Here is a 72,089-nt window from a genome sequence, read left to right as displayed (position 1 = left end):
AAGGCCTGGAAAACATCTAGGGATGTTAGTGCTCAAATTGTCAAGGTTCAAGGAATTGAATCACTCTGTGAGAATGCCTGGAAGAAAAAAAAGGAAATAGAATTAATTGATGGACTGTCAACGGATATGGAATCAACGGATGATGAAAGTCATCCGTTGAAGGAAGAAAAGGAGCATCCGTTGAAGGCTCATCAATTGAAACAGGAAAATGATTCTAAAAGGAATAATTTAAAAAATCTCAGTAAGAAGTTTGGTTCAACTTCCAAGAACTTTGTCAAAGAAGAAGCTAGCACATCCAAAGATGCCAGTAAGGTGAATATAAGACACATGACTTTAGATCAGTTGAAAAATAGGTTTAAGTTGGTTGAGGATAAAAAGGAAACTAAAAGAAAATCTAATAGAAATGGGAAGGTAGGGATTAACAAACATAACAATTACACACCTGATAAGTATTCTCCTAGAAAAAGTTGTGTGCATTGTAGTAGTGTTAATGATCTATCTGCTAACTGCAAATCTGTTAAGAATGCTCCCATGCCTTTAACTCCTTCCATGCCTAACATGTCTATGTCACCACTGCATGCTATGCCTGTTATGTCTCAACAGAATCCACATGCACATTTTGCAAACATGCCATATGTTAATAATCCTTATTTTGCTGCATTTAGTATGCCTCAAATGCCATACAACATGCCTATGTGGAATAATATATTTGCACAATCTATGCCTTATCAAATTCAATCAAATATGCTAAATGATTCTGTGACTAACCCTACACTTCAACCAACTACATCTGAGATCAAGGTTGACTCAAAGTTACCTAAGTCAAAAAATGCAGGAAGTGTGAAGTCTAGGAAAAAGACTAACAAGGCTGGACCCAAGGAAACTTGGGTACCAAAATCAACCTGATTTGATTTTGTTGTGTGCAGGGAAAAAGAAGGAATCTATGGTACTTGGACAGTGATTGTTCAAGTCACATGACAGGAGATTTCACCCTGCTCACAGAGTTCAAGGAGAGAGCTGGCCCTAGCATAACCTTTGGAGATGACAGCAAAGGGTTCACTATGGGATATGGCTTGATTTCAAAGGAAAATGTCATCATCGATGAAGTTGCATTAGTTGATGGTCTCAAACACAATCTATTGAGCATCAGTCAACTATGTGACAGAGATATACTGTTTCATTCAATTCTGAGGCCTGTGTTGTCACCAGTAAAAAGGACAACAAAGTGGTTCTAACTGGAGTTAGAAAAGGGAATGTGTACTTGGCTGACTTCAACTCTACAGATGTAGAATCAATTACTTATCTTTTCAGCAAAGCAAGTCAAGACGAAAGTTGGCTATGGCACAATAAGCTGTCCCATTTGAATTTCAAGACAATGAATGATCTAGTCAAAATGGACTTGGTTAGAGGAATACCTCTAGTGGAATACTCAAAGGATGGACTGTGTGATGCTTGTCAGAAAGGAAAGCAAAAGAGAGCATCATTCAGTAAGAAGCTTGAATCAATAATTGATGAACCATTACAACTGCTACACATAGATCTTTTTGGACCAGTCAATGTATTGTCAATTTCAAGGAAAAGATATTGCCTAGTGATTGTAGATGATTTCTCAAAGTTTTCGTGGACCTATTTTCTTGGATCAAAGGATGAAGCTAGTGAAATCATTATCAATCATATCAAGCAAGTTAACAACCATCCAGATTTCAAAGTAAGGAATATCAGGAGTGACAATGGAACTGAGTTCAGGAATTCTACCATGAGGTTGTTCTGTGAAGAAAATGGGATCATGCATGAGTTCTCAGCTCCAAGGACTCCACAACAAAATGGTGCGGTGGAAAGGAAGAACAGATCATTAATTGAAGCTGCAAGAACAATGCTTGAAGAGTCAAAACTCCCAACATATTTTTGGGCTGAGGCTGTTAACTGTGCATGTTACACTCAGAATATTTCTCTAATCAATCAGGCAAAAGACATGACTCCCTATCAATTGTTCAAGAGAAGAAAACCAACCTTAAACTTCCTTCATGTCTTTGGTTGCAAATGCTACATTCTAAGGAACCAACCTGATCACAAAGGCAAGTTTGATGCATAGGCTGATGATGGGATATTTGTTGGTTATTCTGCTGGAAAATCATACAGGGTCTACAATCTAAGAACCAACATTGTTATGGAATCTGTGCATGTTGTGTTTGATGGTAAAAAGATTGATGGACTAAAATATGAGGGACATCATGAAGGACTCAAATTTGACAACATTGAGATATATTGTGATGATAGTGAAGATGAGAATGATGGAGAAGACACTTTAAAAAGGATTCAAAGTCTGCCTTTGGATAATGCACACAATGCTGCATCAGTTGAAAATAATGCAGCATCCGTTGAAAGACAAAGTGCATCATCCGTTGAAGTACATAATGTAGCATCCGTTGATCATAGTTCATCAACGGATAATCAATTTACATCATCAGTTGATAGAACTCCCAGTTCCTTACAAAGGACCAATAATACAGGGGGAGTTTCAACCAATCAACATTCTATCTCACATCATGACAATATTGAGGCAACCTCATCTAGAGCTAATCTACCATCTCAAAGGAAATGGACCAAGAATCATCCTTTTGAACTAATCATTGGTGATGCAACATCTAAGGTGCAAACTAGAAGGGCTACTCAAGATGAATGTCTATACAGTAGTTTTCTATCATAGGAGGAACCTAAGAGAGTGGAAGAATCTCTATTGGATCCAGATTGGATTTTAGCAATGCAAGATGAGCTAAACCAATTTGAGAGGAACAGAGTATGGAAGCTGGTACCCAAGCCAAAGAACAAGAGTTCTATTGACACAAAATGGGTATTCAGAAACAAGATGGATGAAAATGGCATTGTCATAAGGAATAAAGCTATATTGGTTTCCAAGGGCTACTCTCAATAAGAGGGAATAGATTTTGATGAGACATTTGCTCCTGTTGCAAGACTTGAAGCCATCAGAATTTTTCTAGCCTATGCAGCCCATGCCAATTTTAAAGTCTATCAAATGGATGTCAAGAGTGCATTTCTAAATGGAGAATTGGAGGAAGAAGTTTATGTGAGCCAACCTCCAGGGTTTGAAGATCCAAATTTTCCAGACCATGTGTATTATCTGTTGAAAGCACTTTATGGACTAAAGCAAGTACCTAGAGCCTGGTATGAGACTTTGTCAAAATTTCTCCTAGATAATTACTTCACAAGAGTTACTGTTGACAAAACTCTTTTCTTTAGAAATGTTAATGGCTCTACAATACTTGTTCAAATTTATGTAGATGATATTATATTTGGCTCTACAGATGATAAACTTTGTAAAAAGTTTGCTAAGTTAATGCAAAGTAAATATGAAATGAGCATGATGGGAGAGCTAACTTATTTTCTTGGTTTACAAGTTAAACAAGTTAGTGTTGGAATTTTCATTAGTCAAACTAAATATATTTATGATCTTTTAAAGAAGTTTGACTTAATGGAATATTCATCTGCAAAAACTCCCATGACCACTCCCACCAAGCTTGAATTAAACAAGGCTGAAAAGTCTGTGGACATTACAAGCTATAGAGGCATGGTTGGTTCACATCTATATTTAACTGCTAGTAGACCTGATATAATATTTTCTACATGTCTTTGTGCTAGATTTCAAGCTGATCCTAGAGAATCTCACTTAGTTGCTATTAAAAGAATTTTCAGATATCTCAAAGGGACTCAAAATCTAGGAATTTGGTACCCTAGAGAGTCTGGTTTTGATCTAATTGGCTACTCTGATGCAGATTATGCAGGTTGCAAAATAGACAGGAAAAGTACAACTGACACCTGTCAATTTCTAGGGAATAAGCTTGTGTCATGGTTCAGTAAGAAGCAAAATTCTGTTTCTACATCATCAGCTGAGGCTGAGTACATTGCTACTGGTAGTTGTTGTGCACAGATATTATGGATGAGAAATCAACTATTTGACTATGGGCTAAATGTTGACAAAATACCAATATTCTGTGACAACACAAGTGCCATTGCCATTACTGAGAATCCGGTGCAGCATTCAAGAACCAATCACACTGACATCAAGTATCACTTCATAAGTGAACATGTGATGAATGGTACAGTGGAACTTCATTTTGTTCCAAGTGAAAAACAAATTGCAAACATATTTACCAAGCCACTTGATGAATCAACATTCACAAGATTAGTAAGTGAGCTAGGTATGCTTAATTATTCCTAAATTCATGTTCTAATTGTAATTTATTTTGTAGCCTGAAATGAATTTGTTGCAAGAACAAAGTTGGCTTTAAGTAAAGTTTATTCTATCAATGGATATTCCCTATCCGTTGAAAGCCAAAATTGTTCTATCAACGGATGTCCATTATCCGTTGAAAGCCAAATACATTTCTGGTAATTTTATCCTTCAACGGATAAAACTGTGTTAATCTTCAACGGATAACTATTTACCTCATCCGTTGAAGTGTCACATCAGTCGTTTTAAGTGAGTCACAGCCGTTGATTCTATTTACTTAACTGTTGATACATACATATATACACAGTTGTATGTATTTGTATTAAAGGCAATTTTTAGAATACTTACAGTTTTTTTTATTCTCAAACGGCTGTAATTTACTTAAAAATACTGTTTAATCATTTTATTTATGTTTTAATTTGAGAAAGTATAAAAGCCCCCTTGAATTCTTATTCTCACTTTATGTTTTCTTGCAATATTCAAAAGATTTTACTCTCCTTCTCTCCCAAACCTCTCAATCTTTATCTGCAACTTCTACCCACAACAATGGCACCAGTAGTTAAGATAATGTCCCAATCTGGATTTGTCTATGAGAAAAACAATTTCATAGCTTTGGTGGAAAAGAATGAAGCCCATTCAGATTATCACAAGATGATGGACTTCATCAAAAACTGCAAACTAAGCTATGCAATGCTGGAAGCCCCAATGATTTACTGTGAGGTAGTTGAGGAAATGTGGACAACTTCTGAGTTCAACCCCACTGATATGACCATTTCTTTCTCTCTCAAAGGTAAGGATTACTGTATTAACTGTGATGATATAAAGTCCTATTTTAAATTACCTGAAAATAATGCCATGACACCACACACTGATAATGATGTATCTAGCATGTTAGATTCCATAGGCTATTCCTTTGGTTCTGCTAGTTTAGGCAGTATTAGGAGAAAAGGCCTTAGGAAAGAATGGAGTTTTCTTGGTGATGCCTTTATCAAGGTTTTCTCTGGGAAAATTAGTAACTTTGATGCAATAACTTCATCTCTTGTTAATATGCTCTATATGCTGGTTTCTGATAGGTACTTTAATTTTAGCAATTATGTTATGCTAGAATTGGGTACTAGGTTAGGTAACAAGGCAAATAGACATCATAACATCTACTATGCTAGATTCTTTATGTCATTGGCTAACCATGTTGATAAAGGTTTGGTCATAACTAATGAGAGTAATAAACTCAAATGATGGGCACAAGAGAAGAGGGTCCTTGCAGACCTTTTGAGAATTAACCTCAACAGTCAGGTGCCATTGGTATACTTACCAATCATGGATGCACCTCAGGTAAGTGAGGTAAATACTTCTTCAACTCCTACTACTTCCAACCCCATCATTTCTTTGCCTTCAAGTGTGACCATGGAATCTGTGTCAATGCCCCAATAGATTTCTACCAAGGCCACCAAACCTAAAGTTTCAAAACCCAAGTCAAAGAAATCCACCTCCGTTGTCTCTCAAAAGACAACAGTTGTAACACCTACCATGAACCTTGAGGGGAGTGTACAGGGTGTTAGTGGTGAGGGGAGGGGTGAACATCAAGAAACCCCCCCAGAATAAGGTAGGAGAGGTGAGTGGTACCCAAGCTAGCCAAGCCACAGTTTCTCAATAGACTGTGGTGGTTGAAAAGGATTCAAACTCATCCCTAGTTGTATCCTCCCAAAAGGGTACTGAAGCCACACACTCACCTGTAAAAGCCTTCACAAGAAGAAAGAGGGTCAAAACCCTAGTTTCCACACAGGGTGCACACACTGCACAGATACAACCACCTGTATCTATGCCTTCTCAAATTCAGCTTGATGTGACTCCAACAAATGTGGAGTCACAACCCCATTCTCTCAAAATTGACACACATCAATCACCAAATTCTCCATCACCATCTCTGGATGTGGACATGATATTCACATCAATTCCTGATTCTCCCTCTTTACAACTCAGGGAGGAGTCCCACTCAAATACTGGTGATCATCATCTTTTAGATGATTTGTTGGATCATCAGCCAGTTCTTTCAGACTTAGTTGAAGAATCTGTGTCACCTAAATTAAAATCAATCCACACAGATTCAACAATTATGTCACTTTCAATTTCTACTTCTTTTCCTTCTTCAACGGATATTCCTCATCCGTTGACAAGTGGTTGTTCTTCAACGGATAAGCTTCACAGCAATTATCCGTTGATACCATCAGTTTCAACTTCAACGGATACTCCTTATCCGTTGATGGTCTCTACACAGACAACTGAATTAATTCCAAGTGTAGAAGACATGGTTACTGTACAATTACTTCTAGGATTGAGGGAAGGGAGTGAAAATTTGAGTGAGAGGCTGGGTTGCTCCCAGGCAAAAGGAGAGCTTGAGAGTCCAAATATGCATGTTATTTCTTCCAGTATGGCAAAAAAAAGTGAGAGGAGTACCACCTTAGTAGGTGAAGGTGAGGGTGTGAGGAGTGTGAGCCAGGGGGAGCCCCTGATGCAAGAAAAGAGAAAAACTGAGAGAAAAACAGGTACAGGAGGTATAATGGTGGATCCATCCATTGCTAGTGAGTCAATGATTATGGATGATGCTGAAAAGGAAAGACAATTTCAGCAACATTACAAAGCTGTAATTGATAACATTTCCTTGGATGCTGACACTTTTACTCATCCTGTGTCAGCCTATCAACTGTTGGCTATTCAGGGCAATGAGGAGGCAGAAAAGGCCTTAAATCTAGTACATACTTCAGAATCTCTACAAAGGGATAAAGCTGCTGTCGATAGGATGCCTTCTACAGCTGGTGAGCCATCTGAAGAATTTGGGTTAAATTCTAATGATGATGACTCTGATTCTTTTGATGGAAGCATGAACTTAGGAGGAATAAGGTTGGAGAAACTTCTTCCGGGAACCTGAAGCCTATGGTACTCAAGCCAACCACTAGATTCAACAAGGACTCTACAAAGAACCCTCTAAGCTTTGCTCAACTAAAAGAAGTGGATTTTCCTCTTCCAAAGCCTGATGAAGACAAAGTTTTGGGTGGTAACATCATAAAGCACAAAGAGACCAAGGATGTAGTGGAAAGAATGAATATGGCTATCATCTATAGAGAGGGAAAGAGCATCTGTGTGATGCAAGGACATCCCAAATTCTCAATAGGCAAGAGGGAAGAGACCAAAAGGCTAAAGGAAGAAGCTAAAAAGCTGAAGGCTGACAAAAGAGCACAAGCAAAGCTTGAAAAATAACTAGAGTTAAGTCAAATTGAAGAAAAGAAGAAAATTGAAGACAAGAGTGAAGGAGACAATACTGAAAGCATAAATGTGGATATGGGGAATATGGTTGGTGAGAGTGTGGAGGAAATGAGTGAGAAAAGAAAGGAATGGCATAAAGGGAACAGAAAGAAGGTCAAGGCAAAAAGGAAGAGTGAAGATGACACTGAGGAAACCCAATCAAAATCTAAACCACTACCCTCTATTCCTGAATCTGTTGTGGCTGATCCCAGTATAAACATTCATGGTGAAACAATCATTTCTAAAGAGGAACCTATTGATTGGAACACCATCAAATTGCCTACCTTCCTAACTACCTCTCCACCACCAAAGAAACTGAAAAGAAAATCCAAATCAACACCTCCTCTAACCTCAAGTAAATTCACTCAGAAATATAAACCTAAGCCTAAGGCACAAACCTCAAAGGATGATTATGTTCACATTTGTGACATAAAAGAACATACATATATTGAACTCTTCCTGGATGAGCTGGAGGAAGTAAGGGGAATAAGTGCCTATAAACAGCTACCAGAAAGGCTAGTGTTCAAATATAAAGGAAATGTGGAAAGGACTTGGCCTCTTCTAAGAATTCTAAGTGAGGGCTATTCTACCTTGGTTAGAGTCTACTCAGCTATCAAAAGGGATATTGGCTTTACCAGGACTGCCAAAACTGAGATTCTCAACAAGATTGCCAGCATAAGGAAAAATTGGTGGGAGTCAAATTCCTTGCCTAGAACATTACTCATCCCTGAGCATGGAATCACAATTCATAAATCACCTCATTGGTTGATGGAGTTCAGAGATAATAAAGGAGTCAGAAGATTTTTCAGACTTGAAGACCATCTTAAAATTTCCAGTAATGAAACTCTCAAGAACATGCAATCTAAGTTGGATATCAGTGAAGAAGATGAAGCTGAATTCTACAGACAACTCCAACTTCAAGTAGAGGAAAATGACAGGAGGCTAGGGAAGAAAACAAGGGAACAAAGGAAAAGAAAATGATTCGCTCAGACTAAAGGAGCACCCTTGAAAACACTGTAAATCTTCAATTCTATCTCGGTACATACACTTTTGCAGCACTTTTGAATTTCTACTTAATTTCAACTCATATATCTGTTAAGTGTTTTGTTATCATCAAGTTAACCCTGAATTTATGCCTACAATTCTAGTAGACATAAATAGGGGGATATTGTTAGGAATATGTGTATTAGTTTGATGATAAGTTAAACAAAATACTTAAGTAGAAATCTAGTATTTGTAGCCTCAACGGATAAGACCATCTTTGGCTATCCGTTGATGGAGTAGCTTTACTTAGAAATAAGTTTAGTATTGTAGCACATCTCAGTCTCTGCATTTAAGTTATAATTCTTAGAAGTTGTGGGAAATTATAAGTCATGTTGACTACTAGTGGATATGCAAATAGGAGGGCTAATTGTAAATATTTCATGCCTTGTAATTTTGTATAAATGAAGTAGTATCAACTGATAGATTAAAAGACTTCAACGGATGAGAAACAAAGCTTCAACGGATGTCTCTAAAGTTTCAACGGATAACATCCATCAACGGATGAGTGCATCAACGGATAAAGTTTCAACTGTTAGAGCATCAACGGATGTAACTAAAACATCAACGGATAAAGCCATCAACGGATGAAAGCTTCAACGGATGCTTAGTTCCATAGCAGTTGATAGTGACAATTCATAAGCTGACAGAGGCACATGGGTTGACAGAGACAATTGGAATGTGGTAGCCTCTTGGCGGAATCAAGAAAAAGCAGCATTGTTAGGAATATATGTGCATTAGTTCGATGATATATTTAAAAAAACACTTAAGTAGAAATCTAGTGTTTGTAGCCTCAACGGATAAGACCACTTTGGCTATCCGTTGATGGTGTAGCTTTACTTAGAAATAAGTCTAGTGTTGTAGCACATTTCAGTCTCTGAATTTGAGATATAATTCTTAAATGTTGAGGGAAATTATAAGTCATGTTGACTACTAAAGGATATGCAGATAGGAAGGCCAATTGTAAATATTTCATGCATTGTAATTTTGTATAAATGAAATGGTGTCAACGGATAACTTAAAGACCTTCAACGGATGAGAAACAAAGCTTCAACGGATGTCTCTAAAGCTTCAACGGATAACATCCTTCAACGGATGAGTGCATCAACGGATAGAGCTTCAACTGCTAACACATCAACGGATAAAGCCATCAACGGATGAAGGCTTCAACGGATGTTCTGTTAAATAGCAGTTGACAAGTGGTAGTTGTACCTATAAACAGAGGCACATGGGTTGACAGAGACAACTGAGATGTGGTAGCCTATTTCAGGAACATCAGAAAAAGCAGCCGTTCTACTCTAGTATAAAGAGGCAATAGTCAATAATGCACTGGAGTAAAATGGAGAAGAAACAAGTGGAGAACTTATTTTATTATTGTACTTTTTATCTTTGTCTTCACTTGTAAACTTGGTGTTATATAAACCAAGTAGCAGCTAGTAATTAGAACAGAATTTTTCCAGAGCTGTTTAGAAAAATCTTGAGAAAAATTATCTAGTTTGTACTAGGATGCAGCTGTGATCAACTTCTTGAATCACAGATTTTCTGAAATACCATCTCTGGTGGAACAACAAATCCACCAGAAAAGTTTTTAAGGTCTGTTGTGTTCTGTACTTTTGTGCTTGAATATATATCTGTCTGTATTAGCTTAAAGCAATTCACACACTTGTTTATCTTAAACACACAGCCTTTGAAACTGCTCAAAACTTGAAAAAGTTTTGAGATTTACATTCAACCCCCCTTCTGTAAATCTCATTGTTGGTTCACTAGGAATAATAATTGGTATCAGAGCAGGCTCTTGACATACAAAGAGTTTAAAGTTCTTGGAAACTAACAAAGATGAGTAAGAAGGATATTGGAGTAAAAATCCCAGTTCTTGACAAAGACAGTTATCACCATTGGAAGGTGAAAATGCACCTTCATCTACTCTCCCAAGATGAAGGTTATGTAAACTGCATTGAGAATGGTCCTCACATTCCCCACAAAGTAGCCACAGTTGCTACAGCCATAATTGTTGTTGGTCAATCCATTCCAAAACCTAGAGCAGAATGGACAATGGAAGACACAGAAGAAGTCCACAAGGATAAGAAGGCTATGAACATTTTGTTTAATGGTCTTGACAAGGATATGTTTGATAATGTGATAAATTGCACAACTGCCAAAGAGGTTTGGGACACAGTTCAGCTACTGTGTGAAGGTACAGAACAAGTAAAAGAAAACAAAATGCAGCTTCTCATTCAACAGTATGAGTATTTTCATTTTGAAGAAAATGAATCTTTAAATGACACATTCAATAGATTCCAAAAGCTGTTGAATGGACTGAAGCTGTATGGTAGAGTGTACCAGGTGAAGGATTCAAATCTTAAATTTTTAAGATCCTTGCCAAAGGAATGGAAACCCATGACTGTCTCCTTGAGAAACTCTCAAGATTATAAGGACTTCACTCTTGAAAGATTATATGGAATCTTGAAGACTTATGAACTAGAGCTGGAACAGGATGAGGTATTGGAGAAGGGAAGAAAGAAAGGAGGTTCAGTTTCCTTGGTAGCTGAAAATGAGAAAGAATGCAGACAAGAAACTGTGAGATCAACATTAAACTCCAAAGATGGCACAAGCAAATCAGAATCAAGCAAGGGTAAGGAGCAAGTTACTGAGAATGAAGACAACTCCAGCCAACATGACTCTGATGGTATTGATGAGCATCTTGCATTTCTGTCCAGAAGATTTGCAAAGATGAAATTTAAGAAAAACACTAGAGCCACTAAACCTCATAAGAACATGGTGGACAAATCCAAGTTCAAGTGTTTCAATTGTGGTATAAGTGGACACTTTGCAAGTGAGTGCAGAAAGCCAACTTCTGAAAAGAAGAAATTTGACCAAGTAGATTACAAAAAGAAATATTTTGATCTGCTCAAGCAAAAGGAGAAGGCTTTCATTACTCAAGAAAAAGACTGGGCAGCTGATGGAGAAGAAGAGGATGAAGATATGGAATATGTCAACTTGGCTCTCATGGCTGATTCTGAGGAAAATGAAGTTAGTTCATCAAGCAACCAGGGAAACAGAAGAAATCTATGGTACTTGGACAGTGGCTGTTCAAGACACATGACAGGAGATTTCTCCCTGCTCACAGAGTTTAAGGAGAGAGCTGGCCCTAGCATAACCTTTGGAGATGACAGCAAAGGGTTTACTATGGGATATGGCTTGATTTCAACAAGGAATGTCATCATTGATGAAGTTGCATTAGTTGATGGTCTCAAGCACAACTTACTGAGCATCGGTCAACTATGTGATAGAGGGAATACAATTTCCTTCAATTCTGAAGCCTGTGTTGTCACCAGTAAGAAAGACAACAAAGTGGTTCTAACTGGAGTTAGAAAAGGAAATGTGTACATAGCTGACTTCAACTCTACTGATGCAGAATCTATTACTTGTCTCTTCAGCAAAGCAAGTCCAGTTGAAAGTTGGCTATGACACAAGAAGCTATCCCATTTGAATTTCAAGACAATGAATGATCTAGTCAAAAAGGACTTAGTTAGAGGAATTCCTCTTGTTGAATTCTCAAGGGATGGTTTGTGTGATGCTTGTCAGAAAGGCAAACAAAGGAAAGCATCATTCAAAAAGAAGCTTGAAACAACAATTGATGAACCATTACAGCTGCTACATATGGATTTGTTTGGACCAGTCAATGTATTGTCAATTGCAAGAAAAAGATATTGCTTAGTGATTGTAGATGATTTCTCAAAGTTTTCATGGGTCTATTTTCTTGGATCAAAGGATGAAGCAAGTGAAATCATTATCAATCACATCAGGCAAGTCAATAATCATCCTGACTTGAAGGTTAGGAATATCAGGAGTGACAATGGAACTGAGTTCAAGAATTTGACAATGAGGCTGTTCTGTGAAGAAAATGGAATCATGCATGAGTTCTCAGCTCCAAGAACACCTCAGCAAAATGGGGTAGTTGAAAGAAAGAACAGATCTTTAATTGAGGCTGCTAGAACAATGCTTGAAGAATCAAAGTTACCAACATATTTCTGGGCTGAAGCTGTTAATTGTGCCTGCTACACTCAGAATATTTCTTTGATCAATCAAGCTAAAGGCATGACTCCTTATCAGTTGTTCAAGAGAAGAAAACCAACTCTAAACTTTCTTCATGTCTTTGGATGTAAATGCTTTATATTGAGAAATCAATCTGACCATAAAGGGAAGTTTGATGCAAAGGCTGATGAAGGGATATTTGTTGGTTACTCAGCTGGAAAATCTTATAGGGTCTACAATCTAAGAACCAACATTGTTATGGAATCTGTGCATGTTGTGTTTGATGATAAAAAGATTGATGGACTAACAGATGAGGGACACCATGAGAGACTCAAATTTGACAACATTGAGATATATTGTGATGATAGTGAAGAGGAGACTGATGGAGATGACACTTCAAAAGGGATTCAAAACATGCCCTTGAATAATGCACAAAATTCTGCATCCGTTGATAGAGGCAATGCAGTATCCGTTGAAAGACATAGTGCATCATCCGTTGAAGTACAAAATGAAGCATCCGTTGATCATAGTTCATCAACGGATAATCGATTTACATCATCAGTTGATAAAACTCCAAGTTTCCTGCAAAGGACCAACAACTCAGGGGCAGTTTCAACTAATCAACACTCTGTCTCACATCATGACAATACTGAGGCCACCTCATCTAGAGTATATCTTCCACCTCAAAGGAAATGGACCAAGAATCATCCCTTTGAACTGATCATTGGTGATGCATCATCTAAAGTACAAACAAGAAAAGCTACTCAAGATGAATGTCTGTATAGTAGTTTTCTATCTCAGGAGGAACCTAAGAAAGTGGAAGAAGCTTTATTGGATCCAGATTGGATATTAGCTATGCAGGAAGAGCTGAACCAATTTGAGAGAAACAAAGTTTGGAAGCTGGTACCCAAACCAAAGAACAAGAGTCCTATTGACACAAAATGGGTATTCAGAAACAAGATGGATGAAAATGGCATTGTCATAAGGAATAAAGCCAGATTGGTTGCTAAAGGCTATTCTCAACAAGAGGGAATAGATTTTGATGAGACATATGCTCCTGTTGCAAGACTTGAAGCCATCAGAATTTTTCTAGCCTATGCAGCCCATGCCAATTTCAAAGTCTATCAAATGGATGTCAAGAGTGCATTTCTAAATGGGAAATTGGAGGAAGAAGTTTATGTAAGTCAACCTCCAGGGTTTGAAGATCCAAATTTTCCAGACTATGTGTATTATCTGTTGAAAGCACTCTATGGACTGAAGCAAGCACCTAGAGCCTGGTATGAAACCTTATCAAAATTCCTTTTGGAGAATCACTTCACTAGAGGTACTGTTGATAAAACTCTCTTCTTTAGGAATGTTAATGGCTCTAGTATACTTGTTCAAATTTATGTAGATGACATAATATTTGGATCTACGGATGATAAGCTTTGTAAAAAGTTTGCTAAGCTAATGCAAAGTAATTATGAAATGAGCCTGATGGGAGAACTAACCTATTTTCTTGGTTTACAAGTTGAACAAGTTAGTGATGGAATTTTCATTAGTCAAACTAAATATATTTATGATCTTTTAAAGAAGTTTGACTTAATAGAATGTTCATCTACAAAAACTCCCATGGCCACTGCCACCAAACTTGAATTAAATAAGACTGAAAGGTCTGTGGACATTACAAGTTATAGAGGCATGGTTGGTTCACTTTTATATTTAACTGCCAGTAGACCAGATATAATGTTTTCTACATGTCTCTGTGCTAGATTTCAATCTGACCCTAAAGAATCTCACTTAGTAGCTATTAAAAGAATTTTCAGATATCTCAAGGGGACTCCAAATCTAGGAATTTGGTACCCTAGAGAGTCTGGTTTTGATCTAATTGGCTACTCAGATGCAGACTATGCAGGTTGCAAAATAGACAGGAAAAGTACAACAGGCTCCTGCCAATTCCTGGGAAACAAGCTTGTATCGTGGTTTAGCAAAAAGCAAAATTCAGTCTCTACTTCTACAGGTGAGGCTGAATACATTGCTGCTGGAAGTTGCTGCTCTCAAGTGTTATGGATGAGGAATCAACTCCTTGATTATGGACTACATGTTGATAGAATTCCTATTTTTTGTGACAACACAAGTGCCATAGCCATAACAGAGAATCCTGTGTAGCACTCAAGGACCAAGCACATTGATATCAAGTACCACTTAATTAGGGAACATGTGATGAAAGGTACAGTGGAACTTCATTTTGTTCCAAGTGAACAACAAATTGCAGACATATTTACCAAGCCACTTGATGAATCAACATTCACAAGATTGGTAAGTGAGCTAGGTATGCTTAATTACTCTTAAAATTCATGTCCTTATTGCAATTTGAATTGAAGCCTGAAATGTATTAGCTGCAAGAACAAGTTTGATTTTTAACATAGATTATTCCATCAACGGATATTCCCTATCCGTTGAAAGTCAAAATTTTTCTATCAACGGATGTTCATTATCCGTTGAAAGTCATATACATTTCTGGAATTTTTATCCGTCAACGGATAAAACTGAAGTGCTCTTCAACGGATGACAGTTTACCTTATACGTTGAAATATCACATCAGTCGATTCAAGTGTTTCACAGCCGTTGATTCTATTGTCTTAACCGTTGATACTCATACATACAGCTGTATGTATTTGTTTTAAAGGTAGTTTTTAGAATACTTACAGTTTATTCTTAAACGGCTGAAATTCACTTACACATATTTATTGTTTAATCTCTTATTTATTTTTTTAATTTGAGAAAGTATATAAGCCCTTCTGATTTTTCATTTTTACTTTACGCTTTCTTGAAATTTCAAAGCTTTTACCATTTTCTCTCTGCAAAACCTTCAAGTTATTATCTGCAATTTCTACTCACAACAATGGCACCAGTAGTAAAGATTATGTCTCAATCTGGGTTCATCTATGAGAAGAACAATTTCATAGCTTTGGTAGAAAAGAATGAAGCCCATTCAGATTATCACAAAATGATGGACTTCATCAAAAACTGTAAACTTAGCTATGCAATGCTGGAAGCCCCAACGATTTACTGTGAAGTAGTTGAGGAGATTTGGACAACTGCTGAGTTCAACTCCATAGATATGACTATCTCCTTCACTCTCAAAGGTAAAAATCACCGTGTTAACTGTGATGACTTACTAGCATGTTTTAAATTACCTGAGAACAATGCCATGACACCACACACTAATAATGATGTATCCAGCATGTTAGATTCCATAGGTTATTCTCTTAACTCTGCTAGTTTAGGGAGTATTAAAAGAAAAGGCCTTAGGAAAAAATGGAGTTTTCTTGGGGATGCCTTTATCAAGGTTTTCTCTGGGAAAATTAGCAATTTTGATGCCATAACTTCATCTCTTGTTAATATGCTCTATATACTTGTTTCTGATAGGTATTTTAATTTTAGCAACTATGTTATGCTAGAATTGGGTACTAGATTAGGTAACAAAGCTAATAGACCTAATAACATCTATTATGCTAGATTCTTTATGTTATTGGCTAACCATGTTGCTGAAGGTTTGGTCATTACGAATGAGAATAATAAACTCAAGTGCTGGGCACAAGAGAAAAGAGTTCTTGCAGATTTATTGAGAATGGATCTCAACAGCAGTGTGCCATTGGTATATTTACCAATCATGAATGCACCACAGGTAGGTGAGGTAATTGCTTCTACAACTCCCACTTCTTCCAACCCCTCTATTTCTTTATCTTCTAGTGTGGCCATGGAATCTGTGACAATGCCCCAACAGATTCCTACCAAGGTCACCAAAACTAAACTTTCAAAATCAAAGACAAAGAAAACCACCTCTGTTGTTTCTCAAAAGACAACAGTTGTAACACCTACCATTAACCCTGAGGGGAGTGAACAGGGTGTGAGTGGTGAGGGGAGGGTGAACATCAAAGAAACCCCCAGGATAAGGAAGGAGAGAAAAGTGCTTCCCAAGCTAGCCAAGCCACAGTTTCTCAAAAAGCTGTGGTGGTTGAAAAGGTTACTAGCATATCCCTAGCTGCATCCTCCCAAAAGGATGTAACTATTGAAAATAGTTCCCAACCAGGAACACACAAACGAGGGAGGGACACTAAAGCCAAACACTCACCAACAAAAGCCTTTATTAGAAGAAAGAGAGCTAGAACCCAATCTTCTACACAGGGTGCACACACTACACAGATACATCCATCTGTATCTATGCCTTCTCAAATTCAGTTTGATGTGGCTCCAACAAATGTGGAGTCACAGCCCCATTCTCTCACAATTAACACACATCAATCACCACACACTTCTTCACCATCTCTAGATGTGGATATGTTATTCCCATCAATTCCTGATTCTCCCTCTTTACAACTCAGGGAGGAGCCCCACTCAAATACAGGTGATCATCATCTTTTAGATGATTTGTTGGATCACCCGCAAATTCTTTCAGATGTAATTGAAGGATCTGTGTCACCAAAACTCATATCAATCTACACAGATTCAACAGTTATATCACTTTCAATTTCTACTTCTTTTCCTTCTTCAACGGATATCACTCATCCGTTGACAAGTGGTTGTTCTTCAACGGATAAGCTTAACAGCAGTTATCCGTTGATACCATCAGTTTCACCTTCAACGGCTATTCCTCATCCGTTGATAGTCTCTACACACACAACTGAAACAATTCCAAGTGTAGAAGACTTGATTACTGTACAATCACTTCTAGGACTGAGGGAAGGGAGTGACAATTTGAGTGAGAGGCTGGGTTGCTCCCAGGCAAAAGGAGAGATTGAGAGCTCAAATATGCATGCTATTTCTTCCAGCATGGCAAAAGTAAGTGAGAGGAGTACCACCTTAGTAGGTGAAGGTGAGGGAGTGAGTTGTGTGAGCTAGGGGGAGCCCCTGATGCAAGAACATAGAGAAAATGAGAGAAAGGAAGGTACAGCAGATATAAGGATGGATCCAGCCATTGCTAGTGAGTCAATGATTGTGAATGATGCTGAAAAGGAAAGACAATTTCAGCAACATTACAAAGCTGTAATTGATAACATTTCCTTGGATGCTGACACTTTTACTCATCCTGTTTCAGCCTATCAAGTATTGGCTGCACAGGGCAATGTGGAGGCAGAAAAGACACTACATCTAGTACATACAACAGCATCTCTTCAAAGGGACAAAACTGCTATTAACAAGATGCCTTCAACAGCTGGTGAGTCATTTGAAGAATTTGGAGTAAATTCTGATGATGATGACTTTGTTTCTTCTGATGGAAGCATGAACTTAGGGGGAGATGAAGGCCCTAGTTCTATTCCAAATCTACCTGAATGGGCCTTCACAAAGGAGTCTACAACAGGGCAATTCAATGTCTCCTTAGTCAAACAAATCAGTACTATCAAACAGGCCATTCAGAAAACTTCTCATGCTGGTACAAAGGCTATCCTTACAGCTCACTTGGACTCACTGCATCTCATGAAGTTGCAGCAAGTAAGACAGAATCTGAGTGTGGATGAACTCAGAAAGGATATTGCTGACTTGAAATCCTACAATTCTGAAAAATTGGATTCAGTCATGCCCTTTGGTACAATGCAGGACATTTTGTTGAGATTGAAAAAGGAATCACATACTGAAAAGAGGCTGGCCAAATTGGAAGACAGAGTTCAAGTTATTGAAGATTCTGTGGCCATCATTCTTCACAACCAACAATCTCAAACAAATCTACTTATGCAGCTGGCAAAAGCACAGGGCTTGACCCCTCTCCTTGATGATAACAAAAAGGGGGAGAGTAAAAGGGAAGGGGAAGGAGAGTCATCTACAAAAATCCAAATATCTAAAGTGCTAGTTCATGCCATCACTACTTCTCCAATCATTCAAATCAAAGGAAAGCCTGATGGAATTGATTTAATCCAGCTAGCAGCAGCTGAAATTTAAGTGAAAGTGCAAAGGAGGAGAATTGATGAAAGGATGCAACAACTGTTTGGCTCAACACAAGATAAATCAATATCTGTGAAACATAGCACAAAGGTTGAACCAATCAATATGGAGCACAAGCCAGAAAGGAGAAATAAGGTTGGAAAGACTTCTTTCAAGAATCTAAAACCTATGGTTCTCAAGCGCAATACCAGATCCAGCAAGGACTCCACAAAGAACCCTCTAGACTTTGCTCAGATGAAAGAAGTGGACTTTCCTCTTCCAAAGCCTGATGAAGACAAAGTTTTGGGTACTAGCATCATAAAACACAAGGAGACCATGGATGAGGCAATAAGGAGAAACATGGCTATTATCTTTAGAGAGGGAAAGAGCATATGTGTGATGCAAGGACATCCCAAATTCTCAATAGCCAAGAGGGAAGAAACCAAAAGGTTAAAGAAAGAAGCTGAAAAACTCAAGGCTGACAAAAGAGCACAAGCAAAGCTTGAACAAAAGCTAAAGTCAAGTCTAGTTGAAAATGAGAAAGGAATTGAAGTCAGAGGTGAAGACAAGATTGCAAACTTAGATGAGGTTTTTGGGAGTATATTTGGTGAAAGCAGGGAGGAAAAAGAGGAATGGCAGAAGGGAAACAGAAGAAAGGCCAAGGCACATAGAAGGAGTGAAGGCAACACTGAAGAAACTAAATCTCTACCTTCCATACCTGAACCCTTTGTTGCTGATCCCACTATAAACATCCATGGTGAACCAATCATCCCAAAATAGGAACCTATTGATTGGGACACCATCAATTTGCCTACCTTTTTAACCACTCTTCCACTACCAAAGAAACAGAAAAGAAAATCCAAATCTACACCTCCCCTAAACTCTAAGAAATTCACTCAAAAACATAAATCTAACCATAAGCCACCCATTTCTAAAGATGATTATGTTCACATCTGTGACATAAAAGAAATTTCAGACATTGAACTCTATCTGGATGAGCTGGAGGATGTAAGGGGAATTGCTGCTTACAGACAGCTACCAGAGAGATTGGTGTTCAGATACAAAGGAGCTGGGGAAAGAACATGGCCTCTCTACAGAATTCTGAATGAAGGCTACTCTACCTTGATCAGAGTCTTTTCAGCCATACAAAAGGATTCTGGCTTTACCAGGACTGCCAAGACTGAAATTCTCAACAAGATTGCCAACATAAGGAAAACTTGGAGGGAGCCCAATGCTTTGCCCAGAACCTTACTCATTCAAGAAAGGGGAAATACAATTCATAAATCACCTCATTGGTTGATGGAATTCAGAGATGATAAAGGAGTCAGAAGATTTTTCAGACTTGAAGACCAACTCAAGATTGCCAGCAATGAAACTCTCAAAGAAATGCAATCTAAGTTGGATATCAGTGATGAAGATGAAGCTGAATTCTTCAGACAACTCCAACTCCAAATTGAGGAAAATGACAAAGGGCTAGGAAAGAAAACCAGGGATCAAAGAAGAAAAAGATGATTTGCTCAGGCTAGAGGAGCACCCTTGGAAACACTGTAAATCTTCAATTACCTTCTAGTACATACACTTTTGCAGCACTTTTAAATTTCTACTTAGTTTCAGTTCATATATTTGTTAAGTGTTTTGTTATCATCAAGTTAACCTTGAATTTATGTCTACAATTCTTATAGACATAAATAGGGGGAGATTGTTAGGAATATATGTGCATTAGTTTGATGATATGTTTAACAAAACACTTAAGTAGAAATCTAGTGTTTGTAGCCTCAACGGATAAGACCACTTTGGCTATCCGTTGATGGTGTAGCTTTACTTAGAAATAAGTCTAGTGTTGTAGCACATTTCAGTCTCTGAATTTGAGATATAATTCTTAAATGTTGAGGGAAATTATAAGTCATGTTAACTACTAAAGGATATGCAGATAGGAAGGCCAATTGTAAATATTTCATGCATTGTAATTTTGTATAAATGAAATGGTGTCAACGGATAACTTAAAGACCTTCAACGGATGAGAAACAAAGCTTCAACGGATGTCTCTAAAGCTTCAACGAATAACATCCTTCAACGGATGAGTGCATCAACGGATAGAGCTTCAACTGCTAACACATCAACGGATAAAGCCATCAACGGATGAAGGCTTCAACGGATGTTCTGTTAAATAGCAGTTGACAAGTGGTAGTTGTACCTACAAACAGAGGCACATGGGTTGACAGAGACAACTGAGATGTGGTAGCCTATTTCAGGAACATCAGAAAAAGCAGTCGTTCTACTCTAGTATAAAGAGGCAATAGTCAACAATACACTGGAGTAAAATGGAGAAGAAACAAGTGGAGAACTTATTTTATTATTATACTTTTTATCTTTGTCTTCACTTGTAAACTTGGTGTTATATAAACCAAGTAGCAGCTAGTAATTAGAACAGAATTTTTCCAGAGCTGTTTAGAAAAATCTTGAGAAAAATTATCTAGTTTGTACTAGGATGCAGCTGTGATCAACTTCTTGAATCACAGATTTTCTGAAATACCATCTCTGGTGGAACAACAAATCCACCAGAAAAGTTTTTAAGGTCTGTTGTGTTCTGTACTTTTGTGCTTGGATATATATCTGTCTGTATTAGCTTAAAGCAATTCACACACTTGTTTATCTTAAACACACAGCCTTTGAAACTGCTCAAAACTTGAAAAAGTTTTGAGATTTACATTCAACCCCCCTTCTGTAAATCTCATTGTTGGTTCACTAGGAATAACAAGCATTTCCATTCTAGTGCAAACAAGGAAGTATTCAAAGATTCACAGATTATCTTATATTGCATTGGATAGAGAAATGAAGAAGAAACATGTGAAGAACTATTTTATAATTATATTTTATCTTTGTCTTCACTTGTAAACTTGGTGATATATAAACCAAGTAGCAGCTAGTAATTAGATGTGAATTTTCCAGAGCTGTTTAGAAAAATATAGAGAGAAAATCATCTAGTTTGTACTAGGAAGCAGCTGTGATCAATTCTTTGTATCACAGATTTTCTGAAATACACATCTCTGGTGGAACAACAAATCCACCAGAAAAGTTTTTGAAGCATTTGTGTTCTTTACATTTGTGTCTTGAATATATATCTGTATGCACCTGCTCAAAGCAATTCACACACATCTGTTCATCATAACACTTTGTTTTAGAATCTACTCAAAACTTGAAAAAGTTTTGAGATTTCCATTCAACCCCCCTTCTGTAAATCTCATTGTTATTTCCTTGGGAATAACATGTGTCAAATTATAAAATTTATTATGTTCCCAAATAAAAAAATTTGAATCTATATTATTTAATTAAAATAAGTACTCAGTTTTTAGTGTCGTCAAAATACTAAACTTTTGTCTCGGGATACTTATTTGTCATTATGTTTAACTTTTCATTGGAAAATATTTTTGGTGGGTTTGTTTGACTTTCTTAGCGCTGAAAAGAATAAAATATTTTTCAAGAAAGCAAAATTGTTAATAAAAAAATTGATGAGTTTTAAAATGACTTCCAAATATTAAAAAGAAAAACATTTTGCAAAACTAACGTATTCTCACCGTTTATCACCATTTTTCTAATTAATATCAAATTATAACATATATTTTAAAACAATTTTGGTCTAATAAAATATAACAAATAATTTTTTTCATATATAGAAAAAAATCAGATAAACGATTTTTGTGGAAAAAAATTACAGAGAAAATAATTTTCAAAAATATTATCTTTCGGCGAACAAATGAAGCCTAAATATTTTTGACTTTTAGAAATGTATTATTCGCATTTGGTTTCGAATAATTTTACAAATCAAGCTACGAATTCTAAAATTAGATTAATAATGATGCTAAGAAATTGAAAACAAATTAAAAGTTGTGCACTTTGTGGGTAGTGCTGGGTTATGGGCCGTGAATGGGGTGATGGCTAAAAATACCTTTTTTTAGAAAATGTAACAGGAATACCCGTTTTTGAAAGATATGGCCAAAAATACATTTCTAATACGCATTTCAAAAATGGGTAAGGCTATTACGCATTTGACAAATGAGTATTATTTAAAAAATAAAAAATAAAAAAAAAGTAAAATCATGATACACATTCCTGACATGCGTATCATGCTTTGTAAAGGCATGATACGCATCTCACGAATGCGTATCCATAATTATTATTATTTTTTTAATTTTTTTAATTTTTTTATACAAGTTACTCATTTCTAAAATGCGTATTAGTAATACCCAATTTTAAAATGCGTATTAGTAATACTCAATTTTAAAATGCGTATTAGGTAGGTATTTTTGGCCAAACATTCCAAAAAATGGTATTTTTGTCACAAAGTTTAAAAAAAGAGGTATTTTTGTCATTTTTTCGCCGTGAATGATATGGATTGGGTAGGATTGTGTTGCAATTTAATTAGACATGAAATCAATATAAAAAATTGAGATACAGTAATTTTAGAAGTTGCACGTCAGCATACACGTAAGACGAAACTCCCTCATGTTCGAGGAAAAAACTAAGCGCTAAAGAAAAATAAGTTTCCCGCTCGTGATTTTGATGATACATCATAATTTTTAAAGGTATCAAATTTATCTACCAATATTCTCCTACCATTATACTATTGGTAAATAAAAGTTATTATTAGCTACCAATATATATTGCTAATTTATTGGTAGGTAAATATCAATTTTCTTCGGATGTGAATTTGATGGAAGGAGGGGATAGTAAATGATGGATGATAGTTATGAATGACAGCCGACTCTCATCGACTTTTATACATCTTTAATTATACATCATCCATATATCTGGTTGTGTAAGAATTAAATTTTTAAGATGAATACTACCAGAAAGGGTGTTTTTACAAGCACATGTAGGACAACAATATAGCCGTTAGACCCGGCCGTTAGATATCCGGGTCACAGAAACTCAATTCAAACAAAGTTTACCCTATTTAAAAATAATTCGACCGTTGCTCTACTCTCTCAGACATAAATCCTCTCTTATTCTCATTTACAATCTTCCATCTCCTTTTTTTTAACAACCCAAAACACACACACACACACACATGGCTGCAGTTGGTGAATCAACCAACCTTATTATCGATGAAATTTACGAGTTCTCGGCCCCGCGATTCTTCGATTTTAATCAAGGAGAGACGGAAGAAGAGAGGAAGAGAGCCGAACTCTGGTTCCAAACTAGTTTTAGTTACGCTCCGTCTCGTAAGTCCGTTTCATTACTTTTTCTAATTCTACATCATTTTGTTGTTCAGATTTATGGTATCTGCTTAACTTTAAGTCAATGAATTGCTTTAATTTCATGTGTGTTAGATTTATTGCTCAATCTAGGGTTTCGTTACAAACAGAGCAGATTAATTGGTAGTGATTTGTGTGCTTTTGCTGTTTGTATCTTCTCCTGTGTACTTTATGTTATAAGTATAATTCTATCACGCTGGGAACCTTAGTCAGGGACTCGAATTCGAATAATCAGGGATATTGAGAACATTTTTATCTAGATAAATTATGCGGCTTACTGGCTTGGTTCTCCATTTCCCCCAAATTGACTCCGGTGCAGATATATTTGCCAAATATTATTACACGTTTCATGGTAGGAAATCGCACATTGAAAGTTCAATAACAAAATTGCTTTATGGTAGAAAACCTCACATTGAAACGTGTTATATTTTTTAAGTAGATAAAGCAAAAGGAAAAACTGTGCTATCAACAAAATTCTTGAGGACCTTATTAGTGCAGGAGATAACAAAATAAGTTTCACATGAGCAATTTTTGATGGTGATGTTTGCCCGTATGTTGTGAGATGCTCGTTGTATAATATCAATGATCACTGTTTGATACTTTTAGTTAATTTTGTGTAGCTTTTATGCCAAAAATTAAGACCAGCAGAAATGTTCAGCTTGAAAGCCTTTGCGACTTTAGCGCGGCTGACCAACCGCACAAGGTAAAAGTCCTGAATCTTGAAGTTCATACAGGTTTCTCAGTATACTTGTGAATTTGAACTTGCATTTATAATCTTGGTCTAACCTGTGCAGGTACCAGAACCATTAGAACCCACACCGGTTTCTGAATCAGAGACTGTGGCTGTTCCTGCTCTGAATATAGAGCAAACAATGTAAGTGGTCATATTTGTAAATATTTTTGCTTTACGTTTTCTTTTTCTGTATTCCTTGTCCTCTTCCGTGGTGTAATTTTCTGAATTGTTCACTTCATAAACTAGACCCCAACCTGATGTAAATCCTTTGGAGGTCATAGAAAAAGTTGATTCAAATGGGAGTGAAGAAACAGAAAGTAGAACTCTTTTTAAGCCGGTATACAATTTTTTTGTTACTTTTTTGAATGAATATAAATCAGAAAGGTCCTCTTAATTTCTTAATGGTGAGGCTAACATTTCCTTAAAACTTTCAGGATAGTGCCAAAGAGATGACTTCTAAAGCCAAGGAAACTCTATGCATTCGAGAAAATGAGACAGAAAGTAGAACTCAGCTTGAGCTGGTATATAATATTTTTATTACTTTTTGGTATATGTAAATCAAATCATCCTCTCGATTTCTTAAGGGTCTTTTGTAATATTATTTTTTAAACTTTCAGGCTGGTGCTGAACAGATGACTTCTAAAGCTAAGGAACCTCTATGCATTCGAGAAAATGAAAGGTTTGTTCCCGCCTGAGTTGGGTTAATTAATTGGTATATGATATTGTTATTCATACATACCCTCAATCCCTTAATTTGTTTGCTATTTTTTCTCTTTCTATTTCCAGTGTCATAGCAAAAGCCGGACCTGTAAAAAATTTAGATGAAGCTCATACATCAAGTTCCCAAGGTACTAAAGTGTGTGCACTTCAGTCTTGTGTAGTTGTGTTCTATCTGTGTTGCCATTCTTTTAGGATCTTGTATTTTACTAGTATTTAATCATCATAATAACTGAATGGCTATACTATAGTAGGACCTGAAGCTTGTACACCTAAACCACAAATTTCTCAAAAGAGTAACCCACTACAGACTGATTCCAAGAAGCAAACGTCAGCGAGAAAGATTGCCAGTATGGTGAGGAATCCATCATTACTGAAGTCAAAAACTCAGCCCAAGTTATCACAAGCTAAAAGCATCAAACCTGAAAGTGTGAAAAGGTTAGAAATCTAACTTTTATTCTGTTACGAGATTTGCCCTTTTCCTGAAAGTTTAATTGGTCCAGAGTTTTTATTTGTTCAAATTCTTAATATAGGAACAATATTATGAACAAACTTTGGACTCCGAATTTTGCTCAAGAAAACCAAGCCATAAAGAGGCAAAAACTGGATGCAGGAAAAACTAGACAGGTGAGTTCATTGTGTTTTACATGTCAGTTGGCATTTTACATGTATGATGCTTGCTAAATGCATTACCTTTCCACCAAATTCTAGATTCTCAATGTTAAACCTCAAATCTTACCACACAAGACAAGATCTGGTTTAGTCAGGAGCAGTTCCAGCTTATGCACATCAACTAATAATATAACTCGTAAAGAGAACAGAAAGGTTGGTTTTCCTTCAAATATAACTGATGCACATCCCCTCATATTATGGGATTGTGGATGTTGATTTTCAAAACGCTCTGTTTTTTTGAATAGATGTATGCCCGGGAGCCAGCAGCACCTTTTGTTCCAATGGCAGAAATGATGAACAAGTTCCAGTCAAACACAAGGGACACGTCACTATCTCGTCCCAGCAGTTCCCTTGCCCGTGTAAGTGAAATCAATGTAAATTAACATCTGTTTTATACTCGCTTTTTCATTGGAACATTGTTCCTCATAAGTTGTTAAAATTCCAGGATGCTGCTGGTGGTTCTAGGAAACCTAAACTCACATTGACAAGGCCAAAGGAACCTGAATTTGAAACATCCCAAAGAGTTCGCATAGTCAAGATTAAGAGTTCTGCCGAGCTTGAGGAAGAAATGATGGCAAAAATACCGAAGTTCAAGGCTCGTCCCATCAATAAAAAGGTACTCTCTTCTTATAATATTCTAATGTATAAGGCCTCTTTCTTAGGGTGGACATGACATGTGCTAAGTAGTTGGTCCCAATTATTTCAGATTCTTGAAACTCCTAGCTTGCCAGCATTACCTAGAAGTACTCCACAGCTTCCAAAATTTCAAGAATTTCACTTGGAAACCATGAACAGGGCTAATAATAAGGTTGAAACATCTACTGTAGCTTCAACAGAATCTGCACCTCAGGTACGCAAATTTGCAAATACCTCTGTCATCTGAAAGTTTGCCAATATGGTTGCTCGATAGAATATTAATAGATAACTCGTGTTTGCTATCATGATAGAATGAACAATGGAAACCTCATCATCTAACAGAAGCCAAACCACCCACCCTCCAAACATCATTGAGAGCACGTCCACCTAGAATGAAAAGTTCTGAAGAACTAGAGAAAGAAGAGCTTGAGAAAATTCCTAAGTTTAAAGCCAGACCTCTGAATAAGAAGGTTAGCGAAACCTTGCTAATATGTTATTTTTGTTGTCCCTTTAAGATTATTCTGTTGTCCCTTTAAGATTATTCTGTTACAGCATATATGCAGGAGTACCTTTTAATTATTCCCGTGTTATAATAACAGATATTTGAAAGTAAAGGGGAGCTGGGGGTGTTCTGTAACACAAAAAAACAAGTCACCATTCCTCAAGAATTTCACTTTGCAATAGATGAAAGGATTCCGCCGCCACCAAATGTTGCTGAATTGTTTGACAAGGTATTAAGATCAGAGAAGTCAATTAATTTTTTTTTTATCAATTTACAGTGCAGAGTTTCAAACTTTGTCTTTACAATTTGTTCTCTATTTCAGCTTTCGCTGAATTCAGAAACTCACCGTGACAAAAAACTTCCAAGAAACACTGCACCAAACCCATTCCATTTGCACACAGAGGTATTACCCGGCCGCCTAATCGTTGACAGATTGTTTAAATTTGTTTCTTATATGTTACTTAACGTAATCATATCTATGGGATATCAGGAAAGAGGGGCGAAAAAAGAAAGCAAACTTTTGATGGAGCTAACACAGAAGCAGTTGGAAGAGGAGAGGGCTAGAGTTCCAAAGGCTAATCCATATCCTTATACTACTGACTATCCTGTGGTATGTGTCATTTCAATCTGTTCTTTTAACTGTAACTGCACTTGTTTTACTGTGATTAAAATCAACTTTCTTGTGCAGCTTCCACCAAAACCGGAGCCAAAACCAAGCACAAAACCGGAACCTTTCCAGTTAGAGAGTCTGGTGAGGCATGAGGAGGAATTGCAGCGTGAAATGGAAGAAAGGCAGAGGATGGAGAGGGAAGAAGCAAGAATGAGAATGTTTAAAGCACAGCCAGTCCTAAAAGAGTAAGACCTCAATTTCTTTTCAAATTACAGCATGAAATGGTTCCTTCTTAAAAATTATTGTTCACTTCTGCTGTCATAATTGTGCAGGGACCCCATTCCAGTTCCTGAGAAAGTTCGTAAGCCGCTCACAGAAGTTCAGGAATTTGATCTACATGTAGAACACCGAGCTGTTGAAAGAGCAGAATTTGACAAAAAGGTATCTTCCTTCTGTTACTTTTTCACTTCAATAACATGGAGACTTATTGTTGCCAAGGTTTCAATTTCAAGTAATATAATATATATATCTGTTTTGATCGCAGGTTAAGGAGAAAGAAGTAATATATAAGAGATACAGAGAAGAAGCTGAATCTGAAAAGATGGTACAAGATGTTTAATATGTAGCAATTGTTCTTTCTTGCACAGTTTATAGTAGAATATAACTGAAATTCACAAAACTGTGCAGATGGAGGAGGAGAAGGCCTTGAAACAGCTGAGGAGAACACTGGTACCCCATGCAAGACCAGTACCAAATTTCAACCATCCGTTCTTACCACAGAAGTATGAGATGAACACTTCAATTTTTATATATATATATATATAAATGCTTCAATTTCTTAACCTCTATCTAAAAAATATGTATATTTTCGTAATCTTGGGGGACAGGTCATGTAAAGTGACAAAGGCAAAGTCACCAAAATTGAAAATTCGGGAGAGAAAGGAAAGGCAGCATAAGAAGATTATAGCTACCGCAACTTCAAGTGCAGCCTCCAACATGAGGTGATGATAGTGGCGTAACCCTGGATGAGCTGATTTCTTTGAAATATGTACAGTACAGTCTCTGTACTCATCTTGGCACGCAAACTAAATCTAGTAATAAGGCTCCTTGTTGACAGAATTTCAAAGGTCAATACCTTTATTTGTAAACTAAATTGTATGTCCATAACAATTGAATATTTTACTTAAGTTGTGTGGTTTACTTAGTCAATAAGTGTGGTTAAATAGAATATAGATTAATCTCATTGAAGATATAAAGAATATGATTGTGATTACAAAATTCAACTGGCAAAATGTATACTGTACTAATTGGGGGGGGGGGGGGGACTTCATTTTTTGTTTTGGCTCAAATAATTTCAGAATAGTAAATATGCAAATTAGACAATCCAATATAAAGAATCTGCAGAGCTCGCAACTTATTCATGTTTCATCAAACAGGCATAAAACTAAAATGCAAATACTAACAAATACGCAATAATTTTATATGTTAAATCTGATTCAAAGTAGTTATACATCAGATTTTAGATTACATGCACTTGTTGTTCCACAGAGTAATTCCCTTATTACCTAATTGCTTGACAAGGATGACAGAAGAGAGAGAGCTAGCACAGGATATATATACATGCATGCATGAATATATTACAGCTGAAGATGATGAAACCATTGGCCAAACTTGCAAGCACTGATTTATCTGATCTGGAAGTGTTTGAAAGTTGTAGCATTTTCTTGCATAGAGGTTATCTGAACCTTTCCACAGAGTTCTTTACCCCCAGCTGCTGTGCTTCCTTTTCGAGAAGATGATGGACCACTGACTTCTCCTTGAGAATCCGATGAGCTCTTCCTTCTGCGCTCATTGTGCCCAGCTAGTCGCCTACGACAGCTTCTTTTCGCTTCATCAAATTCTGACAGCTCATGAAACCTAAACACCATTTGTATATTAGTATAGATGGATCCATCATCCATGTTGTGTGAGTGAATAATTGAAGGTTTTTCTTCTATTAGTTGTACATTTAGCGTAATATGCAAAAGTTTTGATTGCAAAGCCCAACGCAACCAAAAGCTTTCGTATAATTGATGGCATGATCTCACTTAGTACTGAGGATTTAACACTTCTGAGAAACATTATGCAGATGATGAGTACATAACTATTAAGAGAAGAACCAAAATTTGCAAGCGATGAACAAATTAATTAGTATTATACTCCTAACTAAGATAGTACATATGCATATCTTTAGATCAAATAGACACTAGAAGTTCTCTGCAAGCAAACCAACTTGGCAGCCTGGAATACACATTACCATATATAACAAACTTCCAGCTTTATACGTACAATTTCCTTCTTAAACAAAGCACATAGTTCAAATTTAAACAGTATATAGCACATGTAGAGAAAGTTCTAGTAACAATGACAAAATCAAAGGCTATGCGGGAGAAAATCCCAACATATATAACTCATCAACACATATAAATTATGTGCAAACCTGCTACATTGCTGACAAAAACGCTGGCCAACTCCGGCAACAACCACAACCTGAGCCTTTGCATGGTACTCACAAACTTTGTGCCTCTTATGGTACTGCTTGGCATCATTCAAATCAGCACTACACCTCTCTGCTTGGCAACACCTCACAGGACTCCCCGATCCACCACCAGTTACACCACCACTGTTGCTTCCTAATTTCTTCACACCATTGTTGCTATTTCTGATCTTCTTCTTGTCATTCCCAGAAAAATCATGCCCATCCTCCATATCTTGTTCTTTCTTGATTATCTGGTGATGCTTGTCCATTTGGGTTACAAATGAGTGAAGTTATATATAATAATGTAGGTAGGTTCTTGAAGATATGAAACTTGAAGATATTTGGATGGTGGGAATTTTTGTTGTGAGTGAAAATATAAAGTGAGAAAAGGCAGATAGAGATGTTTGAGGACCACATGACTAGTAGTACTAGTACCCCCTCTATTCTTTTGTGTAAATTGTTTGTACATGCATAAATTATGTATGATGGTACCAGATAGTATCATTTTAGATGTCCATGCAGGTGGGTTCAAGTTCATTTTAGACTTCATCAACTTAGACCTAATCAATTAAGTGCCTCCTTAAGAGAATATCTATATATAATCCCTTTCTGATAAAATTTTTGTCGTACTCTAGTATTTCCTCCAGCAGTAACATCATTCTTGACTCCTCGCTAAAGACCAGGCTTTTTAGTATGCCAGTTATGATATATCATAAATATTAAGTAACTAATTCATTAAAATCAGTCGGGTTAGGATCAGGGACGGATCATAACATGATTAAGGAGCATATATAATTAGTAATATACTTATTCATGAACTATATTAACGATCATGCTTATGTTTAATATTCACAAACGTGTTTACTAGTAGCGAACTTATCAACGAATATTGTTTGTTCGCGAACTTTCGAACCGAACTATAATATATTTAAGTTTAGTTCATTTACAAATCAAATCCTAAAATTATTTTCATGTTCGACTCGTTTATAAATTAAATCGAATTTGAGTTTTTTAAACCAAATACCGAATTGTTGGTGAGTATATCAGCTCGTTTACTAAGTCTATCTGCCCTGCACTTGGTATAACTCGAAGACATTTCGATTATGGTTGCTAAAGAAGTAATGATACAGATTAGCAAAAGTACATAAAATAAAAACAGCTCTGAAAGAAATTAATGGCAAAGAGTTGAACAGTTTGAAGTACCAGGGACCAGAAAGAATGATGCAAGTATATTAATTGGACTACTCTCGTGAGTGGTGGCCCCCATTTATCTTCTCTTCTTCGTTAAATAAAGAGGATTTCGTGGTGTTACGTGGGAGATGTACTGTGATATACTAATATACATACATTTTACATAAGAAAAGATAAAAAATAAAAAACAAAAAAGAAGTTTAGTCGATTATGTGATTCTGTGTGGGCTGGAGGGATAGTGGCCGATAACGTGGCAAAACATGATTGGATAAAGCATTGTAGTCAAGAAATTGCTGTCAATAGAGTATCGAAACGTGGTCGAGTTTGTGTAGAGTTAGTTGGGTGCTTTCACTGATCAAGTAAAGAGAAAGGGTGTACGATTCCCTATTTAAAGTGGTGGGCCCCATAGTCCTCATCTCTCTGGACTCTGGCCCAAAACAAGCACAACTAATTGCTTGCATTACATTTGCTACTATTTCATGCTACTGACATGGGGGCCCAATTCCCTCTCCAATTTATAACCCTGTCACTTGTAAATGTATTGTCCTTGTTCTGTCCTACTTAATTTTATTTTTTTCATATTTTTTAGTAAACCTATCAATATTCTTATTAATTTCGGTTTTTTAGGAGAAGGCTTCTCCAAAGTTACAGTCTACCGATATACTCTCTCTGTTTTATTTTATTTATTTTTTCACTTTTCTACACAAGATGGATTGATGTATAGTACAAATCAATATTTTTTTAAAAAAAATAAGTAAAAGTTTAAATTATATATTTTTATTCGAAAAAAAATAAAAATTATTATTTAAATATACAATTAAAACACTTAGAAATGAGTGTAAAAAAGTCAAACTACTATAAAAAAACACGGGGAATATATACAAAAAAACATGGTTGTTTTTAAGGTGTTTGTTGAACAGTGCAATGATTAATGTGATCAGTTTTTAAGATAGAATTTTATCAAATTATAACTACCCGAGCCAATTCACTATAACGAACCAACATTTACCAAGAGTGAAATCATAATGATTAATGAACACAAAATCGCACGAGCCACCATTGACACGTGGAATCACCGATTGCTGCCCTAGTTAAATCCTGCAAAACTAGATTGGACACTGGGCTCGAAAACGGGGGATTGACGTGAGCCATGCTTCCCGCCAACTCTTAAAATTTATAGAGAATTTAATATATATATTTTTAAAATATTTAAAATTAATTTGTTAGATATCCCAAACATTTTTCTGTCCCTTTAAACTAAATTCCTAGTTTTTCTCCTAAGGACACCATAATCATCCTAAAACAAGTTTACTATTTTTTTTTGAAAAAAAAAACAGAATTAATTCAATAATGAAAAGTCATACGGCATCTATAAGAACAATCGAGTCGAACAAACATAAAACAGATCATATCGCTGATTAATTAGTCTTTATGAAGACACAGTCAAGCGATTTGTTGAAATTGATATATACACATGTATCGCCTTCACCAAAACCAGTTTGAGCTATCGATCGTAATTGCAATCCCATATAAATCTTTATCACTGAATCAAACCTCTGAAAATCCGGCAGATCTAACGTCCTGGACATCGAATCACACCAAAACACACCAAAAAACACATCAAACTCTCACAAGGAGAGAATAAACAAAATCCAAATAAATTGGGAACAAATCTTACCCAACAAAGATTTTATCAAACAAAAATATAATCTTGAACGATAAAAATCCTTATCCGGGGAGGAGTATTATTGAAAAACATGACCAAAGCAAGGAAAATAGATGATTTGGGGTTTTCCACCGGTGAAAACCGATGGAAGCCCCGAACGACGACTAGAAGAAAAAAAGAGGCTGAGAGAGCTTTTTTTAGGGTTTGAGGAGGCTAGCTATGTGAATCTTAAAAAGTTTACTGTCATATATAAAATGACCGAAATCATTAATATAATCTGATACCAAAAACTTTTATTGGTACTAAAATAGTTTTTGCATATTTTTATTTTAAATAATTTTCATATTTAACTAAAATTTTATCAAATTTCTTAACTTTCATCACTTGATGAACAAACTTACGCTCTATTCTAGGAGTATTCGAGATGCGGTTTGAAACAAAATTACAAACCAAAAGGCATGTGGTGTTCGGAAAAATTCTCAAATAGCTCCACATAAAGTGTTCGGGTGTTTTAAGAAAATACTAAATAAATATGCACTAAAAGTTAAATTTGTATAATAATTTCGATTCAACGTTTTTATACTTAAAATAATTTTTGTTAAATTATTATACTAATTATTGTTAATGTTCGTAACCTAAATATAACATAATTATATTTTAGATTAAGATATTTAAATTTTGATTATTAATATTTATATTATATCGATTATTCATTTATAATTTATGATGTTTTTATTTAATGCGATACAAATATTAGATTACCAAATGTTCTTGACTATATCTCATTAGAAATGAGATTATAAGAAATATTATCAATATTCATAAAATTCCCTAGTCGAGTATCATTATTACGAGACAATAAGAGACAATAATGAAACATTAAGAATCAAGTGTTTTTTATTAATTATCACATCTCATTGATCATATGTGTGGTGATATTAAAGTAAAAACACAAACACATGTAAATGTACATAGTGCTGGATAAATCCAATATGAGACTTTACATGCTTAAACTTGAAATCATTATATTTCTATATTATATTTCAGTATGAGAATTAATGTACTTTAATATTATTAAAAATTACACTTGAATAGGTAATGATAAAAGTGTAGTTCAAGTATATTGTTGACGGAGGAATCTGGTAACAATAAAGTTTGAGGTTTCTCGCCGGAATTAAGATCTATGACGGTGGTTTTTCGCCGTAAAATCAAGCGGTATGTGGTGATTGTGTGTTAATTGGTGGCTGAGATTGAATAGGGCAAGTGGTGGCTCCTTTTCAGCTCTCAACTTCTTACCCCCTCTCAATGTGACTACGTACCCTTTATATAGGGATCAAGTATGGCGTAATTCTTGGGGAACAAGAATTCTAATGAACTTAGACTTCTCATTCTTAAGCCCGGTAGAAGCCGTTCTAGAATCCATCTTCCGCTAGTTTTAGGAATGCCTAACTATGAGGCCCAACCGCGAATGCCCAAGACTCGTCCATAATAGTAGGACTTCACGGATAATACATTTCCCTGCGCAAGGATAACACTCCACTACAACTATCTCCCTTGATTTACGGACGCAGGTATACCCACGGTTCACCCCAAATACTGGACGCGTCCCTGTCCCCCGAATGAGGATAACCCACCTGATAACCTGATAGGTGATCCCAGGCTCTTGGGTGCAAAGTGAAGGATGAATCAAAGTTCTCCAACGAGGACACTCGTTGAATATAAGAACAGAGTTCCCAGAGCACACACCAGAGTTAACCCCACATCCCCAACGAGGAAACCCGCTGAATACAGGAAGAAGCCTTCAATTATCAGACATACCCCTGGAGGCCTTCAAACTTTTCACGGACATCCCCTTCCTTGACCGTCTCAAGAAGGGAATTCTTCAAAGAGTAGCTACAACAAATACGTTAGTGAAAATAATCCCTCCATTGCTCCTTTCCACGCATGCCTTGTCCTGAGCTCACATTTGAAAATGCATTTCCCAAACATAGGACGCGTCCTAGGACACTCAGCGCGTCCTCACCTTCATGAAGCCTGTATTTTTCTCTAGCAACTACCTCTCATGACTTTCCACAGAGATAGGACGCGTCCTATCCCATAGGCGCGTACTTCAAACTTCCTTGCCATAGGACCACCCTTAGTAAACACTCCCACCGTGGTGGACGCGTCCTACACACCTAGGCGCGTCCCGATCCCAACCTATGTCACGCAACGCCGAGTTTGACTTCAATTAACCCGCGCTTGACCCGCATTGATCCAGTGCCAAATTTTGGGTATAACATATATTATAAATCATATGAGAAATATGAATGATCTAGAAATGATTTAACCTTTTTGATTTTAGTTTGAGCTAGACTATTAAATACGTAGTCAAGCTTAAATATTGATCTAATATGATAGTCTCCACATTTTTCAAGGAAAACTTTATTTTTGTCATATTTATCAAGGGAAACTTGATTAAACTATGATGAGTATGACACATTACATGCCTCTAATTAAATGTATAATATGTGATTAAATGGATTATATTATACTGTACATTATTCATAAAAAAGGTTTAATCGAATCACTAATTTAATTATTATTTCTTGGATATTAATGATGTATTACTAGCTGCAGCTTGATATAGATGAAAAATAATATTTAAATATAATTAATGCTGAATTAATCATGTCCAAAATGATCATACTCAAAACCCGTGAACACCATGACCAAAGTAGATCGTGATGATCAAACCTAAAATTAGGTCGTGACAACCCCGACCCAAAGTGGGTTGTGCCGACCAGTGCCCAATATTGATCATAACGACCATGACTCAAAGTGGGTCGTGACATCCACGGGACTAAACATTACGTCTATTGTTTCAATATGGTCCCAAATTATTATCATAAGCCCTTATGATCACGAGACTATAAATTGCACCTATTTTTTCAAAATATGTTGCCATAAATCATATTATAATATATTTAAGGTATATATTTTTTTAGAGTTGTTATAGGCAATTCATGATGTAGTGAATTAAGAAGTTATAGTAAATGTAGTCCACATTCAAAGACTAGACTTCTGTTAAAAAATGGTTTATAGGATTCATTATTTCCATCAGATTTTCTTGTTAAGGATGATCATGAACAATTGTTCCGGGTACTGTCATTTTTGTTTTATTATTATACTTATTTACATTTTAGATACGTTAATATTCTTTTCCTCAATTGCTTCATTTTGTAACCAAGATCTTTAATGATAATTCATGGGTAAGTCTAATATGACCTCAGGTATTCGCGCGCGCCCACACACACACACACACACACACACACATATATATATATATATATATATATATATATATATATATATATATATATATATATATATATATCATCCATAAAATATTACGCTGATCTAAAATATTACATCATCCATAAATAGTTCAAGTAATCCCAAATATTACATCATCCATAAAAAATAAGTCCTGAAGCATAGCATAAAATATGAAAATAGCAAGTGGACAACAAGTTTTTTGCTCCGAATAAATGGAACACTGAACAACACTGAACAGTGAATCAGTTGTCACTAAGATTAATAATTTTAGCCCTGCTGCACTTCTCATTTGATCCAGCCTTGTCTTTCTTTTTTCCCATAGCATCTACAAAATATTCAATTATTAAAATATAAAAAAAATCTGTTATAAAATCTACTTTAAGAAACGTGTTAGAAATAGTTTTTCACCTTCTTCAACTTCAAGGAACTCGTAGCATTGAGTTTCATCCAAATAAGTATTAGATTTAATTCTTCCGTGACTACCCTTCAACCAACTTTTAGTACAAATGAGCGCCTCCACCATTTTTGGACTTAAAGAACTCCGGAAAGCATTCAAAATTCGTCCACTTGTATTGAATGCAGATTTCGAAGCAACAATAGAAACTGGAATTGTCTCTTAATCCCTCTGATCTTACTAATCATACATGTTATAAGTACAGATAAAAGAGTGTAGCAGCAAGATCTTCCCGATTCAACTAAAATCATGATTATGTACATTGTTTCTTAATTATAAATTTAGTTGTCAATCATATATGCAAAAGTACAAACAATACAATTTGTTTTCACTTAAATAAAATAAAAGTACAAACAAATTATAAAAATAAACACACACATCAGACAGATACAATCAAATCGAATGAAAAGATTAAGATTAAGATTAGCTTACAAATTGATCGAAGATTCGGAAAATATTGAGAGTTTGAGACTGTGATGAGCTGCTGTCTGCTGTTATCTAATCCCTGAGAGCCGAGAGTGAGGTGAGCGGTGAGGACTGAGAGAAGAGTGAGGTGAGCGGTGAGGACTGAGAGAGAAAGAGTAAGAAGCGGCTGTTATTTGTGTTTGGTATAATATTCCCAAGGGTTTAGTAAATGGGTCGGGGTCAAGGACTTAGTCTCAAGGTCACTGGGTCAGGGACATGGAGTGTAAAATATTTAATATGAGCTGGGCCTAATAATATAACCGGGTTGGGTTGATTTAGGTTTTTAAAAGAATAAAATCTGACCCAACCCATTATAAACGACCCAATTAGAAAACAACACAATTAACCCACGGTTTTAAACGGCTCAGTTTAAACGGTTTATTTCAGGATTGGGTTGGTTCGGGTTATGCGGATTACGTAACCCATGAGTAACCCTAGTACACACTATACAAATAAAAACAATAAAAGCATAAAAATATTATATAGTCCCTTTGTCCGGGTTGATTTGACTTTCAATATTTAATTATTTAAAAAATTGAATGAAAATTTTATATAATATATAATTAAAAAAATAAAATATTTATTATTAAAAGTTAAATTTAAATTATTTAAATAAGTATTTTCAGATTTTCAAACTTACAAATATATAAACTTTTGATTATCGGTCAAAATTGGTAAAATTTGAAAAGACATTGGACCCTGAGGTAGTACAATTTAGGTTTCTTTTTTCTGGTTTTCGGATTTTTTTTTAGAATAATAAAATACTGCTTTTTTTGTAATCTTCAAGATGTTGATAATCTGAAGGTGTTTCTACTTTCTGCGTTCTTTCGAAAAAAATTCTAAGAAAACTGTTAAAGGTAGATTCTCGATTCTCGTGAAATCCATTTGACAGGATTCTCATGTTGTCCCAAAAATTATTTTAAAAACTGGAAAAATGAAAATTGCATGACATATTGACATGTGTGTCACGGCAAGATGATAATACCAAAAAAGGAAAGGAAAAAAAAAGAAAAGAAAAGACAAATGTAAAAATCTAGAAAACTCCAGTAGAGTATATCATATCATCAACAGGGATGATACTGCAGAAGCGAGAAAGTCGAGTCTTTTCCGATCAAACTAATTAACACCAAGCTTAACCAACGGTAAGTTCTTTCTCTTAGTTGGTATATTTTTTTAATAATTAATAATCTTAATTATATCTTGTTCTATTATTTGTTCAAATTGAAGTGAATAAACCAAGTTGATCATCATCATTCATCACCTAGCTACTACTAACTATGTCTATATGCACAATTAGATTCATACGAGCATGTTCTTGAATGTTGCATGTTTTTTGTCACCTTTCTTTTATGTAGTTCAAGAAAAAAAAATTGTGTGAGAGTTTTGGTACCGTTATTATGATCGTTTTTTTTGTGATCTTTGATCCCTGTTCATGTTTTTTTTCTAAGTTTGTTCGAGAAATTGTAATAGGCTATATTACTCTCAAACTTTTCATTTACCTTTGAGTACCAAGACATTGAGCTTATATAAAGCCCAAGTCAATTTTTTTTTATAAGTTTTAGGCCAAAAACGTTCTCAAACTTGGATAATTTTAGGTAAAAAACATGCAAGTTTTGTAAAATGCTACCGAGTTCGATACTTGGACATGTATTCATGTTGTACATTTCTAGTTACGTCGTAATACTTAATAAGTGCACATATGTAATACGTACATATTAATTTTTAGTTTTAACTGTCATTTCCCAACTGAATTTTAAAACTTGTAGAATAAACCTGTTGGAGATTATAGCAACAATACGGCAATTAAAACCAAATACCAAACAAACACGATGGCAAGTTAAAAAAAATAATTAGTAACAACAATATATGAAACAAGAAAAAAAGAAGGGTTATCTATACCGTCACTTCAACAAAAAAACAGCCGTCGAGCTTGCACAAGACACAGACTATTCTTGAAGAAACTATTGCTCCACTATCTGTGTTGGTGTATCACGATGTACAACAAAACACATCTGTCACAGTCCTACTAATTCATTCTCAAACATTGTTTAAATTGTAGGAAAATAGTATATTAACTGTAATCAATGTTTCCTGTCTCTTACAGTATATGACGGGCTGAAGTTCAAATCAATTCTTATAGCTTTATAGAAGTGACTAGTGAAAAACTGGATTTATTTACTGCAATGGCCTCACTTGGTTGTAAAACATAGATCTTGTTGTTTGAAAAATAGTTGTCATTTTTTAATTTGTTGTAACTTAATGTGGATCTCCAATGTTAATGTACATTTACAGGTCACTGCCACGAATTCAAACATGACGGACGGAACAAAACATCCATCTGTATTTCGGAAGATTCATGGACAATCTTACATGTTCTCACAAATTGCCCCCAACTTGCAGTCCAGAAATGCTAATTTGTACTGTTCCGCTGATGCATACGTGAATGGAGTTCTGAAAGCTCCATTTCCCGCAGAAAACAATAGCAGTGTCCTAGAGCTTGCAACACCACTGTCTCCAGTTTTTGTGCACGCTCCCTCGGAGAAAACTTTGAGTGGATTTATGGTGGATTTTCTCATGGGGGGAGTCTCTGCTGCCGTATCTAAGACAGCTGCTGCTCCAATTGAGCGTGTTAAACTTCTGATTCAGAATCAGGGTGAGATGATCAAAGCTGGTCGGCTATCTGAACCTTATAAAGGAATTTCTGATTGCTTTACCAGGACTATAAAGGATGAAGGTGTTATTTCTCTCTGGAGAGGCAACACTGCTAATGTTATCAGATATTTTCCCACCCAGGTCAATCTTTTTATGTTCACCAGGACGTTGTCATTAAATTTTAGAGTCGAAAATGTTGTACTGCACTTGAATCTTTGTATATGTAAGTCATACAGTAAAGACACATAGACATCACATGAATGTGCTTACCTGTATAGTTCATCTACTAGTTTCTCAGAAGTTTTATATGCTCCAGGCCCTGAACTTTGCCTTTAGGGATTACTTTAAGAGCCTGTTTAATTTTAAGAAGGACGAGAGTTACTGGAAGTGGTTTGCTGGAAACTTGGCATCAGGTGGTGCTGCCGGTGCTTCATCTCTTTTATTTGTTTATCCTCTGGATTATGCTCGTACACGATTGGCTAATGACGCGAAGGCTTCGAAAAAGGGTGGTGAAAGGCAATTTAATGGTTTGGTCGACGTTTACAAGAAGACTTTGAAGTCTGATGGTGTAGCAGGGCTCTATCGTGGATTCACCATTTCCTGCTTGGGAATCATAGTGTATCGTGGGCTCTACTTTGGGCTGTATGATTCGATAAAACCCGTGGTATTGGTTGGTGAATTGCAGGTAATTGTAATTGATGTGTAGTATACATTCTTGATCATTACTTGTTACAGTTTCATTATTTTTTATTTCTTTTTCTCCTTTGCTTGTCATTATTTTCTTTAGAGTTCTACGTTCTTCTTTGCATGTATATGTTTAAGATATACGGGGCTTTTCCCGGTGAATCAAAATCACGTATCATCTAAAATGGAGTTATAATTATCTGTGTGGAATGTGGACATTATTGTGATTTTTATTTAAGCTCTTGTAATTGATTAAATATAGTTTGTAATTTCTGCATTCTGATGCTCAATTTTTATATTATCGAACTTTTCCAATATTAAAAACCCATCATCGCATTATATGTAACTATTGTTTGATTTGCTTCCTCCTGCCTGCACTCTGCAGTATACTGAATGTTTATATATTACGGACTCTTTGCCCGGATCTCTGCTTAGCAAGAACGATCCTTGTGTGTCACCTAGTTGCGTCTCAAATTCCCTTTCAATACATATTATATATTAACCTTGGCCATATGCCCATGATTAGTTGTTCGTTTTTATTCCAGTTACTAACATTGATTTACTGGGTGGTTCTATTATATTCGCAGGATAGTTTCGTAGCAAGTTTCTTATTGGGATGGGGAATTACCATTGGTGCTGGATTAGCTTCTTACCCTTTTGATACTGTGCGAAGAAGGATGATGATGACCTCAGGAGAAGCAGTCAAATACAAGAGCTCAATGGATGCACTAAAACAGATTCTTCAGAATGAAGGATCCAAGTCTCTCTTTAAGGGTGCTGGAGCAAACATCCTGCGTGCCGTTGCAGGTGCTGGTGTTCTTGCAGGGTATGACAAATTGCAGCTTATACTGTTGGGCAAGAACTATGGATCTGGTGGTGGTGGTTAACAGGGACTAATATACCTAAAAAGGTCCTTTGAGTACATAGGCTTCATGACTGTTCAAAATAAAAGTATTTGAATGACTATGTCCAAAGTGTGCTTTTAATCCTTAGATGTTCCCCTGATTCTAGGGATATCTGCTTTCTAGGAGTTGAAATAATAAAGGCTCTATTACCTAAAATAATTATGTTTTCTGGTGGTGGTACTTGTTCTGTTGTTAGCTTGGGCTGTGAGAGCAATTAGAATTTGTAAAACAGATTCTATAACAGAACCATGTTTGTAAGCTTTTGGGTTTGCTTTCTCCTATAATGTTAAAACCATGCTTTTTTCATTTTATGCTTATAAAGGTATGGCATTGGTTGTGCAACTGTTGCACTCACTTGTCATGACTACTTAGCTGATATGCTGGTGGTGGTACTTGGAGGCAGAAGAGCAGTCATTAATGAGAATTGAGCAAACTTACATCCTGATTACTTCCTATAGCAAATGCTAACACGAATAGCAGATGTTATTTAATTCAATGGGGGTGGATTATTTTCTTTAGTGTTTTCCTTAATCATGTTTCTTTTGATCATCATCCAAGTTTCTGTAACTAGTGGCTTATCCCTTCAAATTGAAGAAACCAGACAATTTTTTTTGTGTTAGGTGTCTTTTTCCAGCTCCACTAGAACGGCACCATTCTACATGAAAGGAGCAATGTCCACATCATGCGGATTGAATTTCAAAACATGTTGATCATCCACAACAAACAGCCCGAACCTTTTTTCCATCAGTATAATTTGTCCAAGGGACATGACTAATCTCAAATCATATATGTCAGGAAACAGTCTACAGTCACCTTAAATCTGGGGAAACATTATAACCTTTAGCATCCATTGTTGGTAAAATGTCGCTAGCTATAGCTGATCGTGTAGCAGCTTCAAAAGATCACATTTGTTATTTTGTTCAGTAATTGCATAATGATGTCAAAGACAATGAACATGTTCTGAAAATGAAATCTCTTCTTACAAAAGGTGAGGAAGCCAAACTTTTTATTCACTACCTAAACCTCACCTGAACATATGGCTAACTCTTTTGTTCCTTCAATAACGACCCCTGCCTTTATTCTCTTGCTCCTCCACTTCTCTTCACTCATCAACTTATCTGCAAAACATGGCTATTCTCATGGTCATTCATTTGTAACAAATCAAAGGCTCCAACAAGCGTATATTGCCCTTCAAGCATGGAAACGAGTAATATACTCTGATCCCAATAACTTCACTTCCAACTGGATTGGCCCCAATGTGTGTAATTACCATGGAATCTACTGCTCCTCACTTCCCAACACCACTAATATCCAAGTTGTGGCTGGCATTGATCTCAACCACGGTGACATAGCCGGATTCCTCCCTGATGAGCTCGGATTCCTCTCTGACCTTGCTCTTATTCACTTAAACAGTAATCGTTTCTGTGGTATTCTCCCATTATCTTTATCAAACCTAACACTCTTGCATGAGCTTGACCTTAGTAACAACAGATTTGTCGGGGTTTTCCCTTCTGTTGTCCTTTCTCTGCCTAGCCTAAAATATCTTGATCTTCGTTTCAACGAGTTTGAAGGGCCATTGCCATCTCAAATCTTTGGCAGAAACCTTGATGCCATTTTTGTTAATAACAATCGGTTAACTTCTGTGATCCCATCAAATGTGAGCGCGAGCACAGCTTCTGTAGTTGTGTTTGCTAATAACAACTTTGGAGGCTGCATCCCACCAAGCATAGCCAGCTTAGCTAATACTTTAGAGGAGCTGGTACTCATAAACACTAATATATCAGGGTGCTTAACACCTGAAGTTGGCTTTCTTTATAAACTCAAAGTATTAGACTTGAGCTACAACAAGTTGATTGGTCCAATTCCTTACACTATCTCGGGATTAGAGCACTTGGAGCAGCTAAACTTGGCACATAATATGATGAGTGAAAATGTGCCAGAAGGTATATGTATTCTGCCTAATCTTGCAAATTTTACACTTTCATACAACTTTTTGTCTGAAGAGGAAGGAGTCTGCAGAAACTTGACTTCGAAAGGGGTGGTATTTGATGATCGCAGAAACTGTTTGAAAGACAAACCGCTTCAGAGGAGTAAGAAGGAGTGTGATCCCGTGGTTGAGCATCCTGTTGATTGCTTTGAGCTTCATTGTGGTAAATATTAGTGGTGCATCCTGTTGAGTCTCTTAGGATCTACTCCTGTATATATTACCACAGTAAGAATTCTGTACAATAAAAAGTAATAAGATGGCTACATGGGAAGTTACTTTCTTGCTCGCTTTATATATGCTTTATAACATGAAATTTACATCAGTTAATGAAGTGATATCCGTGTTCAGCAAGCATTAGCTCATCACTCTATAATTTATCATTAAGAAGTCCTTAAATGACTGATTTGGCTTCAATACATTAAACTAGCTAACGAAGTCTCATAATCCACCACAGAAACGGCTGCTTAAAATCTCCTCCTCAGCTCCTCCAGCCCTTTGAAAGTTAATATTAAAATCTTAAAATTTGGCTATAATTTTGAATAATTGTCATACAAAATATATATAATGTAATTTAATACAAGAAAAGTGGCATGTATGACAAGTAATGCAAGGGGTGTACAAAATGCCTATATTGATACATGACAACATTATTTGGTCTGGTTGACATGTCAGTAGGTTCCAAATGGCCAATTAGTGGATGCCTTTTTAGAACAGAGGACACACAGTGTTCTATTTGTTCTATTTGCTCGTATCTCCTGTTTGATACCAGATAAAACAATCTTGGTTTTCATTTTTCTTGTGATGGGCTGGAAGAGGAGGGACGTGTCAAGTCTCGGCTTGGAATCATGTCATCTTAGGGCTATTCCGGATGTATAATGCAATTTCGGTGGTTATGTTCCATTTCAGTTGAAAATTGCAGTCAGATGTTTGGGGCAGTATAATTGATTATGGGGTAGTAACTAGTAACTCATATCACGGGAGGAAACTTTACGCAGCGTTCCATTACTATTAATGGGTGGCTCCGCGATTTCTTATGGGCACATGCATCATAATACACGTTCTTTGGAGTCCTAGCACAGACTAGTGTGTTCATGGATGATCTATAGGAATAAGATTATGCAAATGATGCAGGAGACTTGAAGGATCTTACTGCATCAAAAGTGCAGTATTTGTGAAGTCATGTACATGTACATACAAAAAAATACTCACTGTACAGTTCTGAAGCGAGTGATGAGTTTTACCAAGAATTTACGTATGACCACAGGAAACAGGACCAACAACTAAAATAAGAATCTAAAAAATCTATTAAAAACTGAAAATGAGAAAAGCCATGCTTACCAGGCCTGACCAATTGGGTACTGTGAGATGAGTTGCAATTATACAAAACATCCGGCTACAATGGTGGAAAAGAAGGCCTGCAGGCTGGGCACTCCATCTCTAATTCCATCCACTTTTGCAAGCACTAGTTATGGAAGATATTATAGTATGTTTATGAGTCCCTCCCAAAATCGAGCTCTGATACCATATCAAAGAACCGGTTACTCTAAAATTTCAATGTGGTAGTGGAAGACCCAAACATGATATTATACTCTTTAACACAGTGAGCTTTGATGTCTGGTTGTAGTTAGGTAAAAGCCAAAAAGGCTAGTGGTCCAATAAAGGGGCTAATATAATTCTCTAGAGTCTGTAATAGTCAAGCTTTTGATAAAAATGAATGAATGAGAAAAGAATCTAGTTTAAATCTCTAAATATTCTTACAAATATTTCACTATGGTCGCTTTATTTTCTTGAAATATTCTTGAAGAATATTGGTGTATACTTTTCGTTGAATATTACGTTTTAATCAAAGTATATTAATTATTACTCGAAGTAGATAAAGTGAAGTGCTTGAGTAATAATTATTAAGTATGGTAACTTAAGACTTTATAAATGTATACTTTCTTTCAACTAATATAAATGTCAAAGTATATTTGGTATTACTTCGTTTTGGATAATATATCTTATTTCCGAAGTAATAAATATATCAAGTCCTTAGTGAAGCATTTTAGCTTTCGGATCTTTGATAAAACAATTTCTCGTTTAATATAGTCATGTGTAGACTTTTATAAATCGAGAGCATTACACTTATTCTTTAACTATTTGCACTTATAGTATATTTGGCCGAGAAAATAAAAGGTGAGTAATTTAAATACAATATATCACAAAATATAAGAGCAGAGTTTAAATTATATTAGCACAATTTATATGTGTATATATAATACAATAAAAGTTTTAAGTTTTTTTCCACGAAACACTGAAGATGCTAGTAAGGGAAATCGCTTAATTCTTATACAATTATATATATACTTATATTTACTTAAAAGCTTTAAGATTTTCCCACAAAACACTAGAGGTCACTACAAGAAAAAAGTCAATAGACATCGTTTTTTGACTGATGTCTATGTTATTTGTCAACCGATGTCTTTGTCGGTGATGTCTATTCTAGACATCGGTTAAACACCGATGTCTGTCAGAACTTACACATCGGTTTTAAGCTTAATTACTGATATATATAACCCTCATAGACATCGGTTTTTTTTTATTTTAGACATCAGTTCTTAGCCAATAAAAGTGATGTTTAATAGTTTTCAGACATCAGTTTTTATCTAATAAAAGTGATATAAACCTAGTATTAATACATCAATTTTTTTTAAAATTATGATGAATTTAAACCCAACAAGGACCAAACCAAAAAAAAAGGGAAAAATGAACTAACAATACACTTATATTAACCAACATTATCAAGTATAAATTGTTCTTACAAAACCAACCAAAACAAAAGTAATAATTATTGACCAACTCAAATATTAAGTACATTAGAAAACTAATAAGCTCAAAATCAAAATCAATGTTGAATTCCAGTATCCCCAAAGGTAGATATGGAACTGAAATGATTAACATAACAAAGCTCTCCTTACAAATGGTTCACCCATGTCCTAAAAATTCATTTGGTGTGAGATGTATATCGATATTTTCAGCATATTCATGTCATCAATGTCCCGCAGAACAATCATCAGAGCTGGGTGCCAGTGATCGCACTTGTTCTTAACATACCTGTAATTTTAAATGACATACCAATACAAGATTTTGGAGGTAGATAAGTGTGATATATGACCAATTAGAAAGACAAATATGTACCTCCTGTGCTCTTTTATTTCATCATTGCAGTCTTTTTTATTGTTCCTTGAATACATTAACCTGTAGGAACACAAAGATGAAGCATAAAAATCTCAGTCAGTCTAATTTTACAAGCTACTCAACTTAATTAGCAAGTTTAAAGCTTATTTAACTTCTATACAATAATTCAATTACAAAAATAAAATAAAATTATGTAAGCACTATCACCGTGACTTTGGCCAATTTATTTGATTTCAAGTTTGGAGAGTACAATATAAACACATCTGAGATGGTCACCTAAAAAAGAAATAAATTCCTACTTGCAAGATAAGGAATTCTAATTCTTATATACATATTCCAGAGAAACAATAATTGATAAAGTACTTGAGATGACTCAGAATCGTCCGGGATGCTTTAGCGCAGTTTCTTCGTGCATCCAGTACAACATGCACATTTACATGACTAACCATCGGTTACTGTTTTTATTTATATAAATAAACAATATCTTAACTCTGAAAAAATGGAGATGATGGTAAAAAGGATGGCATGGTGTTGTTTATATATATTAAGGACAAAGAATTAAAGAAATGCATCAACTTCTCATGCTGGAATTCACCAACTCCTAGTCCAACTCGCACCATGCACTTCAGAATTGGTGATATTATATTAAAAATCGAGTGGGTATTTCTCTAGATATATGATCATAGTAAATAAAGGATTTACTTTGGTCATAAACTATACGTTTCTCTCTAGTTCAGGAAATCTCTAATGCTTTTTATCCATTCTTGTTCAAGTTCTATGTCAGACAGTCAATTATCATGCCAAACAACTCGGGCATAAATAAGGATAACCTGTAAATATCTTTCATGTTGATACTTTTTACAAGGTACTACATATAATGACTTTACTTTTCATAAAACAACATCTTGCACATCATATTCAATAATTTAAACATGATTGCAATCATGAACTGAGCACTTTAAGTTCCATGTGATCAATAAAATTCTTAAAGCAGAACATAACTTGATGTTCTATAATGATTTTTCACATTCATAAAAGCGGCCAAGTTGTACAATCAAGATAACCGAAATTATTTCAAATGATTAATACAATTTTCATGCAACATTCATTTATGCAATAATGAAGGCAACATGCTTGTATTCTGTTACCCAAACTTAATATATTATAGAGCACATCGCACCCGAAATTATCTTAAACACTTCTATAATATTCAATGAATTGGTTAAAAATAGGATGAGTCATTAAGCTGAAATTTACTATATTTTTCTCAGAAAACATACATGCAGTAGCTCCAAGCAACAACCTCTGCGGAATTCATATCTTTTCCCGATTCAGAAGAAAAACATGTGACCGCACAAGGTTAAGACTTAGGCCCAAGAAACAAAAAAAACTATAATTAACTACATACATACCTTTCAGTTTGTTGCCGCCATTACACCTAATTCACAACTCAAAAAACAATTATAAGAACAAAGTGTTCTTAGGATGGTCACCTCAAAAAATCAAACATGAATAATTAACTAAAAAATTAAACAACTTAAAATTAACCTCAACAATCTTAGAGAAATCTTACTTGTCAGTTCCATGATTCTGGATTTGCTCGAGTAATATATCATCTTTCTGAGACACAAACATTATACACCAAATCAAAATCAAGTCCAAGTACAAAGGTCCTGTAAAAAAATAAATTTAAAATAATTAGGGTATAACAAGTAAATGAAACCCCCAATTTAAGAAATTAGGGTTTTGATTTTAAAACCCCCAATTTAAGAAATTAGGACTTTAATTTAAAAAAACTTACCAATTAAAAGCAGGAGCACAAAGATGGTGAGTAAAGAAGACCCTATTAGTGCAAAGCAGAAACCCATTGATGGTGAGTAGAACACAACAGCGCAATGGTGATGGTGATAGTGATAGTGAGTAGCAGCAAAGTAGAGCAGAGCACGAGTAAAAGAGAAGCATATGTGAGTAGAGCATCGATGGCGGTGGTGAAGGTGATTTGTATGGAGGTAATGGTGGAGAGAGTATGGTGAGACGCGAGAGAGAGATGTGCGAGATAGAGGGGGCTTTTGCGAGAGAGAGATGTGTGTGAGAGAGAGGGTATGGTCAATTTTTTAGTTTTTAATTTTTTTTTGTTTTTCTACTTTTTATTCGATGAGGGAGAAAAGAATAGGTATAAAGGGGGGGGGGGAATTTTGAGAATATTTCATTAAGGGGGGAAACAAAAGAAAGGAAAGCGCGCTAAACTTTTTTTGGGAACTTTAGACATCAGTTGTTAAATAATCGATGTCTTCAAACAACAAAGACATCAGAAAAATACGGGATGATGTTATTACATCTTTTAACATCAGTGGCATCAACAACCGATGTGTAATGTGTGATGTCTATTTAACTTTTTCTTGTAGTGGGTGTTGGTAAGAGAATTCACTAAAATCTTTTAACTAAATATTATATATTTATAATATAAGCCTTAAGTTTTTCCCACAAAACGCTAAAGGTGCTGGTAAAGGAATTCGCTTAAGTCTTGTTAAACAATTATTGCAATTTGTTAGCTAGGTCCGTAATCAACTGTAGAGGGGGGGGGGGTGAATACAGTTTATGCAAATAATTCGACAAAGTTTCAACATAATCAACAGTTTTTATATTAACAGATAAAAACTGGTTACAAATGTACTCTCTCAAAAGGATGAACAAATATTCTTGAGAGCTGCTAGGTTATGCGAATGATATAATAATGTTCGCAATGCTTATAACATGAACCTAATATGTGCTTTATATAGAGCACAACTACACAATCAATAGGGAATCCTATTCTATTACAATAAGGAAACCTATCCATGTATGATTGTTTCTCAGATAATTCCTTCACCGCCTTGAATTCCTATTTTCTTTTCCTTATCGAAGATCAACTGATGTGGCAAATACTGATTACATCATCCGTTGACATCATCCTCATTCGTTGATATCATCATCCGTTGATATAAGTTCTGATGTGAACTTCTGATAGTTTCTGCTGATATCATCAATTGCTTCTAACAATCTCTCCCAACTTGTTTATTATGAAAATATGGACAAGTTCCAATTGATGATATCAAAACTATCTAAATACATGAATCAAGTATGCATATTCAACCTTACTTCCGTGAATATCAGATTTTACTCTTTATTCTAAACTCTAACACAGCCTGGAAAATTTTCAAGAAACTTCCTCGATAGATTTTCTTCTTTTACATCCAAATACAGTTTATGCAAATAATTTGACAAAGTTTCAACATAATCAACAATTTTTATATTAACAGAAAAAACTGGTTACAAATGTACTCTCTCAAAAGGATGAACAAATATTCTTGAGAGCTGCTAGGTTATGCGAATGATATAATAATATTCGCAATGCTTATAGCATGAACCTAATATGTGCTTTATATAGAGCACAACTACACAATCAATAAGGAATCCTATTCTAATACAATAAGAAAACCTATCCATGTATGATTGCTTCTCAGATAAATTCCTTCACCGCCTTGAATTCCTATTTTATTTTCCTTATCGAAGATCAACTGATGTGACAAATACTGATTACATCATCCGTTGACATCATCATCATTCGTTGATATGATCATCCGTTGATATAAGTTCTGATGTGAACTTCTGATAGTTTCTGCTGATATCATCAATTGCTTCTAACAATCTCTCCCTACTTGTTTATTATGAAAATATGGACAAGTTCCAATTGATGATGTCAAAACTATCTAAATACATGAATCAAGTATGCATATTCAACCTTACTTCAGTGAATATCAGATTTTACTCTTCATTCTAAACTCTAACACAGCCTGGAAAATTTTCAAGAAACTTCCTCGACAGATTTTCTTCTTTTACATCCAAATACCATTGCATGCTTTGGTTATATTCCTTCATTTCATCTGTTGATTCATCATTCTGATAGATGGCAGCCCTGAGATTATGTAACTTTGAATTTCCAAGAGATAGATCATCCAACTCCAGAATCCAATTTTCTTTCCATCAGGAATAAAGGTTAAAACTTTAGTCCCTAGACTCATTTCTATCTTGGCTCCTCCAATAGGCATATTAAACAGCATATTCAGTTTGATCAATGTACTTTGGAATGTAGTTAGATTTATAAGGCATTCCTTTCTACTTTAACTGTATCAGGTTCTTTATGAATGTAGACCATCTTGCAGTTACATAATTAGTTATTTTGAGAATTGTAGCAATAAGTTCCAAATCCTGCCATGGTTTGTCTCTTAATTGTTCTTGATTCAACCTTAAACTTCTCCCAGACTCCAGAAAATAAATTATTTTCTCTTCAACATGATCAATAACAATTTGCACTGATATGATCTTCTGTAAGTCTTCAAACATTAAATTGACTCCAATTTCTGTCAAGTTAGAATGCTTTCTTAAAATCAAAGCATCTCCTACAGATGGATCAACATTTAATCTTTCAAGACCACTTGTGATTCCAGGTCTTCTAGAGTGAGAAATTCCACCGTAAATCTTATTTAATATTTCAGAAAATCTCTTCTAGGTGCTGGTTTCTTACTTTTCCATAGTAGCTTCTTCTTTTCTTCAAAGTTCTGGCTTATCAAAGACTATGTCTTCAGAATCAGGATTTGATAAATCAGCTTGAATTGGGTTTGAGAAATCAACAACATGAGTAGAATCAGAGGTTGTGATTGGTTGAATAACAACTTCTTTTTTAACTTGAGCAATGTTAGAGGTAAATTTCAATTTATAAGCCCATAAATCTTCATTCTTTGGTGAGCTTGGCTGATTTCTTCTTCAGTAATTTCATCAGTATCAAAAGATTGAGCAACTCTATAGATTGGATCTATCAATATTTATGATTTAGTTGTTGTAGATACTGATTTCTTCTTTGCAACAACTTTGGATTTAGGCTTTGAAAGCTCTGACTTCTCTATTATCTTCTCTTTCCCTTTATGTTTCCTGTCATCAGTTAAAATAACTTGAGATCTAAAAAACCTTTCAGCATCTGTCTGACTTTCCTCCCTTATGACTATACCCTTGGTTGGTCTGTTAGAAGGATCATCTTCATAAAGTTCTTGAGAAATAACAGCAATATCAGCATTTGTTGTCTTCATGGAATTCTTGAAGTCTTCCTCCAATTGCCTTAACTGTTCTAGATCAACTTCAGAATTTTCTCTTTCAAAGATTCTTCTACTCACCTCAGAGTCAAATATTTAAATATTTGGATCCTTGTAAAATAGAGTTGTCTTTCTACCTTTTACTTTCAGAGTTTGAAGATATTGACTTGCTTATGTACCGGCTTCTATCTCCAGAATACACCGGTCTTCATCAACAATTATGACTTGTAAAGTTTGTTGAGATGTAGTAGTCACAGACAATTCTTTAACTCTTCTTTTACTTCTCTTACTTTTTCCACCTTGTCTAGATTGAGATCTAGTTATTGCTTTTGTTGAACCACTAATTCCAACTAGCTCTTCACCTCTTATCCTTTCACTATCCTTCTGTTCCCCCTTATTACCTCCATCAGGATTTTCATCATCAGTATTTATCAATGTTAGCTGCCTGCATTTAGATTTAACAATTTTCTCTCCTTTTTTCCCATCATCACCAAGCATTAGAGAAAGAATCGGCTCCATTGAATTCTGTACCTCTGTAAGTTGATCAAACATTTGAACTTGTTTAGCTTCCAATCTAGCTTGATTAACTTCAATTGTAGTTTGTCTGGCAACTATTGGTGCAATTTGTTTCTAAATTTCCTGATGTGTAGTCAGCCTTGAAGCAATCAATGATTCTTTGATCTGATTGATTTGAGAAATAGTTGCTTCTTGAGCTGTATGTAAGAATATGACAACCAAAGTTAACGCTTTTAGATGAGTCAGCATGTCAGGATTCTAAATTTTCTGTTATGCTGTTTCCAGATGCTCAACAGCATTTGTTATGGAAATAAGATATGTATCATCTTTTCCATTTAACATTCCAGATATCATCAAGATAATCCTGTTTCTTCTTGGCATTGATAAGTGGAATTTTATACCACTTAGAACGTCTTATAATGGCTTGAATTGATGTCTTGAAATCAGGTATTTTGTGTATCAGATGCATTTTTCTAGTGTTTTTGTATTTCAGGGTATAACTTGCGTATGTAGGAAGAATTCATCAGAAATAAGCTAGGGAAGTGTGTGGCATTGGTTGTGGAAAGTTGGGGGCAGAACACAATAAAATCAGGAGCATAATTCAGAATTTTCCAGAAGGTGCTTGGGCGCCCGCTCTGGATGCTGGGCGGCCACTTGGGAGCTTGGGCGCCCGCTCAGAAATCTGGGGCGGCCGCTCAGGGATGAGAATTTTAATACTGAATTTTATAATCCTTATTCTGATGGACTTCTGAGACGGCTCGTTCTTGTGGGCTTCTATATAAGTAGTTCTCAGAGACATTTCACAAAAAGCGTGGTATCAAGCAAGGAGCAAGGAGAGAAGGAAGAAGACCGTTTTAGCACATCACAATGAAGAAGAGGAAGCATACATTTTTTTGTGATTCTTTTATTCATTATATCAGTGGATGCTAGTTTTCTTTACTTTGAACCTTATTACTCTTGTGACGTACTCTGGTTTTAATAAGTATTTTTATTAGTTTATATTTTGTGTTATTATCATGTTTTCATATGAACCCATTGTGACAATGAGTTTTATCATGGGCTAATCGTGATCATGGGGTCATAACGGATTTACTATGGATTTCTTTGGTTAGTTGTTTAATACCTTAGTGTGTGATGATTGTATGATATCTAGCATAGGTTGCACTTATTCATCTTATGTGCGTCGCGAACATATAAGATAGTCTGTTAATCTCCTTTGAAGCGACGGTGGATCTCGAGGTTTAGAACTTGCCATGCTAGCATAGGTTCATGTATGTGTATGCATGATTAGTGGGTAACTCTAACCGTTTTACTTGCCCTGTGTAATCATAAAGAATAACTTGTGCTTCAATCGTTATGTTGTCAAATTCTGTAAACATATAGGGTCTCAACATAATTGATGCCTATTCAACTTCTATCTTAAGTGTGGATGTTTGGTAGAATGGTATTAGTACAACGAAAGTTGGCTTTTATCAGTTCCGTGTTGTTCGATTAATATCATCACCGTTACATGCTAAGGGTAATAACGATAACTATTGAAGGAAGTAGTAATGAAGTTATGATCTCATATGTGTTTAATATTGTTAATTCAAGTGTCAATTAAGTATTTAATTCTCATAGTTAATTGTAGTTAATAATTAGTAATCAAATCTAAGTGTTATTGTCTTGACATTGAGAAGTAATCATACATTGGTGAGTAAGTGTTAATTGAACATAATTAGTCTGAGTCTATGTGGGAACAAACTAGAATTTATTCTATATTACTTGCGAACGCGTATACTTGCGTGAATTATTAGTGCGTGTTTTGTGCTAACAAGTTTTTGACGCCGCTGCCGGGGACTCGGCGTATTTGTTTAGTTTATGTACTTGCCATCGGTGGTCATTAGGACTCATTGATTAAGACGTGTTACTTATTGTTTCCGGTTGTGTTTCAGGTAATCTAGCAAGCGTTTATGCTAACACGTTCTCGCACTCGCAAGAGAACTCTAAATACGGTTGAGAAGACAGACTCAGGTCTTGATATTCTGGAGAAGATAGATTTTGCGGATTCGGATAAAGAGAGTGAGCAGAAAGAACCAGTAATCATGGGTGATTGTATAGTTCCAGCAGCAGATCCAGCTCTTATGGACTTTTCTTGGCCTAAAATTGATGACATTCAGTCAAGCATCCTTCATCCAGCTATTCAGGCTGACACTTTTGATATCAAGCCGGGCACTATTCAGATGGTGCAGAATTCTGTTTCTTTCGGAGGTGCTGCGACTGAAGACCCCAACATGCATATTAGGAATTTTGTCGAGAACTGTAGTACTTTCAAATATAATGGTGTGACTGATGAGGCTATCAAGCTGAGGCTTTTCCCATTCTCTCTGAGGGATAAAGCTAAGGACTGGTTACATTCTGAGCCAGCTGGGTCCATAACTACTTGGCAAGATCTTGCGCAAAAGTTTCTGGTGAAGTTCTATCCAATGGCGAAGACTGCAGCTATGAGGAATGCTCTTACTCAGTTTGCGCAGCAACCAACAGAATCTATGTGCGAAGCTTGGGAGCGCTACAAGGAGATGTTGAGAAAGTGTCCACATCATGGCATGCCTGACTGGATGGTGATCACTGGTTTCTATAATAGTTTGGGGGCCCAATCTCGGCCCATGCTCGATGCAGCAGCTGGAGGCGCCTTGTGGGCCAAAAGCTATAATGAGGCTTACAATCTTATTGAAACTATGGCTGCAAATGAGCATCAAAACCTAACTCAAAGGATGATGCCTGGGAAAGTAGTAGGTATTCTGGAAGTCGATGCAGCTACAGCTATTGCAGCACAACTCCAAGCGCTGTCTTTGAAGGTCGATTCTTTAGCCAACTATGGAGTCAATCAGATAGCTATGGTCTGTGAGCTTTGTGCAGGTTCTCATGCTACGGATCAATGTTCTCTTGTTAATGAATCTGTTCAGTATATAAACAATTATCAGCGACCGCAGCAGCCTGTGCCAGCTACTTATCATCCTAACAACAGAAATCATCCTAATTTCAGCTGGAACAATAATCAGAATGCTATTCAGCAACCATATCAGCAAGGCGTAAGTAAACAGTTTAATCCACCTGGATTCCAGTAACAACAGCATTACGCTCAAAGGAAATCATATCCTCAACAAGGAGGTGCTGCTCTACCTTCTAGTGCTGATTTTGAGGAGCTCAAGCTGTTGTGCAAAAGTCAGGCTATTTCTATCAAGACCTTGGAAAATCAAATCGGTTAATTAGCCAATGTTGTGCTCAATCGTCAACCTGGAACACTTCCCAGCGATACTGAAGTGCCAGGCAGGAAGGAAGCTAAGGAACAAGTAAAGGCTGTTACCTTAAGGTCTGGAAAAGTTGCTGATGCTGAAAAAGCAAAAGATGGAGAAGCTAAAGTTGTGGATGAAGAAGAGAAGCAAAAGGAGAAAGCGACGGAACCAAGGAAGACTACTGTTGAACACACTCTGCCTGAGGGTAATACAGGGGAGAAACAACTCTATCCTCCACCACCTTTCCCTAAGAGATTGCAATAACAAAAGCTGGATAAACAGTTCGGTAAGTTTCTGGAGGTGTTCAAGAAACTTCACATCAACATAACTTTTGCTGAGGCTCCGGAGCAAATGCCTAGTTATGCGAAATTCATGAAGAGTATTCTTTCAAGGAAGGTGAAACTGGATGACCTTGAGACCATTGCTCTAACGGAAGAGTGCAGTGCTGTGCTGCAACAAAAATTACCTCCAAAGCTTAAAGATCCCGGTAGCTTCACCATTCCTTGCACCATTGGCAAGTTGTCTTTCGACAAGTGCCTGTGCGATTTGGGAGCAAGCATCAATCTGATGCCATTGTCTATCTTCAAAAAGTTGAATTTGCCCGATCCAAAACTCACCTACATGTCTCTACAATTGGCTGATCGTTCTATTACATACCCACGAGGGATCGTGGAAGACGTGTTAGTAAAGGTGGATAAGCTCTTCTTCCCTGCAGACTTTGTCATTTTGGATTTTGAGGAAGATAAGAAGATTCCCATAATCTTGGGAAGACCTTTCTTGGCTACAGGCCGTACCTTGATAGATGTGCAGAAAGGTGAACTTACTATGAGGGTGCAGGATCAGGATGTGATATTCAATGTATTCAAGGCAATGAAATTCCCTATAGAAGACGAAGAGTGCTTAAAGGTGGATTTGATTGATTCTGCGGTAACTTCAGAACTTGATCATATGCTAATCTCTGATGCCTTAGAGAAAGCCTTAGTGGGGAAATTTGACAGTGACGATGAGGATAACAATGAGCAACTACAATATCTAAATGCATCTTCTTGGAGGTGAAAGCTAGACATGCCATTTGAATCTCTTGGTACTACTAATCTCAAGAATGCTGAAGGAAATCTCAAACCATCTATTAAGGAAGCACCTACTTTGGAGCTTAAACCATTGCCTGAACACTTGAGGTATGCTTTTTTAGGTGATGCATCTACTTTACCTGTTATTATTACATCTGACCTTTCAGGTAGTGAGGAGGACAAGCTCTTGAGGATTTTGAGAGAATTCAAATCGGCCATCGGATGGACTATAGCAGATATAAAAGGGATCAGCCCTTCGTACTATATGCATAAAATTCTGCTAGAGGAAGGTAGTAAGCCGACTGTTGAGCAACAATGGAGACTTAATCCTATCATGAAAGAAGTGGTGAAGAAAGAAATTCTGAAGTGGCTAGATGCATGAATCATATATCCTATTTCTGACAGTTCTTGGGTGAGTCCCGTGCAATGTGTACCTAAGAAAGGAGGTATAACTGTGGTAGCAAATGAGAAGAACGAGCTCATCCCCACTCGAACAGTCACAGGATGGAGGGTATGCATGGATTATAGAAAGTTGAACAAATCCACGAGAAATGATCACTTCCCTCTTCCATTTATTGATCAGATGCTTGACAGGTTGGCTGGTCATGAGTATTATTGTCTTCTAGATGGCTATTCGGGGTATAATCAGATTTGCATTGCACCAGAAGATCAAGAAAAGACTACCTTCACTTGTCCATTTGACACATTTGCTTTTCACAGAGTTTCGTTTGGCTTATGTGGTGCACCTGCCACTTTTCAGAGATATATGATGGCTATATTCTCTAATATGATTGGAAACAATGTCGAAGTGTTCATGGACGACTTCTCCGTCTTTGGACATTCGTACGATGAATGTTTGAATAATCTTCGTTCGGTGCTCAAAAGGTGTGTGGAAACTAATTTGGTGCTCAATTGGGAAAAATGTCACTTTATGGTGCGTGAAGGCATTATTCTTGGGCATAAAGTCTCTAGCAAGGGTCTTGAGGTGGACAAAGCCAAGGTGGGAGTCATTGAAAATCTTCCACCACCTATTTCTGTGAAAGGAATCCATAGTTTTCTTGGTCATGCGGGTTTTTATCGGCGTTTCATCAAGGACTTCTCGAAGATATCTAAGCCGTTGTGCAACTTGCTCGAGAAAGATGTGCCTTTCAAATTTGATGATGAATGCTTGGAGGCATTCGAGACTCTCAAGAAGAGTTTGATAACTGCACCAGTTATTACGACACCTGATTGGACAGAACCTTTTGAGATGATGTGTGATGCGAGTGATTATGCAGTGGGAGCAGTTCTTGGGCAGCGCAAGAATAATCTTTTTCATGTGGTCTACTATGCTAGTAAGACTCTAAATGGAGCTCAAATGAACTACACCACTACTGAGAAGGAGCTCTTGGCTATAGTCTTTGGTTTCAAAAAATTTCGATCTTATCTGCTTGGGACAAAGGTGACAGTATTCACTGATCATGCTGTAATTCGCTATTTGGTCTCAAAGAAGGATTCGAAGCCTAGACTTATTCGTTAAGTGCTCTTGCTACAGGAATTTAAGTTAGAGATCAATGATCGAAAAGGTATTGAGAATCAAGTAGCTGACCATCTCTCTAGATTGGAGAATCCCGGTTCGACTTCACATGATAAGATATTGATCAATGAATCTTTTCCGGATGAGCAGTTGTTCGCAGTTCAGGAGGAAGAGCCATGGTTCGCAGATATTGTGAACTATCTTGTCAGCAATATAATGCCTCTTAATATGAATGCAGCTCAAAAGAAGAAGTTTCTGCATGAGGTGAAGTGGTACATGTGGGATGAACCATATTTGTTTAGATAGGGAGCTGACCAGATCATCAGGAGATGTATCCCATTCTGTGAGACGAAGGGGATATTACGAGACTGCCATTCCACAGTGTATGGTGGACATTATGGTGGTGAAAAGACGACATCTCATGTTTTGCAAGCAGGTTTTTTTCTGGCCTACGTTGTTTAAGGATGCGCATCAGTTCATTTTAAGGTGTGATCATTGCCAAAAAGTGGGGAATCTTACTAGAAAAGATGAGATGCCTTTAAATGTGATGCTTGAAGTCGAGGTCTTTGATGTTTGGGGAATCGATTTTATGGGACCATTTGTCTTGTCCTGCAATAATCAGTACATCTTGCTGGCAGTAGATTATGTCTCGAAATGGGTAGAAGTCAAGGCTCTACCGACGAATGACGCAAAGGTAGTGTTGAGTTTTCTCCATAAGAAGATATTCACAAGGTTTGGAACGCCATGGGTAATCATAAGTGATGAGAGGTCGCAATTCTGCAATCGTAAGTTCACTTCTATGATGAAGCACTACAATGTGAATCATCGAGTTGCTACTGCCTATCATTCACAAACGAATGGTCAAGCTAAAGTGTCTAATAGAGAGATCAAGCGCATTCTGGAGAAAGTTGTTTGTCCGTCAAGGAAGGATTGGTCTTTAAAGCTCGATGAAGCTGTTTGGGCTTATAGAACAACATACAAGACTCCACTTGGGATGTCCCCGTTTCAACTTATTTATGGTAAGGGATGTCATTTACCTGCGGAGCTTGAGCATAGGGCTTATTGGGCGTTGAAGAAGTTGAACCTTGATCTAGATGCAGCTGGGAAGAAGCGAATGCTTCAGTTAAATGAACTTGATGAATTTCGACTTCAAGCGTATGAGAACAACAAAATGTACAAGGAAAAAGTAAAAAGGTGGCACGACAGGAAGCTATCTCCTAAGTCATTCATGTCGGGGCAACAAGTTCTTTTATTCAACTCTCGTCTCCGACTTTTTCTTGGAAAGTTGAAATCAAGGTGGTCTGGACCTTTTATCGTCAAAACTGTGTTTCCACATGGAGCGGTGGAGATTTTTGAAAACGATCCGGACCAAGTATTCAAGGTTAATGGTCAGCGATTGAAGCATTACTATAGGGACACGGCAAACCGAGAAGTGGTTAGTGCCGTTTTATTGTCAACTTGATCGGAGTACTCTACGTTAAGCTAATGACGTAAAAGAAGCACTTCTTGGGAGGCAACCCAAGACTTTAACCTTTAGGAACCTTTAGAAGTTAGTACCATATCCAAAAAACCCACAAAAAAAAATCAAAAAAAAATTGGGCAGATTAATTTTTCCAGAAACCCCTTGGGCGCCCGCTCAGGATGCTGGGCGGCCGCTTGGTATCCTGGGCGGCCACTCAGGACCCTTCTGCTAGAATTTTTTTTGCCTTATAAAAAATCACAAAAAAAATCAGAAAAACCTAAAAAAACATAAAAACCCACAATTTCTCTCCCACAATTCCACGTTTTCTCTCCCACAAACCCCACTCCTACTCTAATTTTAACCCTAATTCCTACCCTATATATACACACAACTCCTCCATATACACTCCCATATACTTTCAACTTTAAAACTCTCTCCTACACTCAAAACACAACTCTTAAACACTTTTTCTCAGTTTCAATGGCACCTAAGAGATCCCAAACTATTGATAGCAGCAACACCATTCCTACTGCTGATTCTTCAAGGGGAACTGCTGCGAGACCCCGTTTGATGGATAGGGCTGCTACAAGAGGAATATACTAGGCTTCTGACAAAGCCAATTTTGAAGGAGAGGGGATTTTTACCATCGGGGAGGGATGGTGAGTTGTTACCGATGATTACGGAGAAAGGGTGGATTTCTTTTTGTGAGTCATCGGAGGCGGTTCCAATGAGTGTGGTTCGCGAGTTTTATGCGAACGCCAAGGCTGAAAAGAATGGGTTTACTATTGTTCGTGGGTTTACTGTGGATTATCAGCCGGAGGCGATTCTCCGTGTTATTGGGTAGCGACAACGGAAGCCCACGGAGGAGAATTGGAATGAGAAGACCCCCGGGGATTTTGATTTGGATTTTATTGTGGCTACCCTCTGTCAGCCAGGCACGGTGTGGAAGTTCAAGACGGGATCTAACGAGTATCGGTCTTTTTCGGTGGTTGCGATGAATAGGTATGTCCGTGCATGAAATGCCTTTATTTGTGCTAATATTTTGCCTACTTCGCATGCACATGAGGTTATAGTCGAGAGAGCAAGGTTGTGGGATCTTGAATGAGGAGTATTATGTGGACCTTGGTGAGTTCATCTACCAAGGGATTTTGAAGTTTTTGAGGGGGGCGAAACATAGCAACATCCCTTATGCATCTACTGTCACGAAGCTGTGCAGAGCAGTGAGAGTTTATTGGCCTTCTCACGAGCAGCTGCAGATGCCGGCCGCTCCTATTGACTCAGTGACTCTGAATGCGATACAGGAGTGGACGGGTGGAGAGCCCGAAGGGCATGGTTTGGGATATCGTCTTCCAGGAGGATGTCCAGCAGCTGGTGCTACCATGGCTAGACCCAGTCAGGTTCGTGATGAGGCAGGCTCTTCTAGAGCCCAGGAAGGTGCTAGGATGGCTGATGCCCAGTATAGGAGGCTGTCGAGGAGGATGGATGCGATGTACGAGTCGCAGAGTAGGTTCGCTCAGGAGCTCACCCTTGCACTTGGGACTGCTTTCAGAGGCCTTGGAGCTGACATCCAGTGGCCCATTTTTTGTGAGGACTTTGCTTATCCGCCTCCTGATACTCCACCCTCTGAGGGTGATGATGATTTCTCTGAGTAGGTATACCCTGTGTTCCTTTCTACTACCTTCACTGGGGACAGTGAAGATTTTAAGTTTAGGGGTGGTAGTTAAGGAATATTTTTTTTGTGTGTGTCATGTAGTTGCATATTCATGATAGTTTAGTTCATATAATTGCATAATTTTTCCATATATAGTTTTTTATTTTATTTTATAGCTTTATTTATCATGTCATCTAGCTCATGCATATACCATGATCCCTTTTGTGTTGCTTTGCCGATTGATTTGTGATATTGATGCAAGTGTAGTGATAACGTTAGAGTGATGATTGAGTCTTGTAGGTTGACATGCATACTAGAAACACTTGTAATTTCACTAAGTCTTAGAGTATGCTTAAGGACTAGATGGTTGTCATGGTTTGATGGTTTTTGAGGTTAATCTATTGATTACACTTAGAATTTATGATAGGCTCTTAATGATAACCAAATGCTCGCTAAATGGATGCCATTGCATAAGTCTTTTGTGGACCTCACTCATTGCACGGTCAAATAAGCATTTGTTGTTGTGTTGAATAAAAGCATGATTCCATAATAAGCTCCAGTGATCTTGAAGTGTTATAAGTCATTTTGTGTCTAGAATTTATTCTTCGTATAATCATGTGATTGCCTTGAGGATAATCGAATTATGACAATTGATCTAGTTTTGAAGCATATCTATTAAGCATCCGCACACACCACGTTTCTGGTTGTATGTTAGTTTACATGATTTGATTGATCTTTATTCGCCTAATTGCATTTGTTGAGATGTCATGAGTTGGTTGGTTTAGTCATTGTGAGGGGGATCGCTGCATTTCATGTAGATTGCATTCATGCATGTTTTTGTTTTGTTTTTGAGTCTGTGATGCTTGAGGACAAGCATCGATTTAAGTTTGGGGGTGTGATAAGTGGCATTTTATACCACTTAGAACGTCTTATAATGGATTGAATTGATGTCTTAAAATCAGGTATTTTGTGTATTTGATGCATTTTTCTAGTGTTTTTGCGTTTTAGGGTATAACTTGCGTATGTAGGAAGAATTCATCAGAAATAAGCCTAGGGAAGTGTGTGGCATTGGTTGTGGAAAGTTGGGGGCAGAACGCAGCAGAATCAGGAGAAGAATTCAGAATTTTACAGAAGGTGCTTGGGCGCCCGCTCAGGATGCTGGGCGGCCGCTTGGGAGCTTGGGCGCCCGCTCAGAAATCTGGGGCGGCCGCTTAGGGACGAGAATTTTAATACTGAATTTTATAATACTTATTCTGATGGACTTCTGAGACGGCTGGTTCTTGTGCGCTTTTATATAAGTAGTTCTCAGAGACATTTCACAAAAAGCGTGGTATTAAGCAAGGAGCAAGGAGAGAAGGAAGAAGACCGTTTTAGCATATCACAACGAAGAAGAGGAAGCATACGTTTTCTTGTGATTCTTTTATTCGTTATATTAGTGGATGCTAGTTTTCTTTACTTTGAACCTTATTACTCTTGTGGCGTACTCTGGTTTTAATAAGTATTTTTAGTAGTTTATATTGTGTGTTATTATCATATTTTCATATGAACCCATGGTGACAATGAGTTTTATCATGGGCTAATCGTGATCATGGGGTCATAACGGATTTACTATGGATTTCTTTAGTTAGTTGTTTAATACCTTAGTATGTGATGATTGTATGATATCTAGCATAGGTTTCGCTTATTCGTCTTATGTGCGTCGCGAACATATAAGATAGTCTGTTAATCTCATGTGAAGCGACGGTTGATCTCGAGGTTTAGAACTTGCCATGCTAGCATAGGTTCATGTATGTATATGCATGATTAATGGGTAACTCTAACCATTTTACTTGGCCAGTATAATCATAAAGAATAACTTGTGCTTCAATCGTTATGTTGACAAATTCTGTAGACATATAGGTTCTCAACATAATTGATGCCTATTCAACTTCTATCTTAATTGTGGATGTTTGGTAGAATGATATTAGTACAACGAAAGTTGGCTTTTATCAGTTTCGTGTTTTTCGATTAATATCATCACCATTGCATGCTAATGGTAGTAACGATAACTATTAAAGGAAGTAGTAATGAAGTTATGATCTCATGTGTGTTTAATATTGTTAATTCAAATGTCAATTAAGTGTTTAATTCTCGTAGTTAATTGTAGTCAATAATTAGTTAATCAAATCTAATTGTTATTATCTTGACATTGAGAAGTAATCATACATTGGTGAGTAAGTGTTAATTGAACATAATGTTAGATATATTTGATAATGTCATGTCTAATATGATTTATGATTAGTTTTCAGATCTTACTTAAACAGGACAAATCAGTACTTAACTGAAATCAACACTTATACTGAAGTCAGAACTTAAGTTATCAGTACTTAAGATTCAGGAGATATTTATCAGGAGATAATATCAGGACTTAAAGGAAACTTTCAGATAAGGAAGGCGGCGGATTGAAAGGAAAGAAGATCAAGACAAACGTAAGAAGAGATATGCATGAACAAGGAATTCTGTGAAGAATGGAATACTTGGAAGAAAAGATAACTGATTGATATATTTTAGGAAGCAGAATTATATTCCATATCAATTAGCGATTATCTTGTAACTGTGTAATATATAAACACAGACATAGGGTTTACACTATAAGTGTTATCATTATCGAGAATATTATTAATTGTAACCCTAGCAGCTCTCGTGATATTTGTTCATCACTGAAAGAGGACAGTTCCATATTGTAACAGAGTTTATTGCATTGAATAAAGTCTATTTTCTGTTACTTGTGTTATTTGAATTCGATTTGATTGTGCTATACACTGTATTCAACCCCCTTCTATAGTGTGTGTGACCTAACAAGTGGTATCAGAGCCTATCTGTTAACACATAAACAGTTTAAGATCCAAAAACAATCATGTCTGAAGCAGAAACTCCAACCAAGCCCACCAAAACTGAAGAACCACCAAAGAATCAAATCCATAGTCGATATGAGGCTATTAGAGTTCCCATACTAAAGCCATCTGAATATCCCATATGGAAGGTGAGGATGACTATGTTTATGGAAGCTACTGATCCAGAATATCTTGATAGAATCCATGAAGGACCTCACAAGCCAACAAAACTCACTGTTGTAGTTGCAGGTGAAGCAACAAAGTCTGTACCAAAGGAGAAGAGTGATTACATTGCTGAAGATATTGCATCAATTGCTAAGGATGCTAAGTTACGACACTTGCTGCATAGTGCCATTGATAATGTAATGTCAAACAGGGTAATTAACTGCAAGACTGCAAAGGAGATATGGGATGCCTTGGAGACAAGGTGCCAGGGAACTGATTCGATTAAGAAGAACAGGAAGACAATACTCACTCAAGAGTATGAACACTTTGACTCAAAGCCTAATGAGTCATTGACTGATCTATATGGCAGATTTGTCAAACTCTTGAATGATTTATCACTGGTTGATAAGGAGTATGATCTTGAAGATTCAAACCTTAAATTCCTGTTAGCTCTTCCTGAAAGTTGGGATTTGAAGGCAGCAATTATAAGAGACAAATATAATCTTGAAGAAACAACTCTTGATGAAATTTATAGGATGCTCAAGACTCATGAACTTGAGATGGAACAAAGGAGCAAGAGGAAAGGAGGAAAGTCAAGGACAGTTGCTCTTAAGGCTGAAGAAGAATCCCCCAAGGCAGCTACCTCAAGGAAAGGCCACGGAAAAGCGCTCATCACAAAGTCTGATACTGAGTCATCAAGTTCTGATAGTGATGATGACCCAGAAACTGAAAGCTTGCCTGAGATGGATGCTGATGAAGAGATGATGAAGCTGTGTGCCCTTATGGTGAAAGAAATCACAAGGATTGCATACAGGAAGTTCAGGAAGGGAAAGAGGTTCTCCAGGAAAGGTGCAAGTTCTGATAAAAAGAATTTCAGAAAATCTGAAGGCAAATGAGGGAAGTCTGACAGAGGAGATTACACAAATGTCAAATGCTACAACTGTGGTGAGAAAGGCCACATATCTCCTGATTGCAAGATAGTGAAGAGTGACAAAGGCAAGGCTCTTGTCACAAAGAAGAAAAGCTGGACAGACACTTCAGATTCTGAAAGTGAGGAGAACTATGCCTTGATGGCAAATGCTGATATGGCAAATGCTGATAGCAGCCCTGAAGCTGCTGAGTTAAAGGTACCTCAAACTACATATGCCTTTCATACTGATGATATTAATGAGTTGAGAAGATATCTTAAAACCATGTTCATTAATTATAGAGATCAAACTTTAACATGTGAAAGATTAACTTCTGAAAATCTTGCTTGTAAAAAGAGGAATGATTATTTAGAAAAAGAGTCAGTCATGTTCCATCAAACTCAGATAGATAGAGATGTTGCTTTCTATGTTAGGGATGAAGTACTTAAAATGAATGAATCTCTAAAAACTGAGTTAAAAAAGGAAAAAGAGATTATCAGGATTTGGACTAACTCTGGCAGAACAACTCAAAATTTGTTAAGTAGTGGAAACTGGAAAGAGGGCTTAGGCTATGGAGATGATAAGAATGATAAAGGAACTGTAGAAATTAAGCCTATAGTTGTTAAACAAAAGCCAAAGTTAAAACCTGTTAAGTTTGTAGCTGTAAAGTCTGAAACTGAGAAATCAGAAGTTAAAGAGGAATTAACTTCTGACAAACTAAAACAGGAAAAGACAACTGAAGTAAACGTAGGCTTAATGACAAAGAAGCAGCTTAAGCATAAGCTGAAAGATGTTAAAAATATAAACAAGGTAAAGTCACCTAGGAAAAATAGGAATGGAAAGGAAGGTGTGAATAAAAGCAATGATTATAAGCCTGTTCCAAATGCTCCTAGAAAAACAGGTCATAACTGTGGAAGTTCTAACCATCTGGCTTCTTTTTGCAGGAAGAATAAGAACATAAAATCCTTACCTTCAAAGTCAGGAGTTAAGAGTCAGTCTGTTAGATATAGGCCACAAAATCCTTATTTTTATTGTGGTAGTTTATGGCATTCCATTTATACTTGTAAGGAATATCATAGTTTGTACTATGATTATTATCAAATAAAACCTTCTTTAAAGAAAGTTAGCATTGTTCCTTCTAGTATAAGTTCTGATACAAAGTATGATAGTATAAATGCTGATAAGAAAAATGTTAACATAAACTCTGATGCTAAATCCGCTGCAAATGTTAACAAACTTAATAAGGCCATAGGATCCAAGCAAGTTTGGGTCCTTAAAACTAATCATTAGTGGTCTTTGTGATTGCAGGGCAACAGGAAAAACATCCTAGTTCTGGACAGTGGATGTTCATGACATATGACTGGAAATACAACCCTGCTATCAGACTTTGTGGAGAAGGCTGGCCCAAGTGTTTTTTATGGAGATGGAAACATTAGAAAAACATTGGGATATGGCAATATCAATCTTGGGAATTTCATCATTAAAGAAGTAGCTTTGGTCTCAGGACTTAAACACAATCTGCTGAGTGTTAATCAAATATGTGACAGAGGTTATCATGTGGATTTCTTTGAAGAACACTGTGAAATTGTAAGCAAATCTACAGGCAAAGTTGTTCTGAAAGGATACAGGTATGGTAACATTTATGAAGCCAAGCTTTCAACAAGTACTGATGGGTCTGCAATCTGTCTGGTGAGTAGAGCATCAATTGAAGAAAGATGGAATTGGCACAAGAAACTCTCTCATTTAAATTTCAACAATATAAATGAACTAGTCAAGAAAGATCTTGTGAGAGGACTGCCAAAATCAGTATTTGCTCCTGATGGCCTTTGTGATTCATGTCAGAAGGCTAAACAAAGAAAATCCTCATTCAAGAGCAAGACTGAATCATCAATTCTTGAGCCTTATCACCTACTTCATGTAGATCTATTTGGTCCAATGAATGTCATGTCTATTGCAAAGAAGAAATATGCTATGGTCATAGTGGATGAGTTCACCAGATACACATGGGTGTATTTCTTGCACACAAAAAGTGAAACTGCATCTATCTTGATTGATCATGTCAAGCAACTGGATAAATCGGTCAAAGATTCTGTGAAGATCATAAGAAGTGATAATGGCACCGAGTTCAAGAATTTGACAATAGAAGAGTTCTGCAAAGATCATGGAATCAAGCATGAATTTTCTGCTCCTGAAACTCCACAGCAAAATGGAGTTGTTGAAAGAAAGAATAGAACTCTTATTGAAGCTTCACGAACAATGCTTGATAAAGCAAAGCTACCAACCTATTTTTGGGCTGAAGCTGTGTAGACTGCTTATTTTACTCAGAATGCAACACTCATCAACAAGCATGGAAAGACACCATATGAGATGGTGAAGAAAAAGAAGCCAAATCTGAAGTATTTTCATGTATTTGGATGCAAGTGTTTTGTTCTTAAGACTCACCCTGAACAGCTATCCAAATTTGATTTAAAAGCTGATGAAGGAATTTTTGTTGGATATCCACTTTCCACAAAAGCCTTCAGAGTCTACAATTTAAGAACACGGGTTGTCATGGAATCTATCAATGTCTCCTTTGATGATAAGAAGATTACTGGACTTGAAGATTTCAATGATCATGATCAGCCGAGATTTGAAAATGAAGACTTAAATTTTGATACTGAAAATCCTGACAGTCTATATCTTGATACTGCAAACTCTGATAAATTAAACTCTGATGTTATTGAAACTGTGTTGCCTACGCCAAAGGAAGATGCACCTGTGCAGGGGGAGCATACTGAAGATATAACCACATCTCAAGAAGCATCAGAACATACAACTGGCTCTTCAAGTTCTGATTCATCAAGTTCTGATAAGCCAAGTTCTGATAGTTCTGAAAACTTAAATTCTGAAGGATCCAACTCAGAGAGCATAGTTCAGGGGGAGCATCAAAAAATGTTGATGAAGATAGCATGGATCATGGGGGAACATCAAGTTCTAGAAAAAACCTTCCATCTACAAGGAAGTGGACTAAATCACATACACCTGACTTAATTATTGGAAATCCTGATGCAGGTGTCAGAACTAGAACAGCTACTTCAAGTGAATGTCTCTATAATTCTTTTCTTTCTCAGACTAAACCAAAGAAAGTGGAAGAAGCTCTTCAAGATGCTGATTGGGTGCAAGAAATGCAGGAAAAGTTAAATGAATTTGAAAGAAACAAAGTCTGGACCCTAGTGCCAAGACCAAAGAACAGATCTGTTGTTGGTACAAAGTGGGTGTTCAGAAACAAAATTGATAGTAATGGCATAATTACAAGGAATAAAACAAGGTTGGTTGCAAAAGGATATTCTCAACAGGAGGGAATTGATTATGATGAAACATTTGCACTAGTTGCTAGATTGGAAGCCATAAGGATATTTTTGGCTTATGCTGCTCACAAAAAGTTTACTATCTTTCAAATGGATGTGAAACGTGCTTTTTTCAATGGAAAATTAGAAGAGGAAGTATATGTTGAACAACCTCCAGGCTTTGTAGATCCCAAATATCCAAATCATGTCTACAGGCTTGATAAAACACTTTATGGCCTTAAGCAAGCTCTAAGAGCATGGTATGAGACTTTAGCTCAGTTTCTCCTGGAAAGTGGATTTAACAGAGGAACTATAGACAAAACACTGTTCTACCTCAACCATGGAAAGGACTTAATTTTGGTTCAGATATATGTTGATGATATCATCTTTGGTTCTACAAATGACAGACTTTGCAAGAAATTTGCCAAACTGATGCAGTCAAGATATCAAATGAGTATGATGGGGGAACTTAGCTATTTTCTGGGCCTTCAAGTCAAGAAGAATGAAGAAGGCACTTTTATTTGTCAAACCAAGTACACCAGAAATTTGATGAAGAAATTCGGAATGCAAGATTGTTCAAGTGCATCCACTCCCATGGCCACTGCAACAAAATTGGATAAGGATACTGGTAAATCAGTAGATATTACTGATTACAGAGGTATGATTGGCTGTCTACTCTATCTAACTGCTAGTAGACCTGATATCATGTATGCTACCTGTCTTTGTGCAAGATTTCAAGCAGATCCAAGAGAACCTCACTTAACAGCTGTGAAAAGAATTTTCAAGTATTTTAAGGGAACAACTGATCTGGGATTATGGTATCCTAGAGAATCAGACTTTAAACTAATAGGTTACTCAGATGCAGATTTTGCAGGTTGCAAAATTGACAAGAAAAGCACAAGTGGATGCTGCCAATTTCTTGGAGGCAGATTGGTTTCTTGGTTTAGCAAGAAACAAAAGTCAATTTCCACTTCAACTGCAGAAGCAAAGTACATTGCTGCAGGAAGCTGTTGTGCACAAATTCTTTGGATGAAGAATCAGTTACTGGATTATGGGTTAACATATTTTAAAATCCCTATTTACTGTGATAATCAAAGTGCTATTGCTATGACAGGTAATCCAGTTCAACACTTAATGACAAAGCACATCAGCATTAGATACCACTTCATCAGGGAACATGTGGATGAAGGTACAGTGGAATTGCAATTTGTTCCCACAGATCAACAACTAGCAGATATCTTCACAAAACCACTGTGTGAAGCTACTTTTACAAGATTGGTAAATGAACCTGGAATGGTTTCAGGTTCTTTCTCTAAATCTGCTTAGTATTTGTTCTGGTGCCTAAGACTTTATGATCAGTATTTACAGATATTACTATCTTTGTGTATTCTGTGCTTAATTGAAAATTGCTTAAGTACTGATTGTTGTCTGATGTGAATTTCTAAACTCTGATAGTGATATGAATGTTTCTGTGATTATCCGATCCAATGAGGATAAATATGCTAGATGCTAACCTAGTAGTCTTTAATATACTAACAAATCCCATGTTAGAAGTAATTATTTATGTGGAAATCTATTGACACAAGCAAATTCTGATATTGAGCTTAGTTAAGTTTACTTTGTCTATCTTATTACTAAGTCAACAACTAGAATAGTGCTTCTCATCTGTTACGTTCTGATGTTAGTAAATCTTGTGAATGTACTAAGTGCTGATAAGCCTCACTTATCAAAAGAAAAGGAAAAGAAAAAGAAATAAAAATCAGGTACTCCTTTGAGATCTAGAGTAAAATTGTGGAAGGGACGACCAAAGTGCATTGCTGGTATTAAGTAATATACATCAGAAAAGCAAAAATACACATTTTTCTTGGTGACTTTTCACACTCTATGATTACTGGAGAAATACTCTGATTATAACATAAATTCTGATAAGCAGTCGTGACTCACTTACACTGAAAAGCCACTATAAAATGGAATTTCAAAAGATGCATAAAATGAGCACAAAATAGTTGAGGTGGACTCATGCATGAACTCATTCTAAAGTAGACTTCAGAATCATGACAGATCTTGAGCAAAGTTCTTCGTTATGCCTTATTTTTAAGATGAACTGAAGTGTATCAGACTTTAATCTTTATCTGATATTTAGCTTACTGCACACACATACACTCCATATGAATGATGAAAATTACTGTGGTGATAAATGGTGTTTTAGATGAACGTTCAACTGTCAGTTACATAAATTCCGAGGACAAATTATGATGGAAGTTCTGATTATTAAGTTTTGAAGAAATAAAATCAGAATTTGTGTGAAGAATTACAGAAATAGGAATTCATTTTTCGAGTTAAGAAATCATGTTCTGATGACTGTTAAGTTCTGATATTAAACTCTGATTCTTTACTTGACTTATTTGTGGTTAAAATCTGAAACAGTCTTATTTAAAATCAGAATATGTTTGGGTGAGATGTTAACAGTCAACATAATTTGGGTTAGTGGTACACGTCCGTGCACAATAATTTTTACTTGTTTCGTGTGCGCATTAAATCCTGTTTTAAACTTCCAATGGCTGTTTTTATTCTCATCAGTCTAGGGAGACGAGGTAGAATTAATTTTACCTATCACTATTCAATTTTCCTTGCGTCTCTTGGCATTCTTTTGGCTATATAAACCAACACCTCAGCCAACACATCTCTCATTTTCTCTCAAACTCTCAAACTCATTTATTTTTCTCTCATCACAACCATGGTTCATTACGACTTAGCTCTGAACTATGATACTTTCACTCTCACCATGAGGTGTACAGAATGGCAGCAGGAATGACATGTCACTGCCATTCCTGATGAAATTTGGACTTGGTTCCCCAAGAGGTCCTCACAGACTTCTTGTTCTTCTACTAGGACTACCATCGCCATCTTGAGCGACTGGAAGAGGAACGGATGGAAGCTCTCCGACAGCAGGAGCGAATCATTCAACTCGCTGTTCTTTTTGTTGCGAGTAGGAAGAAGAAATAATTTCTCCTACCTGTTTTTCTTCACCGTCAGCTTTGTCTGGATTCTTAGCTTAGGACAATGATGTTAGGATTTGTAGCTTAGGACAATCTTGTAATTTTGTGATGTAATTTAAATTTCATGAAATGTATTTGCTCAATATATTAATGAAATTTTATATTTATGCAAGATTCTGTCTCTGAGTCGTTTGATATTCTGATGCATTTTTGAATCCTGATACTAACCATATTCTGATGACCTTTTTAGTTCTAAAACAAATCAAATTCTGATTCTGATGTGGCAGTATTTGTTTACTTGGTTTCTTTATGGTCATTCTCCCCTTGGTCATATTTTTACAGAATATTGGTCTCACAGTGAAAATAATTTATTAAGTGGGAACAGTTTTAAATTTTAAAATAAAACTGAACTACCTTAATTAATGGGATTACTTGGTAAGTGGAACGGTTTTTCCTTGAAAAACTGCATGTGATAAGTAATGATTACTGAATTCCCGTGCCCATTAATTATCTTTTACTGCTGCATGTCTGACA

At 36.4% G+C, this 72,089-nt stretch overlaps 4 protein-coding genes and 1 non-coding gene across 7 annotated transcripts; 3 read left to right on the top strand and 2 right to left on the bottom strand.

Moving 5' to 3' along the window:
• Positions 1–23,479: 23,479 nt before the first annotated feature.
• LOC141698436 (protein TPX2) lies at positions 23,480–28,828 on the top strand. Of its 2 annotated transcripts, none has more exons than XM_074503129.1 (22): positions 23,480–23,748; positions 24,402–24,484; positions 24,576–24,655; positions 24,761–24,851; positions 24,949–25,035; positions 25,132–25,193; positions 25,301–25,362; positions 25,486–25,669; positions 25,765–25,858; positions 25,943–26,056; positions 26,149–26,262; positions 26,349–26,519; positions 26,610–26,753; positions 26,851–27,009; positions 27,139–27,270; positions 27,364–27,444; positions 27,532–27,651; positions 27,730–27,896; positions 27,984–28,092; positions 28,196–28,255; positions 28,339–28,433; positions 28,539–28,828. In XM_074503129.1, the coding sequence occupies exons 1-22, from the start codon at positions 23,595–23,597 to the stop codon at positions 28,654–28,656; spliced, it is 2,481 nt and encodes an 826-aa protein (XP_074359230.1). In that variant the 5' UTR covers positions 23,480–23,594; the 3' UTR covers positions 28,657–28,828. The 2 variants fall into 2 exon arrangements, with proteins under 2 accessions (XP_074359230.1, XP_074359229.1); XM_074503128.1 differs by having other exon boundaries at positions 23,481–23,748; positions 25,483–25,669.
• Positions 28,829–29,107: 279 nt separating this feature from the next.
• On the bottom strand, positions 29,108–30,536 carry LOC141696760 (squamosa promoter-binding-like protein 4). Its single transcript, XM_074500887.1, has 2 exons — positions 30,131–30,536; positions 29,108–29,568 (listed from the first exon to the last, which is right to left on the bottom strand). The coding sequence occupies exons 1-2, from the start codon at positions 30,436–30,438 to the stop codon at positions 29,337–29,339; spliced, it is 540 nt and encodes a 179-aa protein (XP_074356988.1). The 5' UTR covers positions 30,439–30,536; the 3' UTR covers positions 29,108–29,336.
• Positions 30,537–38,247: 7,711 nt separating this feature from the next.
• LOC141695234 (ADP,ATP carrier protein 3, mitochondrial) lies at positions 38,248–41,767 on the top strand. Its single transcript, XM_074499492.1, has 4 exons — positions 38,248–38,405; positions 39,556–40,056; positions 40,232–40,600; positions 41,187–41,767. The coding sequence occupies exons 2-4, from the start codon at positions 39,577–39,579 to the stop codon at positions 41,484–41,486; spliced, it is 1,149 nt and encodes a 382-aa protein (XP_074355593.1). The 5' UTR covers positions 38,248–38,405; positions 39,556–39,576; the 3' UTR covers positions 41,487–41,767.
• A 613-nt stretch (positions 41,768–42,380) lies between these two features.
• Positions 42,381–43,828, top strand: LOC141698083 (leucine-rich repeat extensin-like protein 4). 2 transcript variants are annotated; one of them, XM_074502692.1, is made up of 2 exons: positions 42,381–43,447; positions 43,563–43,669. In XM_074502692.1, the coding sequence occupies exons 1-2, from the start codon at positions 42,541–42,543 to the stop codon at positions 43,571–43,573; spliced, it is 918 nt and encodes a 305-aa protein (XP_074358793.1). In that variant the 5' UTR covers positions 42,381–42,540; the 3' UTR covers positions 43,574–43,669. The 2 variants fall into 2 exon arrangements, with proteins under 2 accessions (XP_074358793.1, XP_074358792.1); XM_074502691.1 differs by having other exon boundaries at positions 42,382–43,828.
• Positions 43,829–54,790: 10,962 nt separating this feature from the next.
• Positions 54,791–54,897, bottom strand: LOC141698971 (small nucleolar RNA R71). The gene has a single exon (XR_012565465.1). It is a non-coding gene; the product is annotated as a small nucleolar RNA R71 (small nucleolar RNA).
• Between the last annotated feature and the right edge of the window lie 17,192 nt (positions 54,898–72,089).

Source organism: Apium graveolens, chromosome 11 (genome assembly GCF_009905375.1).
Source record: "Apium graveolens cultivar Ventura chromosome 11, ASM990537v1, whole genome shotgun sequence".
Taxonomy (NCBI): domain Eukaryota; kingdom Viridiplantae; phylum Streptophyta; class Magnoliopsida; order Apiales; family Apiaceae; genus Apium; species Apium graveolens.
This window is presented reverse-complemented; position numbering and strand designations above follow the sequence as displayed.

Bases quoted from the DNA above. Each gene is read 5' to 3' on its own strand.
- LOC141698083 (XM_074502691.1), top strand. From the start codon at position 42,541: ATGGCTAACTCTTTTGTTCCTTCAATAACGACCCCTGCCTTTATTCTC.
- LOC141695234 (XM_074499492.1), top strand. From the start codon at position 39,577: ATGACGGACGGAACAAAACATCCATCTGTATTTCGGAAGATTCATGGA. The intron at 40,057-40,231 runs GTCAATCTTTTT...TATATGCTCCAG, and splicing joins TCAGATATTTTCCCACCCAG to GCCCTGAACTTTGCCTTTAG. The intron at 40,601-41,186 runs GTAATTGTAATT...TTATATTCGCAG, and splicing joins TATTGGTTGGTGAATTGCAG to GATAGTTTCGTAGCAAGTTT.
- LOC141696760 (XM_074500887.1), bottom strand. From the start codon at position 30,438: ATGGACAAGCATCACCAGATAATCAAGAAAGAACAAGATATGGAGGAT. The intron at 29,569-30,130 runs GTTTGCACATAA...AATGGTGTTTAG, and splicing joins TTTTGTCAGCAATGTAGCAG to GTTTCATGAGCTGTCAGAAT.
- LOC141698436 (XM_074503128.1), top strand. From the start codon at position 23,595: ATGGCTGCAGTTGGTGAATCAACCAACCTTATTATCGATGAAATTTAC. The intron at 26,057-26,148 runs GTTGGTTTTCCT...TTTTTTGAATAG, and splicing joins CTCGTAAAGAGAACAGAAAG to ATGTATGCCCGGGAGCCAGC. The intron at 28,434-28,538 runs GTATGAGATGAA...CTTGGGGGACAG, and splicing joins CATCCGTTCTTACCACAGAA to GTCATGTAAAGTGACAAAGG.